Source organism: Furipterus horrens, unplaced genomic scaffold (assembly GCF_987537825.1).
Source record: "Furipterus horrens unplaced genomic scaffold, mFurHor1.1.pri manual_scaffold_6, whole genome shotgun sequence".
Taxonomy (NCBI): Eukaryota; Metazoa; Chordata; class Mammalia; order Chiroptera; family Furipteridae; genus Furipterus; species Furipterus horrens.
The window spans coordinates 177,702,704-177,774,792 of NW_028327176.1; positions in this window are offsets into that span (position 1 = coordinate 177,702,704).

Sequence of the window (72,089 nt, forward strand, 5' to 3'; positions counted from 1 at the left end):
CGTGCACATATACAAAAACTTTCTCCCCATTGTCCCATATCAGTTAACTAGGACATTGCCATCATTACCAAAAGGAAAATCTATTTTTGGCTTTCACTTATGCTTAACTTGTCTTATCCACAATAAAACATTTCCTGTCATGCTTCTCAAAAATTGGGGGACTAGTTAAATTATTCATCACCAGGTAGAGGACACATTAAGCTCAACTTCTGGTAAAATGTTGATTTTTCCTTGCTGTCAGTTATGCCCCTAGGATACACTTGATTTATACAGAGGCAACACCTGGGGGCATTTGGGTAATAAATCTTGCCCAAGTTCTCTGAGGAAGCAGTATTTCACAGGTCAACACTTATTTGACCAGCAACAGAATGGAAGGAAATATTTTCAGCATCAGCATTTCCATTGGCCTATGTTTTAAGGTTCCGTACACTTAAATGATAGTTAATGGCCTTATGTTCAGGAAACAAACACATAAACAATATTCAGAGAACAATTTCTTTTGGTGGTTTTCTTTTTAACTCCTTTTTGGGGATAAAAAGAAATATAATTTCTATATTTTGAAGAAAATATTCAATTCTCTCAAAATATACCTCAAACACATCAAGGGATATGTGCCATTTAATAGCTAACATTTATTTACCACTCACTACATGACAAGATTTTCAAAAAGTATTTGGAATGTATAAAAATGTTTTGAATGCTCCAAACAAAGCCTCTGTAATCTAGATGCTTTTGTTATTATTTCTCCCATTTTATAGATGAAGAAAAGGAGGCTCAGAAGGGTTAAATAATTTGCTCAAGGTTAGGATTTGAACTTGGACTTCCTCTAGAACCTGTCCTCTTACCCTCCAGGCTACATTGCACTCTATCATCTATAGAGCACCATGTGCCAGATGCCTTACATGCAGTATTGCTGAGACCTCCCATGGCAGTGAAGCTGGTGTTATTTCCCTCAGTTCTCTAAATGAGAAACAAGAGGCTCACCATGACCAAAGAAACTGCCAGAGCTCACATGGTTCACTAATAGTAGATCTTGGATGTGAATTCTGATCTTCTGATGTTAACAAGCTTTGTTCCTTCCAAGACCAAATGCTTTTATTCAGCTCAGTGCTTCTAAAATATTTAAAGCTTTCCCGTGCACTCTTAATATCTATTTTAGAGGGAGGAATAATTTGAGACTTAATTCTAGAGTTTCCAAAGAAACTTCCCAAGGGCCACTGTATATTCACAGAGGAAATTACAAACTATATCGAGGACTAGGTTTCCAGGGTGCTTGTACATGGGGACCATAACTCAGAGGCAAGCCTGCATTGGAGGTCAGGGCTGGTTTTCTAAGGAAGTCTCTAGGAATTTAAAAGTGAGTGGTGAAGTGTTAGGAATTAAATAAGATACTTCTGTATAGTACCTAGAATCAAGATTTAGGGTCACTGGACATCCTGTGTAACTTTTAGGAAATTAGCTGAAAATAGATTAAAAGCCATAAGTACAGCTGGATAAACTTTTTCCAACTCGATTCAGTTGTATTTGATTTTTGGGATTAGGCTTCAGCAACGTGAGTTATAAAATCTACTAGTGTGTCCCAATATTTTCATTTGCAGTTACCATTCAAATAAAATGTGCAGCATTATTGTTGAAACACCCTAGAATACTCTTTTCTAGAACAGTTAGGGAAAAATAACCAAATTTTAAAGTACCTTGGGGGACACAGTAATTGTACAAGTGAAAACCAGGGGCTGTTTTATAAAATTAGGGAGTTATCTACTCAGGGGGTCCATCATTCATTTAGCTATTTTTAAAATGTGCATCTCTAAACTATTTTAAGGCACAAATATGAGAGAGAAAAAAGACAATTAGTTAAAATATTTAAAAGATCTAAGAGTAATGCTAGGGGCAGCAAGATAAAACCACAGTTAGATAACTGAAGTTAAAAAAAATAGCAGGGACTTCCTCTCCCAATAGAGTACCTCAGTTTATTAAGACACTGTCCTGTAAATAGCAGAAAGGGAGCTGGGCTGAATTAGACTTGGCAGAATGCTAATAAACCTCAGAAGATGCAAGCTTTCCATTTGTGACCATGACTCACCTCTGGTCCTGTAGAGAGGGGTAGAAATTATCCAACGGCAGGGTGGGGCTCGCCTTAGGCAAAATTGTGTAGCAGGTGAAGCTAATAAGGGGGACTCTTTACAGTGTTCTTTTTCCAAATGTCCCCTTACTCTCTAGGTGGGTCCTCCCAGGTGGCCTTCCCTTTCATAGAGTGAGCCAATAAGGGCCTTTACTTCAAGCCAACACAGAATTAAGTGTAATTCACCCCCAGGAGCTGTTTAAAAGCAGGATTGAAGGTGGAGGTGGGTGTGAATGGCAGTAAACTTCATAACAGGGTCCACTGCAATAGGTTTTGTATTGCTGGCCACAAGCCCTCAGAGAGCAAGTGTTGTTTTCGTGAAGCTTTTACTTTCGTTATGCATTGTGTGTGTACTAAGTGACAATGAGAACTACATTTCAAATTGTAGGTAATGGGAAAGAACACTCGGAGACCAGCGGCAATGTGGGTAATAATCTGGATTTGTAAACCAGCACGAAATGGTTCACCACCCCAGCTACACAACCAAGTAGTTCTGTGACTACCAGGAAGTTATTCAGCCTCCTTGTGACTTAATTCCCTAATGTCAAATAACAGAGCCTTTCTCCCAGGGTTGCTGTCATTATTAAGATAAGTTAACAAAAGCAAAGCACTTCAAACTGTGCCTGGTGTAAGGTTAGTGCTCAGTTAGTGATATTGGCTTTTATGATTGCTGTTGTTACTGTCACTTGGGGAGGCTGGTTGACTTCCTGCCCACTGTCCACACGGGAGAGACTGCGAAAGTGTCCTGAAACCAGCATCTCTCATCCTGCCCACAAAGTGGCTGAGCTGCGCAGGGCTCCTCCCATAGACTGATGAGCAACACTGGGGAAGGCCTGGTTGCACCTGCTTGCTTTCGTGACCACCTACGTTTGGTCTGATTTTCCTTTGGAGTGAGGACAGGTATTTGTTCCCTTCCCCGTATGTGCATTGTGTACACCAAGAGTCACAAAGATAGGCAGCATGAGGCACCACCACTGGGGAGGACCTGGCGCACAATGAGTAAGGCCTGGCAACTTAAAGAGACCTCGCTGATATTGTTAAAGCCCTTTCTCATTTTCAAGGTCTTTCAACAGTTTGTTTGATCTCCATAACAATCCCTGAAATTGAGTAAGGCAGGAAACTAGCTGCTAGCTTCTCTTCCCTCTCCTTCTCTCCCCTCCCCCTCTTCAATGGTCTAGAATGAAGGAAAGGTTAAGTCATCACTCTAGGCCAAAGCCATCAGATGGCAGCTTCAGGGATGGTTTCCTCAGTTGTCTAAATGCTACTCCTCACTGTATAGAAAACTAGATTCAATCACTGCTGCGTTCTCTAAAGTAGAATGCTGATGCCTCTGTGGCATTATTAAGAGGCTTTCCAGATTGTATAGTTGCTTTCTTTGACAATAAAGCAGAAGAAAGCCAAAAGAGCAAGCAAAGAAAAAGATATCAGACAACTCTCAGACTGAGAAATGCAAATTGCTGCACAGAAGTATCATGGGAGACTATTATACAAGACTTTGGACAAGAACATCAGCATCGAATCTGATGGGAAACCAGACTACCCGAAGAGCAAAAGGCTTTGTAAAACAAACAAACAAAAACCCTCCTCTCACAAAAAATTTGAAATGAATGGGGATGGATGGGAAAGGTAGCTGATTATTTTCTGATTGAGGCAGCGCCCCTTACAGAGCTTGGTGTCATGGCTTCTCCCTCAGATGTATGTCAAGAGCAATGATCTGACCTGGTGAGGCACGTTAGTCATGCAAGCCAAATTTTTCATAAGAGCGTGTGGAAATTCTCATTCAATTTTGCTCCAGGCACTTTCTGCACTGACAGAATGATAGACACAGCTTTCTAAGCTGTTTTCCTAGTCTAGATACAGTGTATGCTTTTTCTGTATACCACATGCAGTGAATGCCCCTGTTACAAATGGCTGTAGTCCGCAGGTTCTCAAAGTAAAGCTCTGGTTAATATAAATGATTTTTCTCTAGCCATTAATTTCATATTAGTTCAGCATTTACTTCTTTATTCACTCACACATTCACGCCCTCCTTCTCGGCTTCCTTGATTTCACTAAACATTTCAGGAGTGCCTAATCTGTACCAGGCTTCAGGCTAAATAACAAGGGTCTTGGTGAAGTTCACGGTCTAACAGGTGTGAATATTATGGACGGGGTGAATTCTGTGGTCAATGCTGGTGACCTGGTAAATCATTGAATCAGAACCTATTGACATGAGCTCAACTTTTAAACAAAAAATTGACTATTTTGTTTATTAAGCCAGTTTGTCAGCCCACCCTGGGAGTCTTGCATTCTCCTTTGGGCAGTCTTCTTTATTCAAGTAGTTCTCTCTCATTTCCTCTACAATTATGAGAACAGTTAGCTTGGGGTAAAGGTTTATCCATTGCAGACAACTCTAAATACACTTTGGTTTGTATATATTTTTTTCACTGGCTGCTGATCAAGTCTGCCATTCAGGTGTAGATGGCTTCTGATGCAGATTTTACAATGTCACATTTATTTCTTTGAAGCAGGTGGTAATTGTTCCCAAGGATTCATTTTATAACAACAACTAATGACTTCACTGATACCTTGCTTCTTTTTCTTTGCTGAAGCTTTCAGACTGCTTTCCTAATCTCATCGCTGGTCCCTATAAGTCAAAACAGTATCTACTCTCTGGAAACTATTTTTTTTTTAAAGAAGGGGCACGGGGCAATAGGGAGTCTTTTGGTATTAGATATTTTGGCTAAGGAAGTAGGGAAGAAGACTTAAATGATGATATTTTATGGTTCTCTCCTAATTAATGTCTATGACCTGACTTGTTGAATCCTTTCTTTTTTGTTTTAAAGGAGCTGTATACTCCTACTCTGACATCTACATTGACTTTAAGAAACCACTTCGTTTTTGGTTTATTTGAATTATCTGTGTGCCCTCCCTAAAAACAACATTGTGTTTTATTCCTCCCATAGTGTAGCTGGCAAATGTGGAGGAGTTGATATGGCATCTTTCATCATCATCCTGACTAGCTAGATCCATACAATAAGCTCTTAGATCTATCTAGATAATTTCAAGGGTTACAGAAATCTACAAACTTAATATTTAAAATAAAGAATTATTTCATTTGTCTTAAAAAAGAAGTAAAGTGCCTTGAAATACTCTCATTATTTAACCAGAAAAAATACACATTGCTGAACACTTCATCAAAGTGGTATTTTATCATCATGACTATTGCTCGTTTCACATTTGGAAAATGAACAGGAAACTGCGGAGTAATGCAACATATTTGACATTATTTATCGCTGGGATAGTTTAGTGTTATGACTCTTTGGCCCCATTTCCCCATCTTGCAATCAAACCACAAGACAGGTCAGAATTTGTCTTTCTGATATACTAGCTCATTTGACACATTTAAGCGACCTATCAATTTTAGCCTTATTAGATAGGCACAGAGTTTTTATTGCACACTCAATTACACTTAAAACCCCTCTGCCATTGTCCCTTTACTTTTCCCAGTAACAGTTTTATCTTGACCTCCGATATAGTGCTTTGTAGCCTTGATTCAGCTGTGAACTAAAAGGAAAAGTGGTATCTACTGAAAAGCCCTGGAATTTTTTTTAAGACAAAGTTAGAACTAGAGTATAGGAAGATCCATTCTCCAAGTCTCTCAAGTAAAATGCCTTCTGCACAGGAGAACTGAATTCAAATGAAGAACCTAGACAGAGCTGCCACACTTTTTATATCTGATGTAGCTTAGGAAACCAGAGACCTGTATTGTTTTATCTTTAACAATTTGAGCGAGGTCTGAGTCATGTGGGCAGGGGCCTCCTCCTCTAATAGGATGACTGGCATCCAAGAGGTTGTTGAATACATTTTTCTTCTGCAGGTGGACACACTAACATTTAGAGATCGCTTCGAAGGACACTGGGAAAAACACTTTTTCTTCTTAGAGCTGTATGCTCTCACATACACTTCAAGTTTCATATCGAAGTTACAGTATCTAAACCCCTGTAGAATATCTGCCAGCAGTTGGCAACGAAATATATTATGATGCCAGACATAGCTGTAGTCCCCTTGGTAATTCTCTTCTGTCATTTGTGAATATGTCAATCAAGGTTACAGGGCATCCTATTTCTGAGAAGCAATGAGGGACATGCATTGGAGTTCCCTTTGGATCTGGTTTATCTTCTATTTTCTGTCATATGATATGACAAATTCTTTCAACCCTTTTAAAAGAGAGGTTTGATTAAAACTCTAGGAAATGTTCATTTGAGGGATATGGTTCTAATGTCTGTTTTAGGTATACTTGTATGTAATATGTATGATGTATTCCTGGGGAAAATATTTAACGCAATTTTTTCTTGTGTGCAGGAAATCAAATGAATTTGAGGCTGCAATGAAGCCTGAGATAAAACTTGGTAAAAAGAAAGGGAAATATAATCATGTACAATTATCCAAATGTATTCTCTAAGGACAAATTTAGCTTGCTATTTTTTAAAAAATAGGGTTTTCTTTGTCTTTTCCCTTCTATTCTTTGCCCAGGTATCAGAGAAAAAGATCTATCAATATATATATCTAAAAGGTTTTATCTGACAGCCTATATAGAAAAGTATCAAGCCTACAGAAAATTTTCAAAAATAGTACAATCAACACCCATATGTCATTTGCTTAGATTCACCCATTGTTAACATTTTGGCACATTTCCTTTCCTTCTCTCTCATTATTTGATGTGAGTTTTAATGTCAGCTGTAGATAGTATGAACCGTTAGGCTTCTATACTTCAACTAGTGTCCTTGAATAACAAAGGCTTTTTCCTACAGAACTATAATACAATTATCAACTTGGTAAATTTAGCATTGACTTAATATTATTATCTCGTTTATAGCGCATATTAACATTTCCATATTCATCTCAACAGTGTCCTTTGTTTTTTAATTCCAAGATCCAATTAAGGATCATTCATGTTCAATATACCATTGGAGATACCACAGCCTTCAGAAACCTTTCTATCTACTGGCAGGTTTTACAGCTGCACAGGAAACACCATCCTTCCAAAGCAGAAGAGGCTGCTGGGTTTGCTTGCTGCTGCATGAGCAGTGTCCTTCACTGTGCTGTTCGCTTTGCTCTGTCTAGGTGTTTCTGAGAGCGCTCCGTCTCAACTTAATTGATTTTGGCATTTTAAAAAAGGCTCTATTTTAAGTTTTATTCTCATAGGTCTCTTCTTTCTCCTGAGATAAGGAAAACAATTCATAACTCTAAGCCAGTGTCTGGCGAATCTGTTCTGTATAGGACCCGATAGCAGATGTTCTGGGTTTTGTGGGCTTAATGTGTTCTAGTTGCAACTACTCTGCTCTGCCACTGAGCCTTGAAAGTAAATGAATGGGCGTGGTTGTTTTCCAATACAGCTTTGTTTACAAACACAGGCATTGGCTAAGATTCAGCCTATGAACAATCATTTGCTGACCCTTCATCTAGGCTAATATGATAACAGGAAGCAATAGTTAAGAAATGAGCCTTCATGAGCAGCTTAATTTTACATTAGCTGCAGCATTCTGGAGACAGTCCTTTTATAGGTTAAAAAAAAAAAAAATCTTCTAGACCTTGGAGAATACATATCCTGAACTGAAGAGATCAACAGATACCAGTTTAAGAAAGTATTAAATCTTAATCTTTATGATGACAGCCTTCAAAATTTTTCATGTAAATAAAAGAAGACACAATTAGAAAATTCTGTTGGAAACCCCTGACATATATTTTATAACTACTCTCTTAGTCTACTGGTATGAACTTTAGGGACTGTAGCTGGTTATTGGGAAGTAAGTTGTACTGGGATGTTGGGGTAGGGGCGGTTAGTAAACTCTACTGACCCCCAAATAATGCCTCACACTTTTGTTACACAAGAGAATGGTCTGGCTGGCCTCGTGGGCTGCTCCCTCCCCACCTGCTCAAATACACACTGGCGTAAACCTTGCAAAGACTGGCCTGCCACGTAATGAGGTGCAGGGACTTTGGCGCTTTCAGAAGCTGAATGACAATTTGCTGCCTTCATCCTCCTGGCCCAAACTTCTGAGTCTGGTTGGGTCTACTACTAAATAGAAAAACAATACAAAACCAGCTTAAAGTACAATCTAAAAAAATTGAAATTTAACATCTATATAGGGAAAAATGCACAAATTATAAATGTACTATCTCTGTAAATTTTTATGAATTAAATACAGGTAACCACAAGTTGCATCAATAAAGAAAGCATCCCCATCATCCCTCTTCGTAATCACCTCCTTGCCAAAGAAAGCCACTTTTACTCATTGATGAGTTTTAACTGTTTTGATGTTATGTAATTGGTATATAGCATAGACTTTTTGGTGTCTGACTTCCTTTGCTTGATGCTATGTTGGTGAGATTCAAATGTCATTTGCAGAGCAGTAATCTATTTATTATTATTGCCATAGAATAGTCCATTATATGAATGTTTCCCATTTTGTTTATTTGTTCTGCTGTTGATGGAAATGGAGTTATTTCTAGATGTTGGCTGATACAACTAATTCTGCTCTGAACATGCTCCTTTCTGTGACTTTGGTCTTCTAGAGAACATAGTCCAGGGAAGTGGTATTGCTGAGTTATAGGTTTTATTTATATATATTCAGCTTTAATAGATCCCGGCAGTTATCCAAAGCAATCACTCTGATTTAAACCCTCACCAGCTAGATGAGAGTTTTAGTAGCCCTTCTGAAATTAAGTTGTCTATTTTTTTTATCGACTTACAGGAGCTCTTATATATTTCAGACACAAAGCCTTTTCAGAGCAGATGTATTGCAATACTGTTTTCCATCCATGACTTGCCATTTCACCCTATTAACCGTATCTTTTGATGAGCAGAAGACCTTGATTTCAATAACATTCAATTTATCAGTTTTTTCTTTGTAGTTAGTGCTTTTGTGTTCTGCTTAAGAAATTTTGTTTATTTCAAATACAGTATTCTTCTATGTCTTTTCTAGACATTTTGATGCTTTACCTTTCACATTTATTCTTCAAGCCACCTGGAGATGATATTTTTGTGTGATTCAAGGTAGAGTCAAAATTCCAATTTTACAATGTAGATATCCAAATGACCCTGTACTGTTCCTCAGAAAAACTATAGCACTTTATTGTCAACTTTATCATAAATAAGTCACCATATATGGTACTCTGTTCTGTTAAATTTGTTGGTCTGTGTGATAATTTACCACTGATACCACTTGAGCCTGGAATTTTCTGTTGAAAGTTTTTAAATCAAGAATTTTTATGTGTATAGGATATATAAATAAATAAATATACACATAGGTGTGTGTGTGTATGGTGTGTGTGTGTGTCAGTTTTGATACCTATGTTTTTTAAGGAATTTAATCTAAATTTTCAAACATATTGCCATAATATTAATAATACAAACTCATATTTTTAATGCACATAAGGTTTGTAATTATGTACTACTTTTATTACTAGTATTTATAAATTGTTCTTACTTTATCATTTTTTCTTTAACTTGTCTTACTAGGGTTTACTCATTCCATTATTCTTTTCAATGAGCAACTCTAGGTTTGGCTAATTTTTTTTTATTATATACTTATTTCTATTTCAGTTAATTCTTTTGTTATCTTTATTATTTTCTTCTACTTTCTCTAGATTTAATTTGCCATTCTTTTTCTAAATACTTGAAATGGATATTTATATGATTTTAAGATGTTCTTCTTTTCTAATATATGTATTTAAGGATATAAATTTTCCTCTAAATATAGCTGTAGCTGCATCATATGAACTGTGTTATGTCATCACATTTTCAGTCAAAATATTGTCTAATATCCATTCATTTCCCCTACAGCTTAAATAATAAGCAAGTGCCTTGAGGAAAAAGGCAGTACAGAGGTTATCCTTTCTCAAGTATCTTGACAACTTAAGTCCTGAATCCTCTTTACCCCTGAACTTCGGGCTGCCGAAAGCCTGACCCGCCAGCTTCTGCTCAGCCTGATTGTTGTGCTGCTTCTGGATCAGCAAATACCTGGAAGGGAAGTGTTGGAGAATTCCTGGCAACTCAAAGTGCCTTCCTTCTTCCCAGGATCTTTTACCCTCAGGTCTTGGCTGCTTTAGTTACTTTCCTATTTTTTTTTCAAACAGCTATTTTTAAATTATTTTATTCGGTTTTTATAGATCTTCTCAGTGGGAGAGCTGGTCTGAAGCACACAGTGCCTCAGTAAATAACTGTGAAGCTGGGGAAAACCGGAGAAATTGAGTTTTCATGATGGTCAGATGCTACAAACTCCTTAGCGGCAGAGCCAGCACCAGAATCTAATTCTGGATGCCTCGTGAAGTACAAAGAGCATGGAGATGTGGCTCTGAGGTCACAGATGTGCACAGATGGTAGCTGGGACTATGCATTCCCCTCCACAGTCTGAGATTTAGGGGCAACCATTTCCTAATCCTTCAGGGTCATTCAAATGTCCCAACTATGTGCTCCATGATTTTGAACAGGTCATTCAAATGTCCCAACTATGTGCTCCATGATTTTGAACAGGTCATTCAAATGTCCCAACTATGTGCTCCATGATTTTGAACAGGTCATTCAAATGTCCCAACTATATGCTCCATGATTTTGAACAGGTCATTCAAATGTCCCAACTATGTGCTCCATGATTTTGAACACACACACACAAATATAGACCCTCCAACGATATTCCCAGATTGTCCGTGTCTGTTGATATTTTATGAAGCATTATACCTGCATCTACCATTCACTAGGACTTGTGTTAGGACTGTGGATACAAAAGTAAAAAGTACAAGCTTTTTCTCAAGCAGCTCACAGTCAACTATGGGGAAAAGAGAATGAACAATGAAACGATTATTTTCATGTGCTATAGACAACGTTCAATGAGGAAATTGCTGAGGAATCCAAGAAATGCCTGGGGAGTCAAGAACAGTTTCAGTAAGGAGTGTTGAAATAAATTTTTAGGCCTAAGATGGAGCTGCTCCCGCTCATGGTGCTATGTCAGCAAACCAGAATTTAGATTGATTTCATGTCGCTGTAAATGTTCCACCTGACTGGAAACAGAATAGTTAGTCAGCCAGTCCCCAAACACCAAGCCAGTTCTTGGTTTTATACTTAGTTCCTTGCTCCTCATTCCTTTTCTGGTTTTCTCTTTCTCATTTCTTATTCTTTATCCTATAAAAATGTCCTGCCTTCCATCCCGTTTTGCATTTCTCTGAACAGAGCGTGGGAATGGAGATTGCCTGTTTTAGGAATGGTTAAATAGAGTTTGTTTGTATCACTAAAATTATCTTCTTTAATCATTCTTAACATGTCCTAATGTATATACTCATATCAATATACACATGTATATACTTACATGTACACATATATACATATCTTAACCCTGCTGAACTGCACCTGACCCACGCACAGATAAACAGATCAACATACGTCTTTAATAACTATCCATCCAACTTTGTACACTTTCATGTTCCTTTGCTCCAAATTACTCTCTTTTATGTAATGTCAGCTGGCACCCCTTGGTATTCCCCTGCCTCAGCTCTGCATTCACCCTCCAGATCTGCTGCTAGGTATTAACTACCTATTCCAGCTCCTTCATCAGACATGAGTCACAACTTATCTCCATATAACGGCTCCCTCAGATCTGCAGAAGCACCAATAACCAACCACCCAGTGGTGCTGATATGGCTCTGGATTTGCCCTGTAATGCCAGAAGTTAAACACACTCTGCCCCTATTGGTGAGACTCGATTCTGAATTTTTAGTACCCATCAAAAGTTCTTCCTACTCCTGCCTTTTTTTGTCCTTTCCTCTGAACCCTACAACATTTTTTATTTTCCAAGGAAAAACGATGGTTAGCAAATGGGCTTTGGATTCTATCCTACCCCATTTGTTATAAAGGGTGAATTAAGGCACAGAGCTTCTCTCTTCCTCTCTTCTGTCCCTTCACCACTCCTGTCTCTCATACCACAGGCAGAGCCAAGAGATTTTTTTGCCTCTCACGCAATTATAAGAGTAAAATGCCATGGGAAGTAAGTGTGATGTCTATTGTGGGTTGCATCATTGGGTTTTTATTTCTTTCTGCTATAATACATGCTTCTTGGAAATATAATGCATGGGCAACAGCAGACCCTCCATATCACCCTGCCCAGGCTCTGTAGCTTCAGCTTCACTGGAGAGGACACTCCAGCGTCATCGCAAGATGTCGATTCAACACGGGAGGAGATAGATACCGTATCACTCCCGAGTCGGACTGCACAGCCATTCTCGACGGTGCAGATAGACTCTTAAGAAGCTACACCATCGTCTCTCGAGACGGACAGCTGCCGCCGCCGCCGACGAATGGAAACTAGACTCAAAATATTCAAAGTGTATGTAAACATTTTTCTCTTAGCATTTGTTAAATTTATTCCAAAAACTGCTAAGGATTAAGGATTTAAATATGAATTAAGAAAATCACCTGCATTCAAAGAAAGTAGCTAAAACAGAAAAATAATTGAAATAAATATGATTAAAATTATTGAATAACGGAGGATAGAATAATTAATTTGGGAATCTTGAAGAAAGAATAATAAGAATTCTTTAGTATTTGAATTGTGCATTGGAGGTGCGATAAAAGTTGCATGAAATTTCACACATGTAACTAATTTATAAAATGAGGTCTATCTGTTACTTCCTTAAACTCCAAAAATGTATACTGTTTAAAAACGCAAACACTCTAAGACTGAATTAATCCTGAAAGTGGATTGAAAAGGAGACTGCAAGGATGGAAGTAAATTCAAGTAACCAGCCCAGGTACCAGGACTCGCATTTGTTATATTAAAGAGGTTCATCTACCATCCTTTATAGCAAGATAGGAAATATTGACCAGGGAGATATACTATAGAGGACACTGGCCAAGGATCTAGGTGGCAGTCTGTTCTCAGCTCTACAACAAATGTGCTTCCTGACCTTGGTTAAATGTCTTCACTTCCATTTGTTTTCAGACTATCTCTGTTCCATTGACATTTGGATTGTTTTCTTCTTTATGGGTAGCCCTCGCCACAGCCTATCTTCAATGAACTCTCATTTCCAAATGTAAATGAAAAATACACCAATATTTTTGCCCAGATTTACATAACAAATTTAATAGGTTCTGAGTCCAAGGCTGTAAGATGAAAATAGTTCCACTAATCAGGATGAGTAGTGCAATCAGGATTGATTCCAGAACTCCATGATGAAATCTTTGGAAAGATCCGCATTTTTAAATGATGACTTTGAATGTTTCTTATTTTAATAGAGACAGTCTTCAAAAGAGCTAAACATTAGAGCAAAAGGAAAAGGGATGGATAGGTATATAATGCAGCAACAAAGGTAGGTATATGTGAAAACCAAATGGAATAGAGAGTGGGGCAAAAGTAGATTTACAGTTGTTCATGTGGAAGATAATATGATTTCAATATTAATATAAGGCTTAACTCTGTGTTTCACGTATTCACAATTGAAAACCTACTTTTGTCCCACTCTGTGTATAGGGGTCTAGTTAACATAGAGCCAAACAGAATAGTGGAAAATGTGCAGTCCTGATGCAGTCTCAATGACAGGCTGATCTGATCACACAGGGTGTGCTAGAGCTAAAATGGTGCATATGAGTTGTCCCATGTTGGGACAAAACATCCTTGACATATAAATATATTCAGAGTACAAAGGTAATTTATACCAGGCTATACTGGCTTGATGCAAATATTTTTTGGCAAATATTCTTTTGGCAGAGTTTTCACCATGCATTTTCATATATAGTACATGATCACTTATATTATATAGTACATGATCACTTGGGCCCTGGCTGGTTTAGCTCAGTGGATTGAGCGTCGGCCTGCGAGCTAAGTGTCGCTGGTTCGATCTTCCAGTCAGGGCACATCAGAGAAGGAAAACTCTGACTCCAAAAAACCTCCGCTGCCTTGCGGCATACCTCTTCAGGGGAAAGGCTAAGGGAGTAAACCCCGACAGAAAATCCAGAGCCGGAGTCCCTAAGGCGGTTTGACATTGTAGTCAACACCGGCAACTCCTGCGGCGCACCTGAAGCCAAGCTGTATTGACTCCGTCTTTCCCTTGGACCCTTCAGCTGCGAAGAGAGGGGGGGTCTGCTGCATGGGCAACAGCAGACCCTCCATATCACCCTGCCCAGGCTCTGTAGCTTCAGCTTCACTGGAGAGGACACTCCAGCGTCATCGTAAGAGGTCGACTCAACACGGGAGGAGACAGATACCGTGTCACTCCCGAGTCGGACTGCACAACCATTCTCGGCGGTGCAGATAGACTCTTAAGAAGCTACACCATCGTCTCGCGAGACGGACGGCTGCCGACGACGACAACATGATCACTTATTTACCATCTGCATGTGGTCGAACCATCCTCATTCCTGGTTTTTATCTACAGTTAAAGTAGTATGTTAACAATCTGAACAGTAAATCCAATTTCTTGTGGGTCTATAGAAATGCTTGGGCTTCAAAAATTGAGTCTCTGTGCCTACATTTAGAGGACTGCCCCAGTACCATGGTGAAGAAGCCCATATGGCCCTTGATTGATCCACACAGCAGCCTTCTTCACCTTGACCTAGCCTCTTACTAGTGAGACAGGAGATAACCTAATCTCTTTCTTGAGCCACATCTGTACAGCTCTAGATTGAGGTCTAGAGTATGTATTCTCTTTGTCTGCCTAGCTATGTACCTATCATCTTTCCAGAAGCACATGCATTAAAATTGATGGCAAAACTTAGCAGCAGATCCAACACTGCATGCTATCTTGGAGCGTCCTTCTCTCTCTAGAAAAGAACCCAGAATTCACCCATGGTCATATGATTATGGAGAGAATACTCAGTAGTGTTGGGGAACCTGGATATGAGTGAAGTAATCCAAAGCAAATGCTTCAGTCTTACGCCATATGAAGAACTCTTGGAGTGAGGAGCGGGACCCGGGAGGCCAGTGTAGAGATAGAGACGGCCTTTTTTTTTTCCCACCGGAAGCCTTCAAGAGCGAGGCAGGGACCATGAGCGCATCAAGAGTGCCCCAAGAATAACCACAGTTGTGGGAGGTGTGGTATTAAAACGGCAGTTACCCTGTGTGAGGTCAGAACACAGACTGCGTGATGACAATACGAGAGGTCAAGGCCCTGAGCACTGGGGAACAGCAAAGACAGCTGGTAGAGGGGATGCGTGGCCACAGTGACTGATATAGGGAATTTGCAGAACACAGATCTTTTTGTCTTGAGTGAGCGCTTTCAAGGGACAAGACCTCTGGATTGGCTCCCTTTACGTCCTACTCCTTTTACTCACTCTGCTGTGATTTGCTCTGACAAGTTGGAGAGCTGGACCTGAAAGCAGGACAAGAACGTTGTCTTTGAATACGGTTGTATCCGCTTGATTTGCTCTGTTTTTAGAAAACTGTGTAATGCTTATTGTGTGGATAAAGAGATTCTTTGTGCCGCCAAGGGGCTAAGAGTGTTTTGTAGTGCCACTTAAGCACTGAAGAGTCAGCAGTGGGGTAAGAGAACCAGCACCGCGCCCTGCAGGGGATAGAACTTCTCATGCTCCACATTTAACACCTGAGAAGATAAGGTTTAGAGGGTTACATAGCTTGTCCCAGGTCTTACTCCTGATAAGAGACAAATTCTATTCTGCTTGCTTCTGAATCTCAGGCTTTGAACCACTAGGCTCAAAAATTGTTCAATGAACGTAACACAAAGGAAATAAGTCCACAAAGTTGCTGTTGTGAAAATTCAGGGGTCCTCCAAGGCAGGGAGAGCCTCACAATCTTACCTTCAGCCACCTTCCTCTTCCCTGTTTTCATGGGGTAAGGACAGAGCAAAGCGATAAAATCTATTAGAAAATTCCCAATACAAGTTCCATCTTTCTTCGCATTTACAGTTCAGACTGTTAACGAGGGTCACTAACTAAAAACAATACCTTGCCAGAGGCAGATTTAATGGCGGGTGCACCGGGCACACCCGGCGTGTGCCTGGGGCCCCGAATTCTGAAGGGCCCGGCAAAACCCCAACTTTACACTTTTTTCTAATGACACAAGTTTGGTTTCTTATGTGAAATTTTAATTACGTACAAGTTGTAAACTTTCAGGGCCCTGCAGAAGTCAGGGTGCGCGCCCAGTGTGCCTGCCATTAAATTCGCCTCTGCTTATTGTATCTCTGTGGTTGTTTGCAACTTGCAAGATGCTTTCAAACATTATCTCTTCTTTCGTCTGATTCTGTTTCAAGCCTATGGAATTTATAAGTTCAACTCTATCTACATGATTCTAACTATTAAGAAAATGTTTTGGAAGGCAACAAATGTAAAAACTCATCATTCCACTATGATTGTATGCTCTGCCTCAGGAAGACACACAGCCAAATGGTAGATTGATTTCTCTCATTTATCAGCATGTTTGTTAGATGCTTCAATCTAACCTTCTTAAAAAAGAAGAAAAAACTTGAAAATATATTCAATACTTTTCATCTGGCAGATTTCCCAGATATTTCAGATATATTTTATTAACTAACATCAGAAGTTAAAGTAGGCTGTTTTGCAGTGCTATTTCATTCCATCACTTCTTTTTTTAATCTATTCCTACCTGCCTTTTGAAAAATTCATTTACCCATCTTTCCAGGTTCATGACAATATAAGTATGCACATACACACACAGAGCATCCAATATATAAATAACGTTTGGATTAGTGACATTTCCATATAATTTATTGACAAATACTCATATAGAAATCATAAGATCTGAATTATTAAAACTAAAATCTCTAATTTATATACTCTTTGATTACTCAGAATAAATTTCATTTTATCATTATGCCATTAACCATGTATTGATTATATTTGATTATCAGAATTACAAAGTTAAGTTGCTGGAAATTACATAAAGGACATATTATCTGTCCCCCACTTACCAATTTTCAACTAGATTACTTCTAATCCCTCTGTTTCAGCTAAGTGAAGCCTTCCAAACATTAATTGGTTCTTTTATGTCTTAGAAGGACATTTATAAAAGTCAATGCTCCTTATTTAAATTTCCATGTATTAACACTTAGAAATAAGTGTTATAAGAACATGCATGTTTAATAAACTGTTATGTTTCCTTTGTTATTGTACTTTGTGGTTAACATAAAGGTCATGATATTTACTGTGTATCTTTTTTCTACTAATTCCCAGGAGAATAAAAGCCAAGGGTTAACTTTATTAACAACTACTGTCCTTGATACTGACCTTAGTGTTTTGGATTAAGTAATTTTCGCTCTTCTTTTCCTAGTATATATCCTTTATGTTATTAAAGTATGTGGTTAGACATTTTTAAAAAGATTCTGGTATTATTAATACTAACCCAATTAATTCCTGATACATACAAAGGCCCTGCTTTTCCACAGCAATTGCAAAGTCCTTGATGATCATCATATTTCTTTATCTAAATAGAGGATCTATCCATCCTGGGTGTTGTTCTCACAGGTGTCTTCATGGCCACCATGATGGCCACCACTAGAGTCATCAGGACTTGATCACATTATGCAGTCCTCTGTAGCTATTCCCACAAAGCTATTCTTGGAGACAAAGCATCTCCCTGAATGAAAGAGTAGCATTTGATGTTCTTGCAAGAAGATGCTGGATCAAGAAATGCTCACCTCAGAAATATGGCTTAAATACTCACTATTCAACTACTCCATACCCTTAAGATTACCTCAGGGTGTACCAACTTTTGCTGATATCACTTCATATCACATCATGTCAAATTTGGAGCTGCAGGGCTCTTCTGGGTTGTAGGTGGGTTCTATAATTCACTGCACCTGAACTGCAGTCCAGAGCTAGTGTTTTTTCTCTCAGGTGCAGTGAAGTCGGGTGTTTCATCCCCAGAGGTCTTTGCTCTCATTGGAGGTTGATGTGAGGTTGTGCTTTTCCCCCAGTCTCTCCATATCAGGCACTAAAAGGTCATTGATAAAGCAGTAACCATACAAAGTCTATTCCAATTTAAACTGAAGGATAAGAAATCTCTTAAGGGACACACCAAGTAAATCCTGAACTCAGTATTCCCAAGAGTGAACATTGGCGAGGGTAGACCTCTTGAAATCAGTTCAGCCAAGAGGGATAAGGAGATTTGATCTGGGCTGAAAACCCCATCCTAGAAGTCTATTTAGTAATTTATATCTCTGAAGGAATGAATATTTGGTAAAAGAAGTCTGGTCATCTATTCTAACAAGAAAGTAAAGGGATTTTCTTGAGGTATGGAAATCCCTGGTCTGGGAAAGAAGAGGCCAAATTTCTATTCCCATTTTTTCCCTTTTCAGATACTGCATTGCTAGAGTTAGTCAACCTATAGCTTTAAGTTATTGCAATATTGAAGATCAAAGCTTTTGATTATCTATAAAGAAATTACATTTTTCATGGAAAAACATGAGAATATACAACAAAAAAATGAAAATTGTATACCATGAAGGGATTTTAGAAATAACCCACAGAGCTAATAATTGGTCTCTGGAGATGCTTTGAAGGATGTCAAAGTTTTTTTGTTTTTGTTTTTAATTGGAAGTTAAGAACGGTATTGACAAAGAAAACAAAGTAAGCATTATTACTATGCCAACAATTCTGAAAAATTCAGAAGTCTGACTTGACATAGTTTCATTGCCAAAAGAAGAGAGTTCTTAATTTTGAAGAATTTTACTGCATGCCTGAATTTACTAATTATCTTACTAGCCAATTACAAAAAATGAGCAATTAGAAAGAGGTTATGCAATCAATGTAAGAGATTATAAAATAGGAAAAGAAAAAAATATTTTGAAATTTATATGATTACTCATAAAGGATATATTTGCTACTATCAGTAGAATGTGAAACATATTTTTGGTTATTGCAGAAACTTAGTTTTAATAAACCTGTCACTTTTTAATATTCATTTTTCATATGCTAGTGTGCCTACCAATAATCAATGTTGTGGTCAGACCAGCCGTTATGGTTCTTACTATGATTACAAGATGCTCTTCAGCAATAACCACCAGGAAACTTTGAAAAAATAAACATTTATTACTCACAAGACCTGAAAATTACACAGCACACTGGAGGCCATCCTGTGAGGCAGGGGGCAATCTATCAACTTAGCTATTGGATTGTGAAACTTCTTATTTGGAGTTTCAAAGGTGGGACTGATAGGAAACAGCTGCCATGCCAAAACACAACTTTGATATTGATTAAGTTGGTTATTTTTGAGAAAACAAGACTTTTGGTGAGAAGCTTTGACCTTCCCCCTTACTGCCTAAGAGAATTTAGAAAGAGAGTGTATGTAATCCTGGGAATGAGATATCTTCATAGATTAACTAACTTACTATGAACTAAGTGTGACAGAAATGAACTCAGCAAGGTCCATTGGGTCAAAGTCCTTTCTGTGTTCTATTGTTAAAGCTGGCCCAACAGACACTTATTTACAAACATTTGCTTTTCTATCTCCATGTGGTCCCAAACCACTCTCCCCTTCTTCTTAGCTCAGGACAGCATATAAGCCTCAACTAGCAAGTCTGTCTGTCCTCTTCTATCATATTTTTATGGAACCCCCGCATATATGTAGTAATGTGGCCAGTTTTTCCTGTTAACCTGTTTTGTGTTAATTTGGTTATTAGTCTAGCTAGAAGAATTTAGAAGGGTAGAGGTAAATTTATTTTTCCTGCTCCACAGCAGTGAGATCACATACATAAAATACCCACATACATAAAAAGTCAAATTAAAATAAGTTAAGTTCCCTTCTCAATGTTCCCACTTTTAACTTAGTAGTTATTACTCTTTAATATATCTGTTTGGCTTATGCCTTCTTCAATAGATTGTGAGTTCTTCTAGTGTTTGCATTTCGAATACCCAGCACACAGTCTAGCTCATAAAGCTTTCAATACAAATTTGTTGAATGAACAGAATGGTTTGTCAATACTATTTAAATTGATATTTGTACACTAATTTTACTAATAAAACTTTTACAAGAAACAGAATTTAATTCAGGTTTTTAAAAATCTAAGAGTTGGAACAGTTGGCTGTTTAAATGAAACTGATAAATCCTGTTCTTATAAAAAAGGTGAAATGAGACATTCATTCTAGGTCCAAGATGATTCCTTCCAAATAAAGGAATGGTCCTCTGGCAATGCCCAGCCCGAAAGAAAGCTCATTTATTGTTGTTTCAGTCAAGTTCAAAGCCCTGGGCCCAAGGACTGAAGAAGAGCAGGTCCAATGAGCTACTCTTGCTGATGACAGGAAGTGAAGATGGAGAAGTCAGAAGTTCCCAGTTGAACTAGTCAAGAGAACTTAGAGAGAAAATTAAGTTAGAGAATCCTTATTGACCTGAAGTAAACTGGACAGAGTTAGGAGACCTATTCCCTTGGCAGGGAAGCAGAGCCTTGGTCTTCTTACCCAGGTTCATGGTTCTCAACAAGAGAATCCCTGTCTAGGAAATAAAAATTTTGTAACATAGGAGCCAATTTTTAACTGACAACAGTGCCCACTGCCAAATAAATTAACAAACTGGTTTTCTGGATGTCTTTACCTACTTATTATGCCATGTAAGATATTAAAGTGTAATTTAAATTATTTTAGGATGAATTTAAATACTATGTAAAGAGCCTCCTCTGATATCCCAATTAACCACCTGGCACCATACATAATTATTACAATATTCTTGACTATATTTCCTATGCTGTTCTCATGTTTCATGACTATCTTGTAAGTACCCGGGGGATCACTTTGTAAAGGATATGATTGTCTAACCACTATGTTGTACACCTGAAACCAATACAAAATAATATTGACTGTAGACTGTAATTAAAAAATAAAAATTTTTAAATAAAAATATTTTAAAAACACTATATAAAGAGGCTATTTCTGTGATAACTGGTAGATGGCTAATTGTAACAATGCTTTTACAGATTTGTTTCCCTGCTTACAGTAAATTTTGTTTAATAACTACTCCTGATGAACCAATTTAACAACCACTTTCTGGCTGTGTGAGAAGCATTCTCTGTAGGAAGACAATGTTTTCTTTTCTTCTCCTGATTTTATTTATTGCAAACACAATTGTCACAACAGAAAAAATGCTATACAATTTACTCTTGCAGTAAGTCTTTATTTGGGTTTTCAAAAGGTCATAATGTACATTTGGTGGGTGATGTAAAGAATCAACATAGAGAAATAATTAATCATTTCAATGGAAAAAAGAGTAGGATTGAGAAATGTCTCAGAGGAGGGCTATGAAGAAATATTTTCCTTTCTCACTTTGTATAGTAAGTCACATTAAAATCTGTATTTCCCGATAGGCAAGACCAGTTATCAAACATAAAACTTTTTAAATGTTCACACTTAAACTTTAAATGTTCACACTTAAACTTTTTTAATGTTCACATAGGAAGGGAGCAATGTGACATTTGTGAATGTTCATGCCAAAAAGGACAGTGTATTCTTCCAACAAACATTTATTAAGCATCTGCTGTGTGCTAAGCACTTTAGTCTTCATGAATACATAACCTTGCAAGAAGTATGTGAACAAATATTGGCAATGAACTACAGCATTGGCAATAAAAGAAGTACACAAGATTCATTGGAATCAGAGAGAAATGAACACTTATGCTTGCCCAAGTTATTGGAAAAGATGACACTGGATTTTTTTACTCAGTGCTTTTTAAAAAATGACATATTAACAAACAGCTTAGACTGACCTGGCACATATCTGTTCAGTTACTGTCAAAACTGCCTTCCCACGCTAACCCCACTCCACCCTCTCTGCACCCAACACCCAGACCCATTCTGTGCAAGGCATTGGGTAAATTCCTTCCCCAGCCTTTTTTTTTTTTTTAACTTTTGGGCTTTCCAGTCTTCACCCTCACAGTGACTAGATACCTGACTCTCTGATTAGTTTTGACTCTAAAATGAAGGGCCCCAGGAAGTCACCAAGGCTACTTTTAGTGAAGGCTGTAGGCCAGAGATAGTCAATCAGTTTTTCCATTTCATCTGTGGCTTGGCCCAGACCCTAGCCATTTGAAACCAAATGATTTTATTCATTTTTAAAGAGATATTTATTATGTTTTACCAGTGCTAGGCTCTATTCTAGGAACTGAGGATAAAGTAGTAAAAGTAACAGAGAGTCTTCACCTTCACAGGAAACTGAGGTGGAGAGAGATGAACTCATTTGCTGAAGATCAGATTGAAAGTCACTGACAGAATCAGACTTAGTCCCACCCAGGTCTCCTCACTCTCAGAAATCACGGAGATAGTTTTCTATTGTTAAGAGTTTTGTTACATGTTGACCTTGAATGCTCAAGATTCTGAAAGTGTGTGTGTTTGTGAACAAGAGAGAGAGACAGAGAGAGGGAGAGAGAGAGAAGTACATGCCTAGCTTACCAGATCCTGCTAGTATCTTCAGTTCAATTAGCCCATTGCTTACCATGACCTTATACAGTAGTCCCACTGTATATCAGGGTTCACTTATCACGGCCTCGCTGTATCGCAGGATTTTAAAAAATATTATATTTAATTATGTATTGCAGATTTTTCCCTATATCGCAGGATTTTGAGGTATTGTATACATATATTGTTAAAGTTATGTAGGTTTAAGAGTGTAGAATATGTTTAAGAACATAAGTAGTGTTTATAAAAGTATGGGAAAGGTTAATAAGGGACTGGGAATGGTTTATAAGTGTGTGGGAAGGGTTTATAAAGCCTTAATATATATATATATAAATACTAAAATAAATGTAAGGTTCTTACTTCGCGGATTTTCACCTATCAAGGTGGGGTCTAGAACGTAATACCCATGATAAGTGAGGGAGTGCTGTATATGACATAGACCAGGTCCTCAATTTTACTTTCTATTTAGGTACAGACAGTGCACTAAGTCTGTCTATACCTCGTTAACTCCTTACTAAGTCCTCAATAAATATTTATAGACCAGGAATGAACCCATAAAGGTAGAATATTTGGTGAACAACTTACTAAGTCTGTATTCATTGTGCAGAAACATACATTAAAATAAACAAATTGTAAAGAATCCCAGAATGAGGATGATACGAGGAAGTCGACCCACTGATTCGAAAATGTTCTATTTTCAAATCAGGCTCCCTTCTAGTTTCTTCACATGGGGGTCAGTCATGAAATTGGTTTGGCATAACTGATATTGTCCCCAAACCCATTTTCAGATATAGCTAGGACGTCCGAATGGCTGCCCGTGGTCATTTTACACAGCAAATGCCCTCTCACCTCAGCTGCTGGAACTGGTCTGCGGTAGGTGACGCAACCACTCCAGCTGCTCAGCAATCAGGGCGAACTACTCTCTGCCATCAGTGCTGATTGGGGAAGTGGCTGAGATGTTCCGGACATACACGTATATTCAACGCAAGTTTGCATACATTTTCCTTCTTAACCAGTGTCTCAAAACTGCTTTGTTATTAATAATTAGCCTTTATTATAACCTGAGATAGTTCATGAGAGTGAAACAATTAATTCTACTTGCTAAAATGAGTATGATTTTTTGAATTTCTAATATACTCTCGGTGGTATTTTTCCTCCCATTGCCACAGTTCTGGGGCTAAATTATTCCTATGGTGTTTTTTTGTTTGTTTGTTTTTGTTTTTCTCCAGCGCCTGCTTTACTGGGAAGGAGGTGAGCTTTAGCTCTGACATCCACAGTGTATATTGAAGCCACGGTGAAAATTATATCTAATTTATTCTCTGAAATGTAGAAAACAACATTGGAGAAAAAACTAGAAATCAAAAGGTAACAAGGTTTGAGGAACAATTCTGCCACAGCTGTCTGAATGCTGATAAAAGACAGTCTCTTTCATTTTAATCAGCCATTTTCAATTTCAAAGAAGGAAAAAGGGGACTCAGTCCTGTGCTTTAATTCCTCAGTTCCTGAAAGGAAGCCCCAAGAGACAGCTGGAGGCTCCAGAGTTAAGGGTGAGATACCTATGCCGTTTGTTATAAATCTCATGCTCGCGTCTGCAGGTGTGGTATCCTTTTGAACATCTGAACTTTTGCACCTACCATCCACATCTTCCCAGAGAGCAGCAGATTGACCTACTACCCAATGGCCTCCTTATAAGAGGAGAAAAGATGCTCTTGAAATAATTTTCTATGATGAACAGAGTGTTTTGAACATTGGCTATTTTGATAAATCAACATTGCCCTAAAGAATATGAATCCAAAGAATGTCTATTTGTGCAGAAGTCAATAGTACCTTTTAATTTCATATACTTTTTTCTTTCTTTTATATCTTCTTATTATATGTTTACTTTATTAAATGTTTTATTTATTATTTATTTATAGTTATTACTTAATATATATTTCCTAATATATTTCTATTAAAACATAAGAAATACTTTCTGGAGGGAGAGTTATTTTACATTGGGGTTCTTCAGAGGCCAAGCTAGAGATAAGGATTTGATTTCAAACAGTTTATTTTCAGGGGGATCCTAGGGAGATCAGACAAAGGAGTGGGGAAAGGCAGCTGGGATGGAAAGGAAGCCCATACAGATGTGTAAGGAATGGGCTGCTCTGCATATCTAGGGCGCAGTATCTCAGGAGGCCTCTAATCCACTTTGTAAAACAAGGCTCAGAGTTCTCCCATCAAAAACAAATGTTTCCATCCTTGGTTAAGTGCTGCTTCCAGGGACACGAGAGAAGTTTGGGCTTGAATTTCATACAGACTGAACACACTCCTAGAGCCAAAGAAAGCTCCCAAGCAGAAAGTTGGACGTGCTGGCAGTAAGAAGCTGTGGCTGGACATAGAAGCAGTGAGCTCTGGGGAGAGATGAACAAGGTGTCCATAGTGTCGAAGAATTATTTTTAAGACACTGACTGTACAATCCAGGAAATAAAAAATGAGAATTTGGTCAAAGGATTCTGGGATCTGGGAAATTGATCCTCTTGTCCTCTGTCTTCCTTGGTGACTTTTCGGAATTTTCTAAAAAGAAAGAAAAAAATCTTGAGAATTGTACCGTAATAAAAGAAAAGCAAAAGCATTTTCCCTAAATATTCTACAGATGATTTCTGGCCCTAGCTCATAACAACCATTATTTATTGTTTTCTATTCTTTTAGTTTTCCAAGTGTTCTGACTCTTATTAACTCATTTGACCTTGAGGGGACGAACAGGACATTCTCATCTACATTTTTATAAGAAGAAGCTAAAAGCACATAACTATTAAATAAATTATTCATCAGTAGATCTAGGGATGGAATCTAGGTCTCAATAAATATTGATTGAGCATCTATATTCCAGAAATTGCTCAGTTTTGTGGATATGAATATTAGTAAGACATAGCCCTCGTCCTTGATGATGTCACAGGCTCCAGAGAGAAAGAGATGTATAAAGGGTGCAATCATAATACATTGTGATATTTAATAAAAACAGATGTTAAGAAAATACTGTAGGAATGCAGAAGAGCTAGTAGGTAAATCCTCCTGGAGGAGCTGGTTGGACATTGTTGGTCAAGATGGGTAGGTTGTAGTGTGCATACAAACAGCTTCAAACTCTTAGGACCTTAACACCAGAGAGATTTATTTCTCACTTATAAAATCTCTCCTGTGGTCTGGTCAATCACTGGGGCCACTGTTCTCTATGTGGTGATACAGAGATTGAGGACTACAGAAAGATTCACCAGCCTGTGACTCTGTACCTTGAACATTTGACCTCCTCAACTGGTTCAACAAGCAAAGAGAAATTATAGAGACTTCTACAGGCACTCTTAAATGTTTCCATGCGGAAGTGACAAATGAACTTCTCACAATGCATTGGCCAAAGCAAGTCACATGGTCACGCCACAGTTCAAGGGGGTGGGAAATGCAGTTTTGTATGTATCTGGAAAGAGAAAGAAATCAGAAATATTGTTGAGTGGCATAATACCCTTCCAAAAGGATGTTATATTTGAAGGAGGTCTAGACTTATGGGGAGATGGCATTCTTGACAGTCATAAGAATCTGTATCTTGATGCACAGAGGTATGACATGGCCCAACATGCTCACAGACTCAAAGTTCAGGAACTTCGAGGAACTCAGATGTGTATAGGGAAGTGGTAGGAGACAATGAGGTTAACAAGAGCCAAATGATTAAGGGCTAAATGGTTTTGGAATTTATCATCATAGAACCAACAGAAGTTTAAAAACAAGAGATATACAGGGTCAGCTGCATTTTTATATAGAAAGGCATCATGTTAATGTAGAGTCACTGCACTGTGACACCTCTCAGGAAACACAGACTTCTAAAAGTAACTGCATAAGCAGTGTGAGCATTTGAGGATGGGAGCAGCCACAAATGTCAGATGGATTGAATTAGGTTGTGTCATATCAAACCCTCACCTGGCCAAATCCCCCTTGACGATTTGGGTGCATGGGCACTAACGCACATAAGTACCAAAGCATATACACAGGACTCATTCTTCATGTGTGTCATTGGAAGAGCAGAGATGGAGTGCTCTTTTAACCCTGTGTTCTTGTTTATGGCAAGTCTGTAGACATTCTTTTCCATTTTATGAGCCAAAGAATGAGGTAGTAGATATTGTTACTATAGTTAGATTTAAATAGGGTAGAGCAAACTTCTCATACAAGAGACAAGTAACAAAGATGGAAGGCAGGTCTAAAAATCAAGGGCTACATTTAGGTGTGAGCCAAAATAGCATTATCTGGCACTTTGTCATCATAGGGCTGATTAGAAAGTGGCAGGGTATCATCTCAATTCTCTCATCTATACCTTTTCCAAACACCCTAGAGAAAGATATGTATTGTCATGTGCTTAAGCTCACGATTCAGTGATTTGGGTACCAATGTGGTAATGAGAGCAATGGACACATAGTAGGTCTTCTGTGTAAGGAATTTACTTGAACTAAATTAATTATTTATGCTTCTTTTGTCACTACACTGTAAATTCCTTAAGAACAACATCTATGTCTTATGGGTCCTCCTATTCTCAGTGTATATCTCAGTGTCTTCAGAGAAGGAAAACTCTGACTCCAAAAAACCTCCGCTGCCTTGTGGCATACCTCTTCAGGGGAAAGGCTAAGGGAGTAAACCCCGACAGAAAATCCGGAGCCGGAGTCCCTAAGGCGGTTTGACGTTGTAGTCAACACCGGCAACTCCTGAGGCGCACCTGAACCCAAGCTGTATCGACTCCGTCTTTCCCTTGGACCCTTCAGCTGCGAAGAGAGGGGGGGTCTGCTGCATGGGCAACAGCAGACCCTCCATATTACCCTGCCCAGGCTCTGTAGCTTCAGCGTCATCACAAGATGTCGATTCAACACGGGAGGAGACAGATACCATGTCACTCCCGAGTCGGACTGCACAGCCATTCTTGGCGGTGCAGATAGACTCTGAAGAAGCTACACCATCGTCTCTCGAGACGGACGGCTGCCGATGACGACGACGATCTCAGTGTCTGATATATTAATGCCTGGTGTTCAATAAATGTTGATTGACTAGAACTGAGTTGACCAAATAACCACTCATGAGTGCTAACTGGTGCTATACCAGCCCAAAAGAATTAACACAACGTGCCAACAAGTGAACAGATTCCTCTACAGTATCTAATCAAGCCAAGTTAAAGCAGACCATTTGTCTGGAATATATACCTCAGGAAAGAGAGACAAGTTCACAACTTCACCCATAGACACAGTCTTAAAGAATAAGTATGCATAATCAGGGATTAGGTATATTACTCTAATTCAGCTGCAGGCAACAGCCCCCAGCACAATTTACATGTAGCACATGAAAAGGTTCTCTTGCTGATCTGGCTAATAATTTTACCTAGGAGAAAGAGCCTAGAGAGTAGCTATTAAGGGGTGACATGACACTTCAGGATCTCTAATTAATCCCAGCTAAGGTCCTGAAGATGTAGCCTTTTGGGATTGCTTTCCAGCCAGGTAGTCAAGCCACTGCACGAGGTTGGATATCATCATCTTATGACATGAATGGAAAGAAACAGAAGTCTGCAAATTTAGTAAATACAGTCTGTTTTTAGTGGCTCATTTTTCTGTTTTCTGTTTTTCAGAGTTTCAAAGGACCAATAGAACCAGCATTTCTAATATTCTTGACTTCTTTATTTTTATTTTTTAAAAGATTTATTTATTTATTTTTAGAGAAAGGGGAAGGGAAGGAGAAAGAGTGTGAGAGAAATATCAATGTGCAAGAGACACACATTGATTGGTTGCCTCTCACACGCCCCAAACTTGTGACCTGGTCCACAACCCAGGAATGTACGCTGATCAGGAATTGAACCAGCGACCTTTGATTGGCAGGCTGGCCCTCAATCCACTGAGCCACACCAGCCACGGTTATATACCCAATTTTTATCACTCTTTTTTTCTTTATTTTACTGATCCATATTGATTTCACTAAAAATTTATTTTAACTGGTCTTTTTTTCTCCCTCTACCATTGTAGGGGACTGCTTCTTGTGGTTTGGGAATTGCAGCCCAAGCCATGAGCCAGCCCCGCCCCCTCCACCCCCACTTGGGAAGGCCTCTAGGTCTCAGCGGAAATCTGATAGACTATGTGGCAGACAGGACAGAGACCACTCAGAGGGTTCCCATGGGAATTAGATTTAAAGAATGCATATTATGCTTTAGAGCTTGTTCCACTTTTCTTATCTCTTAGTTAAATTAACTATAAACAGTCTGTAGCTAAAAATGTTTGAAGCCTTGCACCTGATGTCAGCATGGTGTCGGGATGTTTAGCAGACCCTGACACAGACTGGCCACTGTGTTCTTTATATTGATGTCTGTAATCAGTAACTGTCAACTGTAACCCAAGTGTCGGAAAGCTTACTGATGACTCATAAATCTTGACCTTGTATCTCCTGAATCCCCTTCTCAATAAAAGGTGCGGGGAATGGGAATCTTGCACTTTTCTACACTAGAGAGATTAGCCACCTCCCATTCCCCCGAGACAAAAACAGCGTCCTGGATAAATTTGTTCCACCATGGTCGTGAAACCTCTGCTGGACAGGGAGTTTCCAACTGAGCTGGGGTGTTGGAGGCACCTCTGCCTCATACTATCGCCACCATATCCCTTAAGTCTTTTTTCTTCTTTTAGCAAGAATATTTTAAACTTAAGATTTAATTCTGTCATTCTTTTGTTTAAAATCTTTCCATGGTTTTCCAAAGCCATGAACTCTTCCACAGGACCCTTCATGCTCTCAGCACAGCCTAACTCTCCAGGCTCATCCTTTGCCACTTACCCCTTCAACCTCCCACGCAGTTCATCTTTTATTCACTTTCTTCTTCCCCCAGTCCTCAAAAGGTTTCCCCTCCTCCAACACATGAACTCTTATTTTGGTCTAATTAACTCCTATTCATCCTGAACTGTCACCGTAAACTTTACCCACTTGGAAATGTCTTTCACACCCAACATCATTCCTCAGACCAATCCATGTCCTTCTGTTAAGTAATCTCATAGCCTTCTTCACATTTTTTGTTACAACTCTTAATATTAAAGATTTGTGGTTCTGTGCAAGTAATAGGGGAGTGTGAATTGGGTCCGTTTTGCTTGCCATTATATCCCCTGCACCAGATATGGGGCCTGGCCCAGAGCGGGCCTTCAATATATACTTGTTGGTGTTAAATGAAAGAAGAGTGAAAGAAGAGTGTCTCCTTGTTCATGAGTGTATGTATGCAGTACATAAGATGGTGAGGGATTTGGGCTCATTCAGAAGCCTATCTTATATGTAAACCATTTCTAGCAAGCTACATTTGATATTTTAAGGATCTAAAATAGGCCTACATTAATTTTCACTCAATATTGAAATCTGAGCTTCCAGGGTAGAATGTGAATTTGTTATCTTTGATATTTAAATTAATTTTACATTTGCATTCATAGTCACATTTTTATTTCAGTTCCTTCCCTTCACACTCAAGTGAAAACGAGCTATATTGTATATCGACATATTGGGCTGGCCAAAAATCTGTATAATCTTTTTCTGTAAAATAAAAGACACATTTTTCATTTTCACAAATATCTTTATTGATTTGGATATTTTGAGTATGTCAACTAACTCCTGCTATTGGCTTCTAGAGGGTAGAGGCCAGGGGTGGGGCTAAACATCTTCCAATGCATAAGACAGCCTCACAGCAAAGAATGATTTGACCAAAATGTCAATAGTACCAAGAAACTTCGTAAAACACTTTTGACATATTTGATCAGTCACAGAACCTTTTCAATATTCTGCACAAATCACTTTTTGTGTTTCAGTTTTGTTTTTTTACACTTCTTGAAATAATAAAGCATAATACACTGAAAATGTGTATGTTCTTCCATCTTCAATATTAAAATATTTACACAAAAATTCACCAATTTTAATAAGTTTTTTAAAATGCACACTGATATGACAGCTCTCACAATACAATCTAATAAAATTGTACAGAAAAAACTGAACAAATTTTTGGCCAACCCAATATCTTGTCTTCTACTTATGCTTCAACTCATTGCTATCTGGCTTTAAACTTTATTTTTGCATTGAAACAGTTTTGTGTGTCTCAGCCCACCCAATCAGCTAGGAATGTCTTAGGGGCTACTCATGTGGGCCCATATCACTTGTGGCATACCCATAGACATTCCCCCCAAATGGAGCCAATATTGTGGCTGAACCAGCTCTTGTGGTTTCTATTATGACTGCAAGATGCACCTTATCAACAACCACCCAGGAACTTTGGAAGAAACAGGTTTATTAGTCACAAGTCCTGGAGGGCCACACAGCAAGGTCAGGAGGGGAGAGAGAGATAAGGAATAGAACTTGGGGTTCTGCATTTATTAGGGGTCAGGAAAGGGTGCTAAGACTTTTGCAGGTTCATTCTTTATTGCTGAATTTAAAACAAAAGAGTGGGAATGAAAATATGGAAAAGAAAAGAACAGGATCATTCAAGTGTTCGGTTAACTAAGTCACCCTGGTATTTCTAAGATGGGAACTTTGAGGAGGAGGGCTAGTTCCTGAACTAGCTATGTAGCTGGTACGTGTTTATTCCAGTTGGGTGTCTTTGAAATGGAAGCTTTGGCAATCAAAAGGTACTTACATTACAATGTCAGGTACTTACATTACATTAAAAAAGCTACTGGTCAAGCATATAGATTACACTGACCCTTCTCCATTTACCTTGTTGTAGATACTGACAACTTCCAAATTATAAATCTACCACATTCATTTTAGTCATGATCTCACTTGACTCCCAAGGAGAATTTGACATAATCAGCCAAACTCTTCCCCTGTGATTCTATTAGACCCTTTTTCTCACTTACCTCTTCATGTCTGAGCCACCTTCTTCTGATCATCTTGCACTTTAACCTCCGCAAAGGGGGGAGTTAAAAAAAAAAAAAAAGACCATATAAATTTCCCAACCATATCACACTCTTTCATGCTTTTGTCTTTTGCACATGCTGCTTCCTATTTCTGGAAATCCCTTCCCCTGTTTATGTCAACCTTGCTGCCTGCTGAAACAAAATTCTAGGACCAAGAAGGAGCTGCTCCTGCCTGGGGGATTGCATCAGCAAAGCCAGTCTTAGGTAACTTTGCTGTCCCTGTAAATGGTCCACTTGACCGGAAACACAGCATACCCAGTCAGCCAACCCCCAAATGACAAGCCAACCCTGGGCTCTCTATTTACTTCCTTGTTCTTCATTTATTTTCTGTTTTTTCCTTTCCTTGTTTTCTGTTCTTTAGCCTATAAAAACTTCTTGCCTTCCAATCTTTGGGAACAAAGACAGCCCTTTTTATAAAGTGATTAACAAAGTTAGTTTGTATCACCTAAATGTCTTATTTAATCATTTTTAACAGATGTTAGCTACTGTAGGACTAGAGATTTACACTCTGGAAAACATGGTGTTCTATGCTTTGTATCCTTTTTCTGTACATGAGTTTATTTAGGGGCCCTTTAATTTTCAAAATAAAATTCCTATGGAAAAAAATATTGTCTTCATTAGGCTAAGAGAAACAAAGATATAGAGTTTTGATTTGTTGACTTTGAAACCAGTGTCATTGATTCATTGATTATTTGGTATGTTTCTGGACCCCACAACTTTAAAAATGGGCACAAAAGTCTAGTTAAAAATAAAAATATGTCACTTCTGAGCTATGGGAGTGTAGGATTACAGAGGACTGACTATCCTCCCAAATGAAATTTCCTTCCACTGAAAACACAGGCCAGTCCCCTGGTTGGTATGTCAGCTTCATCAGTGTCCTCCTGGTCTGAATTCATAAAAGGTCTCTAAAAAACTTTCAAGGTCGCGGATCACAGCACATCCCCAGAGTGCTTGTACCCATCAGCCCCTCCTCTCTAACCTATTTGTCCTGACAACTGGCTGACTGAGTATATTTCCATTCTGATGAAATGCTGGTGCAACCCAGAGAGCCCAGATCCCAGGCCTCCTGTTTCTTCCCACTGTCACTCACAGGACCCTTCCTTAGAATGTCCCTCAGGGTTTTATCCTTCATGAGTCACCCTTTCCTCTCTGGATACCCTTTTAAACTTTTTCAATCTTCCACTTTGAAAAGAGAAAAGGAGAGTTAGAAACAGTGGTTTCAAGGGTGGGTCAGGTGCTCTCCTGGGGCCTGGTTTGATGCTGGGCAGGGAAATACTGGTGAGAGACTGCAGAGGGATTCAGTGGGACTTCCCTTCCCTTCAGAGATTGACCTCTTGGAGCTCTTCTGTACTCTAATTTCCAAAAGTTTTTTGCTTGTTCAACGACTTTCGGGAAGCTTTTTCGTCACAGAAGTCCGCTTTACTGTAATTAAGGAGTGTTTTAGATAAAAATAATTTCCTTGATCTTTATGCTTTCATTAAAATTCACCCAAATCAGCCATGTCTGTTCTAAAAATGAGCGTGGGAGTTGTCATTTTCCATCCTTTTCTTGGAAATTACACAAACATCACAAGGAGACCACGAAACAGGAATGCAGTCCAGATGAAACCGGAAAGCGCATAGTAAGTTAAGGCACTGCCAACACAATCAGAAACCAAATGGGGGATGTTCAGGGAAGGACACAATGAGAGGACTCCAGCCTCAGAAAGCTCTGCTCCTTAAACCTCTCTGAGGGGAGAACACAGAATGCAGAGTGAACCCTGGGCCTGTGAGAGTAGGTAGTTGCCCAGCTGTAGACAAAAAGTGTTTGCTAGAAGCTGAGGCCCTAACAAGAGGCTGGACTTCACACTAACAGTCCCAAAGTCTTGGAGAGTTCTCCAAGGCTGCCTGCCACTTGGTCCAAGCCCCTCTGCTACATGAATCTTCTGCTGGTTGCCCACCCCCCCAAACTGTGTCACATAGTTCATTTTTATTTCTTCCTTTTGACTTCCTCTGCAGCCTCTCTTCTTCCAAGACTCTTCCGTTCTTTCCAGGCAAACAGCCATTGGTTTTACTGTTTCCATTTAGTGCTTATCTTCATCTAAGTTGACTTTTAAGTTTTGCATAACTATAGAAGTTTCTGACATTAAAAATCAGTCTTGAATCTCACCCAAAAGCCATTCATTCTATAAAAAATGATTCACAGAAAACCAATTTGCTGAAGAACCAGTGTGTTTAATGACATTTCTTTGAATACACAAAAATACAAAAAAAATACTAAAAGTTTATATAAAAACTTTTAAAGGAAAATTTCTTGAATATGCAAATATTCAAGAATATATATTTTGTATGACTATGTTAATAAATATATTCTTCTTGAATATATTCAATGAAACTCTTACATAAATACATTCCATTTAGCCAATTTTAAGAAATGTTAATTTATTAAAAGTTAAGACTAGTTTAGCCTTCTTATGAATATAGTCTTTTAAATATATTCATAAATATATATTTTAAATATATTCATAAATTTATTTTTAAATTTATTTCAGCTTTATAGAAGTATAATTGACAAATAAATTTGTAAGATAGTTAAAGTGTGCATTGTGGTTATTCAGTTTACATATACATTGTGAAAGGATTTCCTCCATTTGTTAACAGATCACGTATTTACCCCATGTTTTAGTAGTGAGAGTATTTTTATTCTACTTATTAAAAAATGTCAATTACGCAATACAGTGTTATCATCTATAGTCACCATGTTTTAATTTACACCCTCGGAATTTATTCATCTTTTAGCTGAAAGTCTGTACCCTTTTACCAATCTTTTCCAATTTTTCCCCTCTTTCCACCTGACCCAGCCAACCAAGCCTCTGGCAACCACTTTTGTACTCCCTGTTTCTATGAGTTTGACTTTTTCTTTTTCCTTCTTCCTCTTTTTAGATTAAGTATATAAATGATACCATCAGTATTTGTCTTTTTTGTCTGGCTTATTTCACTTTACACAATGTCATCAATATCCATTCATGTTGTCACAAATAGCAGGATTTTCTTCCTTCTCATGGCTGAGTAATAGTCCATTGTATATACATACCACATCTTCATCCATTCATTTACTGATGGACACTTATGCTGCTTCCTTCCATATCTTGGCTATTGTGAATAATGTTGCAATGAACATGGAAGTGCAAATATTTCTTCGATATTCTGTTTTTATTTTTATTTTTGCATATATATACCCAGAAGTGAGATTTTTGGGTCATATGGTAGTTTTATTTTTAATTTTATTGAGGAGCTTCCATTCTGTTTAATAATATACACTTGAATATATTTCATACATTATGCTTATGAATACATCCCATATTTCAGAATTTCAGTTTGAATTTTCCAGTTTCAAACTATTTTTTTTTTTTTTTTTTGCAAATTCTTTTGAAGTTACTTTCTGTCTTATAAGCATTTTAGCATTTTTAGGGTTTAGGTTTTGCTGTGTGAATAATGATCAAAGTTATGAAAGTAACACAAAATAATTCCTTTGTGTAGAAGGTTTATTACAATTAATATGGCATGGAGTATTTGTAACATTTTTCATGGATCTTGGTATTTTTACTCATATTGAGTATATCACGAACACAGAAATAAGCAAAAATACTACAATTATGTAGCTCAATGAATTTTAACATATGTTTAATGCCTGTGTAACAGATCCAGATATCCGGCGGCGGCAGCCGTCCGTCTTGAGAGACGATGGTGTAGCTTCTTAAGAGTCTATCTGCACCGCCGAGAATGGCTGTGCAGTCCGACTCGGGAGTGACACGGTATCTGTCTCCTCCCGTGTTGAATCGACATCTTGCGATGACGCTGGAGTGTCCTCTCCAGTGAAGCTGAAGCTACAGAGCCTGGGCAGGGTGATATGGAGGGTCTGCTGTTGCCCATGCAGCAGACCCCCCCTCTCTTCGCAGCTGAAGGGTCCAAGGGAAAGACGAGTCAATACAGCTTGGCTTCAGGTGCGCCGCAGGAGTTGCCGGTGTTGACTACAACGTCAAACCGCCTTAGGGACTCCGGCTCCGGATTTTCTGTCGGGGTTTACTCCCTTAGCCTTTCCCCTGAAGAGGTATGCCGCACGGAGGTTTTTTTTTTTTTGGAGTCAGAGTTTTCCTTCTTTGATGTGCCCTGACTGGAAGATCGAACCAGCGACACTTAGCTCGCAGGCCGACGCTCAATCCACTGAGCCAAACCAGCCAGGGAAGATCCAGATATAGAACACTTAGAACTATGAGAAAGCCCTCTCTCTGTAACCCCTTTCTAGTCCATAACTCTTGAGACCTCTATCTGACCTCTTTTGTGACCTCTATCACTGTAGATTAGTTTTATCCTGGAACACAGTGTTGAGAGGACTCTGAGGAGTGTTTAGCAGCACATTGCTACCCTTGACTTAGATCAAGATGTTGAAAGACAGGTAAATAAAAAATTAAAGAAGGTTGACAGTATTTAGTGGTTATATTTTGCTCAGTTGCCTTAAGAAAACCCAGATCAACAAAAATATGTTGAATAACTATATGTCTGGGAATGCATGATGTAATATATCCACAGAAACAAAATAGCAGACGACATTGTACTATTCAGGAATGTATAATAAAGACAAGGAGGCAAGGCATATACACAAAACTAAATAATAGTATGTAATTTCATACCTAAATGGTAGAGGAAGCAAATGTTACAAAATAGGATGATTAAAATATGCTGTTGCTGTTGAGGAAAAGTTCATTGAGCAGTGCTCTTAGAACTGTGAATCTCAATACATTAAGTCATTAATTTGGTTTGATAGGGCTACCATGACAAAGAACTGTGGGTTGGGTGGCTTAAACAACAGCAGTTTATTTTCTCACAATCATGGACTAGAAGTCCAAGATCAAAGTGTTAGCAGGGTTGCATTTTTCTGAAACCACTCTCCTTGGCTTATATCTATCATCATCCTTTGGTGTCTTTACATGGCCTCCCCTTTATGAGCGTGTATGTCCTAAGTTCCTAATAAGGAAACCAGTCACATTGGATTAGGCCCACCCCCAATGACCTCATTTAACTTTAATTACCACATGTAAAATCCTATCTTCAAATACAATTACATTCTGAGGTACTTGGGGTTTGGACTTCAAAATATAAGTTCTAGGGGGACACAATTCAGCCCATAACAGACATCATCATGAAAGCAATTTATAGTCTATTGTACAAACAATCACAGAGGACCCAGGAATAAACTAATATTTGAATAGGTGGAAATACGGAGGGAGGGTTATATAGGAACAGAGTGAAGAGGAGATAAAAGGATACCAAACAACATTTCCTTGGGAGACTAATAGAACTCGCCTGGTTGGAAGTAAACTCTTAAGCCAAGATATAGTTAGACCTTAGGGTTGGATCATCGCATAGTCTTGAGGGTCAAACTAAGGACATGGACTTTCATGTTAGAAAAGGAGAATTTTAAGCAGTAGTGCCTTTGCTAATTTATAAAGATACTCTGGTGGTATAATTGGAGAAGGGAATGTCTAGAAGCAAGAAGATGGTTTGGAGGTTGTTAAATTTCTCTGGCATAGATTGAGCAGGGTCTAAAACAACCTGGTGACAGTGGAAGTAGAAAAAGAAAGATGACTGCCAGATATATGCAGAAAAAAATGATCAGTAAGACTGTTGACTGAATAAATATAGAAGACGGAGGAAGATACCTAGTGGACATGAAAGGAGTTCTGCATTCAAGGAAGTATGTACAAGTGTGTGTCTAATAGAGTAGCCACTAGCCAAATGTGGATATTTAAATTAAAATTAATTAAAAGTAATAAAAATTCAATCTCTCAAAAACACCAGCCACATTCCAAGCACTTAATAGTCATGATGTGGCTATTGGCTATAACCCTGAGTAACACAGATATGGAACATCCTCCATTACAGACATTTCTATTGGGCAGAGTTAAAGGGTATTGTCGAGAATTTCCTTTTGAGTTGCTAGCTGAGCATCCATGTTTTTCATACTCAGAGGCATTTTCAGCTATAACCTTGATAAAAATTTTTATAATCATTAGAAAATCCTGTCTGTTCTCAAATCATTCACTCATTAGACTATTCAAATTTTACCATTAGTTTCCATTGTTTGGTTTAATTAAGCCCCACAGAGATCCGCTTAAATTCCAAATACTACAAAAGAGACATGAGAAAACTAGCATCAAGGAGCTTTAAAATTACCTTTTTAATGTGTGAAAGGTAAAGAAAAATATGGTGCTTTGTAGAGTTAGTACCAACTTCTAAGCGCCCATCAGAAGCAGGAAGAGTTAATTAGCTACTTTATGGAAAGAAAACGGAAGCCCCAAACAGTCAGCTTCTTGGAGGAAAAACAGGCTCTAAAGGCCTGAGTTTCTGCTCAAGAGCTGGTTTGAAGAAGAGGGAAATGTTTGCATATATTCACTAATTTCATTCTGTGAGGTAGTTATTATTTTTTTCATTTTATAGCAGGAACAAAGGTGTGTGGAGAAATCCACTAACTTGGTCAAGGTCATTTACCTTATAAGTGACCGAGCCAGGATGTGCACTCGGATCTTTTGACTAATTTCATTGTTTTCTCATGCTTTAGCTGCCTCTTCATGGGCACACAAGTGTCTTAGGTTACTTGCTGGTTGAGTGATGGGCTAGATCAATTAATTGAGTTTTTATTGGGGAACTAGTATGTCCTGAGAATGTCTTCTTTTTATCTATCTTGAAAGTGGTTGGTACCAAAAAGTTTAGTGTATGAGCAACACTTGGCAAACCGGTAACGTTAAAAAAATTCACTCTATTTTACCAGCTTGGTCTTGTTTAGTGTCTGCTGTGGACCAGCTTTTATGACTGAGTTTATCATCATCACCTACTGAGATATACTTTATTCGCTGGAATTTCTCCACTTTTACTGGCTGAGCTAATACCCTCAAACTTAATCCAATTAAGAAACCCCAAAATATAGAAAAATCACTTGGGCACCTAGTGATTTGAGCATGAAGCATTATCACAGTACACAATATCACATGGGGTGCGAGTAAAGCTGGGGACTAATGAAATTGACATGTATGCCAATGTTCTGTAATTTTTTTTCAGGTTTTCAGGCAACATGATTTAGGATTCTTAATGAGTTATATTACTGCCAGAAAAATATTTGGATTTATTTTATAGGGGTTTATAGTTTAGCTCATATGTAGGTGACATCATCCCAGATGAGAGTTCTCTAATTATTATTACATGTGTTCTCCCCATTTGCAGCATTAATGATGTGGTAGTAAAAATCCTGCCAAAATTTCATTGAGGCCATGAGTAACTTGCTTTCCAGATGTATTATCCATGACAAAATGTTGGGAATTAATTTTTCTTGTAGGTTTCAGCAATAAGAAGCCTGGGTGTTATTCTTGGAAAGTTGCATAAAGGACATCATATAACTAGAATGTGTTGGGGGCAGTGCTGCCTGCCTCTGGACAAAACTAGATGAAGCAAGGAAGAGAAAATATTTTTTAAAAAATTCTGTTCACAATCCCACATCTCTAGTACCAATACCCAGCGGATATCCAAAGCCAGAATCCTGTAAGAATTGGAAAAAAGGCATTGAATTCAATATGTGGTAAGACTCAGAATTAGGGAGCATAGTGGGTGCTAACCATAGACCACATAATAGAGAATAATGTGAAAGAGTATTTTCTCAGTGCGGGGTATTATATTCTCATCTAGCTGTGGTTAAATTATCAACTTTCCACTTCCGGCAGATTTTGTAGTTTCCGGATCTGCTTATCAGAGATAAGAATTCCATTAAAGGGATTTCTATGCCAATGATATGGCTTTTCTTGTCTTGTCAAATGCAGCTAGTTTTGATCTTCTCATTTACTGAAGCCCAGGCATCGGTGTCTGTGAAGCTGCCTGTTTCTTGGTAGATAGAGGAAAAATGGAATGCTCTTTGATGGATTAGAATAATTCCTTCTAGGGACCACCAGTCTTAGGAGATGCTCCTGATTCACATTGATCACAAGTTTGAGCTTCTCTGACTTGAGCTCCTTTGTTTCTCTTCATATCCACTTGAAATTGCCCACTTTTAATATCAACAACCATTCTTTTTTTTCCTTGTCAGGTGAGGTACCGTTTTCTCCTTTTACAGGCTCATCCCCAGCCCTGGGTGCTGGCATGTGAGTATACCTGGCAGCTTCCTCCTGGCTGGGTCTCCTTCTCTTGCAAATGTCTCTCTGCTCTCTTCATTGGCCCCTTTCTCTTTACATATTAATATTGTATTTTCCTGCAGCTTTTTTTCTTTGACTCTCTTTCTTGCCCTTGGTAAGGCATCTCGCTCACTTCATCTCCTGCTTTTTACAGTTGGCTTCCATATTAATTTCCAGCCTTAAGCATTCATTCTATATATTCCTCTATATTTCTTTTTTTAAAAATGGTTTTAACAGAAAATTTTAGATGTACACAAAGTAGAAAGAATAATACAATAAATTCCCATGTGGCCATCACCTAGCTTAAAAATTATCAATATTTTGCCAATCTTGTTTCATACATTCCTAATAACTCCTTAATTTAATATTTAGATTTAGAAGTTTGATTAGATTCAGTTCAATTTTTAAGGGAAGAATAGATCATGCATAAGTGGTGCTGTGTATTTTCTAATGAATCATTTAATTGGGCATGTAATAATTTGTTTTATATTATTCATGCTAATGTTGTTCATTGGGTTCTGTTTATGTCAACCTGACCTATTCATTGTCAAGTTCCCTAGCAACTTAATGATTTTAGCATCTTTTAATTATCTTTGTTTAGATCCACTGTTTCATGAAGGGATTGAAAAATTGTGATTTTTAATAATTTTGTTATTTCTCCTTATTTACTTGTAATTCTTCCATAAGAACATTCCTTGATGAATGCTCTAGTTACCCGGAAATAAAATTCATACAAAAAGATAATATGCATATCTTATTTATTCCATTTTTATAAATTTTCAGAGTAATTATTTGATGTCTTAGCAACCATCACTGGTGATAATAAATTTTTTATTTTTTTTCTGAAGGGGTCTATTTCATTATGATCCCATGGGGAAAAATATGTCTATAGATGTAATGTGCTTCATTTTTGTTGCAGTCATTGTTCTTTTTTGCTGCTCATATTGGTGCAGATTATGTTGTGAGAGCCCCCTTGAAGTGGGATCCTGTGTGCCTTTGATATACCTTTCGTTTTCGCTAGCATTCTTGCTTTCCAGTGTGACAGGTTATTCCAAGTAAATCCTGTACATTTCTGCTCCAGAACTGGAAGCAATATTTTATAAAACATGCCTAGTTTCTTTTAGAGAGAAGTGGTATTTACAGACCATAATATGGGTCTTAGGAATATTCTTTTTAACTGGGTCATCTCTTCTAGGCCTTTTCAATGGAAAGTGCTAGGATATACCTCTCACTCGTTTATTTTAAAGATTAATATAAATCATATTAATAGTTCCAATTTAAATATAAGATTACATGATTTTTACCAAAATTCTTTGTTTATATATTTGTATCTCTTTTCTTTTACCCTAACAATCTTGAATCCTAATGATATTAACATAATTACTTATTGGTTTCATCATATAAAGCGCCTATAATGATTTGAAAACAATTTCAATTTTTTTTAACAAGTCTACAAACTTGTTTCAAATTTTGTTGCAGTTATTTTGGGTCCTGGAATATATTCCACTAGAGAGCTGCAGTTAAAGTGCTATTTTAAAAGATCATGAGGTAATTTATTTTCCTGTTCTTAATTGCAATGTCAGACTGATATACAGTACAATTATTTATTTGCTTCGGTCTGCTTTTGGCATGAGGAAATTTTTCCTCTTTAATTAATGTAATTAATTAATATTTAATTAAGTAGAACATTTTATATGGTTCCAAAGTCAAAATTATATAACAATATACATTCAGAAAAGCTTGCTTTTATCCTTGTCTTATCCAACCTTCATTGGTAGCCTTCTTATTAGTTTTTCATTTATTCTTCCATTAAATAATTATAAGAGTAAAAGACAATTATGCATATAAATTTATATTCTCCTTTTCCTCACACAAAAGTTGGCAAGCTATTAATATTTTTTTGGCAGCTACAATTTCTTATTTCACCATACTATACCCTGGAGATTACCCGTATGTAGACATCTTCCTCATCCCTTTATGTAGTTGCATAGTACTCCCTGAAGTGGATGTAAATCAATATACTTGTTCAATCAGACCTTTATTGCTGGACATTTGTGTCTTCAGTGTATCATATCATTTAACATCATACCTCTTCAGGGGAAAGGCTAAGGGAGTAAACCCCGACAGAAAATCCGGAGCCGGAGTCCCTAAGGCGGTTTGACGTTGTAGTCAACACCGGCAACTCCTGCGGCGCACCTGAAGCCAAGCTGTATTGACTCCGTCTTTCCCTTGGACCCTTCAGCTGCGAAGAGAGGGGGGGTCTGCTGCATGGGCAACAGCAGACCCTCCATATCACCCTGCCCAGGCTCTGTAGCTTCAGCTTCACTGGAGAGGACACTCCAGCGTCATCGCAAGATGTCGATTCAACACGGGAGGAGACAGATACCGTGTCACTCCCGAGTCGGACTGCACAGCCATTCTCGGCGGTGCAGATAGACTCTTAAGAAGCTACACCATCGTCTCTCGAGACGGACGGCTGCCGACGACGATTATCCATGTCATTTTTACCACTGTATTTTTCAGAGAGATTCTTATGAGTGGGATTGCTAGGTCAATGGAAGATGAATATACTTATAATTTGGTTACATTTTGTCGAATTTTCCTTCATGTAGATTATATAATTTTGTATTCCCACCAACAATGCATTAAGTTACTTGTTTCCTCACAGTCTTATCAAAAGCGACTACTGGATTTTACCAATCTCATAGGTGGAAAGTGGTTTTGTAGAGTTAAAATTTGTATCTCACTTACTGTGAGCGAAGTTAATCATTGTTTTCTGTGTTTAAAGGTCAAGTAAATTAATTTTTCTGTAGACTGTTCATTCATACCCCTAGCTTATTTTTTGTGTTTCTATTTTTCTTTTTTTAATTATCTATTTTCAGGACTCCTTCATGTATTAAAAATGTTGACCTTTTGTTACAAGTTTCCAAAATATTATATCAAATTTGCCATTTGTCTTTAGATTTTACTTACAGTGTTTTTTCATTCAAAAGTTTTCACAGTTACATTGTTATATTTATTATTATTTTCAATTACTTCTAGACTTTTAATTACCTATTTTATTTACCAGTACTGGTTTCAATTTTACATTTAGATCTCTGATTCCTTATATTTCTGCATTTTTCAAAGTCAGTATATCAAAAAAAATTTTCTTTTTTTCCCCTTCTCTCTAAGCTTTCTTTCTTTTCTTGACTTCCTTCTTTCTATTAATTACTTCCCATGATATTCTTGTCACTTGAGCCCTAAATCTCAGGTCATTTTTGATTTATTGCTTGCCCTTCTTACCTCTGAATAGACTTCTTAAAATTCTTTTGTGATTTTTCTCACCTAGTACACCAGAATGCCATAGAATATTGTTAAGATCTTAGAAAAAAAGTAATAAAATTTAGACTCATTTATAATTAGATATTGGGTTTATTTTAGCTTAAAAGTATAATAAATCAAATATAGTATATATTGGCCAGTAATACTCAACTGGAGGAAAAATCAATTGGTTTTCTTAAGTATGATAAATCAAACTAATTATTAATAGAACCCAAATTCTCTGAACAGATTTTAGAGAAAATAGATCTGTAAAAAATAAATTTTTTATGACAGTTTAGGTAAGATGGACAACTCATGGACCCTGCCTGCTTCTGATAAACAGTTAACTCAGGAATGGAGCAACTGACTGGCATATCTTGTTTGATTTACGAAAAATCCTTGAGAAAAATTATCCAACAATTATCAACTCATGGTTCAGTAGAAGTTATCAGCATCAAAAGTGTTTAAAGTTACATCCAATTTGTAGAAGAACACCAAACTAGGGGTTTGGCAATTGACTATGGTTTGTTTTGGCCTAGGACACCTAATAAATAGGCTTATTTCCTTTTTAAAATGACGTTTGAAGATCAGTGTGGGAATTCTTTTTAATTCGCATATGTTATTGCCTAATTTTTTAAGAAATCCTGATGACCAATGATATTTGTTAACTGTTTTTTAAGGCAAAATAAAACTTCTAGAGAGCTTTAGAAGTCATTATGTTGTTAGTGGTCTGTGTAGATAATAAAATTTGTGGTAAACAAAATCAGAATTTTATTTTCATGACTATTCATGATAGTTTACACAGTTTTAAGGTCACTGATGCATATATACAAAAGAATATGAGCAGTTTTACAGGTAGTCTATCAAGATAGAGTAAATATTCTGTGTTAAAAGAGTAACTGCTTTCTTGTTTTTAGTTTATCATCTTTGCACTTGAAAGAAGGCTCTTAACTGTTAGCAATTGAGCAAAGTGAGGTTAGTTTTTAAAAATATTATTATAAAAGAATAACACCAAGAACCAGAAAACTTCTTCACTGGTGATTTTTAGAAACAAAGTAAAAAAAAATTTAGAGTTAAAAATTTGTAATTCAAATGGACCATTGATTAAGAAAAACTATAAAAATCAAAAATTATCAATTTTGTGATTTCACTAATGATAATAAAAAATAAATGCCCAAAGGTGTAAGAACATTACATAAACCAAAGGAAATAATGCACTGTTAATAGCTTTCTAGTCATTGCTGCCTCGCTGTCAGCCTCTTGTCTATTATTCTACTCCAGGTCATTTTGTGCCGGTCAGTGCTGTAGCAATTTGTACATGATTTGTTCTTGACAAACAAGTGATGTGCATAGAACCAATTTTAGTCCTGGTCGTACACTGTGATTTGTGAAGAATCAGTGACACTGTTTCTCCCATTGTCTAAGCTCGATACTGAGCTTTCAGGTAAATTTTAGGTAAGTTGGCTTTGTTTGTGTGCTATAATTTCTCAAGCATCCATTCGTACACATTATCCAACACAAATAAAACTGAAGTGTGGACATTCATAAACGTTGTTATTTTAAATTGCATAGCAGAGCTCATATAACTTCCTTATGAAGCAAAAATGGCCTAAAAATAAATCTAAAGCTTTTTTTGTTCCAAGGGATTGCTGTTTCTATCAATATAGTAATTTAAATAATATGAATGATTTTTCTGATTGAAATAAGTAAAATGCTAGATAAAATGTATTTTGGAAATCTTTCTAAACATACTGATAAAAAATGAAGACTAAGCTGAGACAAAACCAAAGTTAAACAGAAATGCTGCAAGTGAAGCAAATGTTGATACTTGATTTTACTCTGAAATTATTTGCACTGAGAATTGTAGCTTCCTTCTGAATGCTATACAAGCAAAGAGGGTGATACAAGGCCCCACAACTATATATATAGTATGAATGCAATGTGGAACCTCAACTGGATCATGGAACAATTATATATATATATACACACACACATTGCTATATGGTTATATATTATATATGTAACATATGTACACATATCTATATTACATGTAATTTCAAAGGCAAGTAATAGAAGTGAAATGTAAGAGAAAAAATATAAGAGATAATGAATAAGACTATTATCACAATTGTTGAAAGGTACCTATTCTAAGATGTACAGAATCCAATGAATTACAAACAGGAAAAAATCCACACATAGATACATCATCATTATAAAGCTGAATATCAATAAAAAATATCTTTAAGAAAGACAAAGAAAACAACAGACCACTTACAGGGGAACAGAAATTGTACTAATTTCTAATTTTTCAAAATCAGCAATAAAAGCCAGAAGACAACAGAATATTATCTTCAATATGCTATATATATTTAAAAATACCTCACTGACAGCTAAGTATTTATCTCAAGAAAAACTATTTTTTATGAATGAGGACAAAATAATGACATTTCAGAGCCAAACAAAGACTGATGAATTTATTACCAAAAGATACAAGGAAATTCGAAGCATGCCTTCAAGAAGGTAAATGTTTCTAGGTAAAGCATTTAACATGAGCATATAGAAGGTGAATAAGGACTTCTGGCCAAGATGGAGACCTAGACAGACATGCTGTGTCTCCCTCCACAACTAAGAAGGAGTACAATTATCTCAAAACTAGAGACAACCAGAAGTTCCAGAAAATCAAGCTACATGGAAGTCCAGCAAACAAAAATATAAAGAATAAATATTCATCCAGACAGATAGGAGGGGTGGAGCTGGGGCGGAAAGGACATGGTGTGGTGGCAGCTGCGGCAGCAGCAGCAGTGGCAGTGGCAGGCTGGCAGAAAGCTCAGTCACATATTTTAAAAATTTGGGAGGGACTCCTGGGGAGCACTCTCAGCACCAGAGCAGCCCACGGAGCTCATGGTCCCTGCGCCGGGGAAAATAAAAGCCTCATTGCTTTTTACTGTGCAAACCAGGGGGGGTTGGGGCAGAGGAAGAAACTGCCAGTCTTTCAGCAGAGTATGCTTGTTTAAAGGGCCCCCATGGTCCTAGAACGTCTGCAGACCCACCTATCCTGGGAACGATGGCCAGGGCAACAGCTAGAGAGGTGCCAGTCCCATGCAAAGTGGGAGAAGTACTGGAAAAGAGGCAAATACTAAACAAGAGGCATTGTTCACTCTCAAACCCCTCCCCCCCCACAGTACCACAATGTGGTGAAACGGGTTGCTCTGTACTGATGAATCCCTAAAGCTCTACACCTTACAATGTAACAGGTGTGACAGCTCTATCTAAGACACAGAGGCAAAGAAACACAGGAACCTGTCAAGATGAGGACACAGAGAACTATGGCCCAAAAGGGGGGATGGATCAAGGTTCCAGAGGGAGAACCTAAGTGACGAGGAAATAGTCAACCTAACAAATGCAGAGTTCAAAACACTGCTGATAAAGATGCTCACAGGCTTGATAGATATACTTAAATATGGCAAAGGCATAAGGGAAGAAGTGAAGGCTATGCTAAATGAAACAAAGGAAAATCCACACAAAACCAATGGTGAAGGGAAGGAAACTAGGATTCACATCAATGATTTGGAACATAAGGAAGAAATAAATAGTCAACCAGTACAGAATGAGGAAACAAGAATTGAAAAAAAATGATGAGCAGCTTAGGAACCTCTGGGACAACTTTAAATGTGCCGACATCTGAACCATAGGGGTGCCAGGAGGAAAAGAGGAATAGCAAGAAATTGAAAACTTATATGCAAAAATAATGAAGGAAAACTCCCCAAATTTAGCAAAGGAAATAGACATAGAAGTCCAGGAAGCACAGAGAGTCCGAAACAAGCTACACTCAAAAAGGACCATACCAAGACACATCATAACTAAAATGCCAAAGGTTCAAGAGAAAGAATCTTAAAAGCAGCAAGAGAGAAACAGAGAGTTGCCTACAAAGGGGTGCCTATAAGACTCTCAGCTGACTTCTCAAAAGAAACTTTGCAGGCAAGAAGGGGCTGGCAAGTATTCAAGGTGATGAAAAGCAAGGACCTACAACTAAGATTACTCTATCCAGCAAAGCTATCATTTAGAATGGAAGGCCAGATAAAGTGTTTCCCAGACAAAGTAAAGCTAAAGAAGCTCATCATCGCCAAGGTATTATTATATGAAATGTCAAAGGGACTTACTTAAGAAAAAGATCAAAATCATGAACATTAAAATGACAACAAATGCACAACTATCAACAATTGAATCTAAAAAATAAAAACAAAACCTAACTAAGCAAACCAGAATAGGAACAGAATCATAGGTATGGGATCATATGGAGGGTTATCAGCAGGGAGGGAGAAAGGGGAAGAAATGGGGAAATGGTGCAGGATTAAGAAGCATAATTAGTTAGTACAAAATAGACAGGGGTAACTTAAGAATAACATAGGAAAGGATGAAGTCAAAGAGTTTATATGCACGACCCATGGACATGAACTAAGGGGAATGGGATTGCTGGAGGGGAAGTGGGTACTTGGCAGAGGGGAGCAAAAGGAAAAAAATTGGGACTACTTTAAGAACATAATCAATAAAATACACTTAAAAAATCATTATCACATAAAAAAGGTGAAAAAATATATTGGCAAATATGTGGGAAAGTCTAAACAACCATGAAATGTATATAATAGTAATGATAATAATAATGATTGATTTATGGGCATAATAAATGCTAGTACTAAAATCCTGGACCATAATTACATATAAGTTGAAATGGAGGCGATGGCAGTTCAAATATTTAAATTTGTTTAGATAATTTGAGAAGTGGATATGGATATTGATAAAATTTAAACTTTGTATTCATGTTAAAAGAATCAGGGTCCAAATGCAATGTGGAACCTCAATTGGATCATGGAACAATAATATAAAAAGTGTATTAGTAAAATCTAATTAAAATATGGAGTTTATTTAATAGTAATGTGCCAATGTAGTTTCTAGTTTGATAAATATACTGTGGTAATGTAAAATTAGTAGGAAAAAATTAGGTGAGGGTTACATACAAACTTATTGTAATATCTCTGTAACTTCTTCATAAATCTAAAAATACTTCAAAATAAAAACTTTATTTAAAAAACATATAGAGTAACTACTAAAAGAACAGCAAACAGCCCAGTATATTCAAACAAATGGAAGGGGAAGTGATTTAAAAGAGAGGAAAACTCAAATTTATTCAGAAGAAAGCATAAAACAAACATATATGTACACACAGATGTATGCATGTACACACACACACACACACCAAAAAAGCTAATTAATACCACAAAGTTAAGTGGGAGAAATAAAGTCAAACATATAATAATCACAATAAATATAAATGGCCTACATTCTACAGTTACAATAACAAAGACTGTCAAGTAGCTATATAAAATACCCAATAACAATGTATTTTAAATATGTATATCTAAAACACTAGATCCCAGCAAGTTTGGCAATAAAACATTAAAAAAACAGCTACTAAGCAAATATGAACCATAGTAAGGTGGTAGAAGTATATTAATATCAGACAAAATAGACTTTAAAGCAAATGTATTATTAGGGGTAGTAATATATAAAATGATTCAGTACAGTACATAAAAATAAAATTTTTATGGGCAGATATGAGAATAACATATTTTATATCTCTAATCTAGAAGCTGCAAAAAAAAGTAAGGACATAAATTCTTCCCTAGAGCCTTCAAAAGAAACACAGGGGAAAAGAAAGAAAGAAACACAGGTCTTATGGACACCTTGACTTCAGCACCAAGAGAATGATTTCAAACTTCTGACCTCAAGAATGCTACGATAATAAATTTGTGCTGTTTTAAGCTATTACATTTGTCTAATTTCTAATAGTAACAATAGAAAACTAAAACAGGTACTTCCTTTAAGAGGATACACCAACAGACTAAAAACATACTAAATGATGCTCAACCTCATTAACAGTAGAATTTAAAATAAAATGATAATGAAATGCATTTCAATACCATCAGATTAGACAGAAATAAAAAATTGGTAACCAGGTTTATGGAGAGACAAGGAGCAGTTAGAATTCCCATCCACTGCAGGGGAAGGGGTGTAAATTTAGGAAAACAATTATGTATTACTTAATAAGTGTGAGTATGTACATATCCTATAATCTAATCACTCTATTTCAAGTAGAGATCTTGAAGAAATTTTTGTATATGAATGCCTAAGACATGTATAAAATATTGGATGTAATAGCAAAAATATGAAAGTAATTTAAATGCTCTTTCACAGGAGAACGGTTAAATAGCATTGGCTTTCTTTCTATATGATAGAATATTGTATAGCAGTAAAAATAAATTAAGTAAAACTATACATATCAATGTTCATCTCAGAAACATACTGTGAGTAAGTGAGGCTTGGCAGAGAGGATTGCATACAGTGTGATTTCATTTACATAGAGTTCAAACATAGAAAAAAGTAAAACAATCTATTGTTTGTGATAGTATAATGATGAACAAAAATAGTGGAATGCGCAGCATGCATTGTTTAGTAGCAATTTTGTTTGTGCTTGTTCATCTCTTTCTGGTAGGGGAAGGCAGAAAGGAATTAAAAGCTACTTAAGGCTCAAGAGAGGAAATAACTGAATAAAAACAATAATGCTAGATCAAAATATTGTGATACTGGATTTTCTACTTCCAGCATTTTGAAAACCAAACTATTACAGAAATCAAGAAGGCAGCACTTGAGGACTGGTTTTGCTGATAAGAAGAAACTGAAATTCCTTTGTTCTAGAGAAGCATATAAACTAAACATCAAAGCCCTTGGCTACTAGAGAAAGCTGTTCTCCTCTGCATGTCTGGATAAAATCCATACATTCATAGAAACTAGTCCATGTAGACAATTGAAGGACATTATTATGGACCCTTTCTCTAAACAAAAAACAACATCTAATGCTTCAGCTGCCTTCACTAAACTGCTGAAATGATATCTCTTACTGGTATTAACTTTAATACGTAACTTTTAATGTATGAAAGAATTTTATTTTATAAGCATTCATCATTTCTCATAGTAAACCTAGCAAGGAAAGAATGTTCCTTAAATACCACAAACAGAAAACAGCAATGCGGAGAGATGACCTATCCATTAATATCAGAAGCTGGCAAGACAAACTGCTCAGTGAGCTGGAAGCTCACTTCTATCTTTGTAGAAGTTCAGGCCAATTCTTGGTTTCTTCTGTCTAGAATCACTGAATTCACCCAAATATTAGAAGATCAAAAGCCATGGAGCAGGGTGGGACAGGAGAAGCCACTGAAGGAGACAGAACTGCCCCCAAGGCAGATATTCCTGAGAAAACGATTGAAATCTATAGTCCATCCTGCCTAGCCAACTATTAGGAATCATTTTTGAATGGGCAGTAGGTAAGGGATTGCTGCCAATGTATTACTTTCACTTGGTAAAGCCTGGTTCTGTTTGTCCTCAGGTTCAATGGTGTGTGTGTAGATTAACTTAAAGTCAGAATTAGCCCTTGGTACAGAGATGTTTAAGGTATGCATCTGCACTTGTTTCTATGGCAACAGGATTTATTCCCCTGAGTTTAGGCCCTAAATGTTAACTTGATGCTTTTACCCTAAATTTTAAAATCTTATCTTAGTTAATGCTAATTCCATTCATTACTTGTCAACATTCTAGCAGGCATAAATAACCCTAGACCTCACTGTAGTGGGGAAAAAAAAAAATTAGCTTTTCAGTCAAATTTTGAAGAGTAGTTAAAGATAAAAATGAAAAGCTGAGAGATATTTTTTTTCTTTTATTTTCCCCCTTTAAATCTGCTTTATTTTATTCTTCAAGAGTATAATAGGGCATTTGAATAAAATGTTACGGTAGCATATAAATGTGTCTGAAACCATATAACAACAGAGATGTTTCTTACGTGTTAGTGCAGAGGGGAGACAGAGATTGCCACCCTAAACATGCTGTTTAAAAAATATTGATTATTTTAAGCTGGTTATTTTTAAGAAATAATGAGACTCAGGAAGAACCTTGAACCTTCCCCCTAACTGCCTAAAACAGTTTAGATAGAGGATCTGCTCCAGGAAGGGAGCTATCATTGTAGATAAGTATAGTTTAATATAAAGTAGTGTGTGATTGCCCTGGCTGGTTTGGCTCAGTGGATTGAGCGTTGGCCTGCAAGCTAAGTGTCGCTGGTTCGATCTTCCAGTCAGGGCACATCAGAGGAGGAAAACTCTGACTCCAAAAAACCTCCGCTGCCTTGCGGCATACCTCTTCAGGGGAAAGGCTAAGGGAGTAAACCCCGACAGAAAATCCGGAGCCGGAGTCCCTAAGGCGGTTTGACGTTGTAGTCAACACCGGCAACTCCTGCGGCGCACCTGAAGCCAAGCTGTATTGACTCCGTCTTTCCCTTGGACCCTTCAGCTGCGAAGAGAGGGGGGGTCTGCTGCATGGGCAACAGCAGACCCTCCATATCACCCTGCCCAGGCTCTGTAGCTTCAGCTTCACTGGAGAGGACACTCCAGCGTCATCGCAAGATGTCGATTCAACACGGGAGGAGACAGATACCGTGTCACTCCCGAGTCGGACTGCACAGCCATTCTCGGCGGTGCAGATAGACTCTTAAGAAGCTACACCATCGTCTCTCGAGACGGACGGCTGCCGACGACGGAGTGTGTGATAGACGGGGAAGAACTTAGCAAGCCCATTTGATCCTCTGTGCTATTGTCACTGATGGCCCAGAAAACATTTATTTACCAACATCTCCATGGGAATTGTCTTCCTTCTCTCTGAAATCCCAAACCACAAATCTCCACCCCTTCTTAGCTCAAGATGGCAATATAAGCCTCAACTGCTCAATGTAAACGTGGCCTCATATTTTAATGGAACCCCTTATGTTCATAGGTAATAATTTTGGCCATTTTCTCCTGCTGGTCTATCTCATGTTGATTTGATTATTAGTCCAGCCAGCAGAAATCAGAAAGATGGAAGAAAAATTATGTTTTCCTCACCCAAAGTATCAGTTCTTGTCGACTTTGGGATCAGTCACATGCTTTCCTGGGTTGGGTAATTTCAACTTAAAGCCCAAATCTAATTCTGTGCTGTGTCAAGGACTCCCTAAAATTGTAAGTGTTCAAACAGTCCCCCTTATGTTAATATCATACTTACATAATTTTAAATGATCAAATTCTGGCCACAAACTGGGCAGATGAATATTTTTCAAAACAATCAGGGAATTTTGCTGTCATTTATATTTGATATTCAAAACTTTTAAAAGATTTTATTCTAAACTCCACAAGATGATAATGGTAAGGAGGGAGAGAGTATCCTTCATGTCTCGTCTTCTGAGTCTCAGAGAAGAATAGGCTTGAGAAGCAATACAGAAAAGTCCTCCTTAATTGTACAAACACCAAAGGACCAAGGATGCAGCTCTCTACAATGTATAACTCTCCATGGGAATTCCTGTAAACAATTGAACACCCTAGAATTTTGAGGCCTGGAGCCCTGAAAACAGCATGTAGCTAATGGCTCCATTCAAAGGAATTGTCACTTCTATCTTGTCCTTTTCATTAGTCATTGATACTCTTCTGTTTTGCCAGGTTCATTTTTCCTCCAGGCAAACATCCTGTAAGGCCTAGGAAAAGAGGGTGGGAGACTAATTAGTGTGTCAAGGGGAACTAGAAGGTATGGTGAGAAATTCAGAATCTCATTTTCCTTTTCTCCCTTAGAATTGATTTTGCTGTCACCATTTAAAAAATAACAAATGGATGTGCTTTTATTATTTGATGGAGATAAAGTAGTTTTTCCCTCCCTCTCTACATATAATTTGCTGCAAATTCTATTAACCAAATATATATTTCAGAACCAAAATTATTAAAAATTCTGCAGAAGTCTCAACTAGTTTAATTATTTATGGATATGAAATGAAATGATTTTTATTTCTTTATACATATAATTAGGACAAATCCAGATAGAATTAATGTAAAAGACATATAATCAGATTAGAGTGCTTGCCAGAAAAGTAATGATTTTTTAAAAGCTACGCATGAGAGAAAAAACTTCGCAATCTTCTATTGAAAGCATTCTATTTATATCATTTATTTAGTTGCAAATTGAATCAGGGATAAGGCTTTGTTGTTCTTTGTTTTTGATCCACCTGTAGACTCCTGTTCTGGTAGAAAGCTTTGTTTACAGTGTGATTACTGACATAAAGAAAGTTTTCAAAGAGGAACTCTTATTAGTGCCTTTTTTTGGTTTCCTACTGAGGAAAGGGCTGGGTCAGGCCTCAGCTTTTTCTGTAAAATACTTTTATTTAAAACTGAGAAGCAAGCGAAATTTGGTTGCTTTCCATTGTTGCCTTATTTTGATTGATACCCACATCTTTCAGTGAGAGGTTAACATTAGACTCTTGCCAGGCCCTCATTAATCTGAGGTGTTAGGCATGGATTAGCTGAATGTTAACCCTACACTTCAGTTTCATTACTCTGTAATTGTTGCTATTTTCTGATCTTTTCTCTTGTCCCATATCCCAAGTGATCAATATCTGTTCTAGTCATATTTGTTTCCAACAAGATTATCTTTACAATTGATTCAGAGGTTGATTTATTTTCTCTCCCAGAATGGTAACTTGATCTTATTTTACTTTATTATTTATAATTATTGATTTGCTTCATTAATTCTATTTCAACGAATTAATAATCTTCTTTTTTTCCGCTTGTTTTCTTGTAGAAAGTTATGTTAATGAACATACAATTGTTGGTTAACAACAATGAAGGCATTCTACCCTTCTTTCCCTTCCCTTCCCTTCCCTTCCCTTCCCTCTCTTTTTCTTTTCCTGGCCTATTATATGCCAGCTTTGTTTGGGGAAAGCGCATTTCCTGTTTCAATAATGGGACCAGAGAAGGAACAACAAGTCATTGAGTTAGCAATCAGGGTCTAGTCCTCCTACCAACAAACCTAAAAAGAATGAGATAGGCCGAAGGAAAGTTAGGGAGCAGTCCTTTAAAAAATGGTTTTAATTTTCTCTAAGTCCCTTTGAAGCCTGGTTTTCATGATCACCTGTGGAAGGCTGGACCAATACCAACTCTTGTTCTTTTTACAGGGCATTCAAAACTGGGTTGAAAACTAATGGACTTTTATAAATTAAAATAGTCACTTTTCTCCAAAGAGAAGACTGAAGGGAAATGGTTAGGATTTATAATAAGATGATTGGCAAAGTACTAACTAAGAATGAGAGCAAAGTGAAGAGGCTGAGTCTTGGTTGGGAAGCTAAGGGGCTGAGCCTTGGTTCAGTCTCATCTGTGCCTCCACCTGACTGTGTTACTTTGGGCACATTCCCTAACCTTTCTGACTTCCGGTTTAATCCTTTGTGAATGAGAAAATGATGCATACCTCCCAGTAGTTTGGGAAGGTTAGGGGGATAACATTTACCTTGAACTGTGTCTCCTTGAGAGCAGGGAACTACTCTTTTGTTCCTTCCTAAGCCTTAGAATCTAATACAATATCTGGAGTATAGTAGGTGCTCAGTAAACATCTAGTCAAAAAGGAGAAAAGGACAGGAGCCTGTAAGAGTAGATATTAAAGAAGTGGGTCAGAAAGATAAGCAGGAAAACAAAGGAGGAAAAATGAAAAGAAGATAAAAGGGTAAGTGAAATCGGGAGAGCTGGTCAGGACCTTCAGGTTAAAACTGTGAGGTATCCTGAAGCCACAGTTTTCCTTCTCATGTCTCTTCTGGAAGGGCTCTTCTGCACTCTTTCTAAAGTCAGTCAAAGTCTAAATTGCAAATATGGGATAAAAGTACATAGTGTTAGTACAGTGGGGGGTAAGGCTTCTTTTTAATGAGTTTGTAGACCAGACCCCACTCCCTCAGCTGTCAGACAATGAGGGTGTTTCGTTCAAAATTCCCATTTCAACCTACAGACTCATGAGCATTACAAGTTCAGTGTCACTACTCACACTGATCCATATGAAGCAATCATGCAAATTGTCCACTGTGCCATTGCTTATTTAGTCTAATAAACACTGAGAATTGGTGGTGAGTTTTGTTTCTTGTTTTCTGAGTGAATTTTGTTCATCTGCATTTGCAACCTTGAGAAATGTTTATGGGTTGTGGAAGGTCAGTTCAGAAAGGTCACCTAATGTCAGCTCAGCCAATGGTGCATTGCAAATGAATCCTGACTGAGGCACAGTGGCATTTGGGGGCTTTATCGTGAGTTTTAAGTAATTATTTCATACTTTATCCTCCCTACAAAATTTATCATGTCTTGACGTATTTGGGGGAAATCACTCACCTCTGTTTACATCAAGATCAAGAACTAAATATTATCATGGCATTTTCAGTGAAGATTTACTTTTGATTCTTATTAGTGTCTGCAAACTCAAAAATATAAAATCCTAATATGACAACATAAAAGAAGGCAGTAGTATAAGTCAGGGTGAACATTTCATTAATCATCAATATAAGAGACTGCACCTAATTAAAATACAACTAAACAAAACACCAAACACCTAAATAAAACTAAGAGGTATGTTTTTAAAACCCAACATTTTAAACTAAATGGAAGACTTGGGTAGCTGTTGTGAAGGGAGCATTAAATGAAAGATTGAACATTCACACGTTGCCAGAAGCCCTTGCCTCCGCTGTTAGGATCTGTTGTCATAGCAGGTCATCAGTCATTACTGAGCACTGGTGTGATACTGAACCCAGGTTCGGCTGCCTGCCGCGCGAAAGCCAATAATCAATCAACGGACAGCAGGAGATGGGCGGAAAATTTGGTTTATCTAAGAGCCGGCAGTTTGAGAAGATGGGGGACTCTCTTCACAGAAATCATCTTAGCATCTCAGTGCAGGCAGGGGGTTTTCTCAGCAGGGAAGAGGAAGACAGAACAAAGGACCCTGGAGGGAGTTGTGCGTTGTTGTTTGAGGGTGCTGGGTGCTACCCGCGAGTCAGCACAGTCTGCTCGGGTAACTGGAAGCCAGTCAATGGTCTGGTTTTCAGTCAAATCTCCTGGAGCAGAAATGCCTGAAGGCTGCAGTCTGCTTCCTTTGAAGTTAGCTCCTAGAAAGCCTTGGAGCAAACAGGCTGATCATCCTACTCGTGAATTGACAAGTCTTCATTTACAGAAGCACAGTTAAAAGAATGGTGGGTAGGTTACAGGCGGTCAGGGACTGTGACCTCTGTGCTCGGAGAAAGGACGGCAGCCGCAAGTTTGCAGTTTCCCCGTCTTGCTTTCAGATCCGTGGGAGGAGTTCTACCCTGAGAGGCTGAAGCACAGGCGTGAGCCAGCGATCCGGTTCGCAGCTTTCCTTTCCGTAACACAAGGTTTATGCTCACGTCTGCTGATATCATGCTCATGGTACATAGTCGTCGTCGTCGGCAGCCCTCCGTCTCGAGAGACGATGGTGTAGCTTCTTAAGAGTCTATCTGCACCGCCGAGAATGGCTGTGCAGTCCAACTCGGGAGTGACACGGTATCTGTCTCCTCCCGTGTTGAATCGACATCTTGCGATGAAGCTACAGAGCCTGGGCAGGGTGATATGGAGGGTCTGCTGTTGCCCATGCAGCAGACCCCCCCTCTCTTCGCAGCTGAAGGGTCCAAGGGAAAGACGGAGTCAATACAGCTTGGCTTCAGGTGCGCCGCAGGAGTTGCCGGTGTTGACTACAACGTCAAACCGCCTTAGGGACTCCGGCTCCGGATTTTCTGTCGGGGTTTACTCCCTTAGCCTTTCCCCTGAAGAGGTATGCCGCAAGGCAGCGGAGGTTTTTTGGAGTCAGAGTTTTCCTCCTCTGATGTACCCTGACTGGAAGATCGAACCAGCGACACTTAGCTCGCAGGCCGACGCTCAATCCACTGAGCCAAACCAGCCAGGGCAAATGGTACATAGTACATCCTCAGAAAATTGCCAGTGTGTGAAAATGTCTTCATCCAAACAACGGAATTCGATCATTTGGAATGGAAGTTCAACATAAGAAGAGTGTAAGTCAGGGAGCTATAAAACATGAGATTCAGTATCAATGAGTTTTATTTTTATTAATTTAATCTTTATTGTGAGTTTTAACTGAACACCCACTGTGTCCCAGAAATGTGTTTGCTGGGTGTTTTCAAATGGAACAGGGAACATGGGAGCAGCAGGAGGCTGGCACATAGCTCTGTATCCTGGTTATTGTCAAGGCGATAGTGAGAGAGGAAGTCCTACAGTATTTTCGGTTGACATAGCGCCTTGACAATGAATCTTTCTTACTGATTTTTTGCCACGTGCATCTCGTAGACTCCTGGAATATCAATGCGAAGCTCCGTTTGGGGGAATAATTCACTTACTCTATTAGAGCGATATGTGGGTGCCTTTGCTCAGGCAGGGAGTGCCACTGAAAATAAAACATCTTTCGATTCTATCATTACTCATACACTGGTGACATCGTGCTTCCCCTGCCTTATTAAATGGCCTTTCCTCATGCTGTTATAAGCGCTGAAAGGCCATATCATCTTTGGTTCGTTATTCAGAGCTCTCAGAGAAAGGGTTACTGTTTTTAACAGCATCCCCCCCACCCCTGCCCCCCTACATTAGAAGCATGTCACTCAGATTAGAAGAACCAGGCTAAAGTGGACAAAGTTGCTTCCTTTACCTGTGATAGTCAGCAAATTTTTTCAATACTAAAAATATTGAAAAACTTAGTTAAAACATATATTTATCGTGTGATCAGATATCAACCTATTTGTCTTCACAAAATCCCAGAGAGGTTTTTGTTTAATTTTTTAAAAAGGAGTAAATGTCATTGTCTCCTTCATATAGATGTGGCAACTGAAGCTAAGAAAAATGAAGTCTTATCCAAAGTCAGCATGGGCTTATTTGTTGGCTCAATAATAATAATATTAGTCAAAGAGTAATTGGCAGAGCTGAAAACATAATCTGATTTTTCCAGCTCTATGTTTTTCAACTAAATTAGGTTTCCACTACCTTTGAAATACCAGACAGAAAATGGTAATTTGTAAAAACATGATGGTATAAGATCTCAAACCTAAAAATGTATAAAACAGAAAATTGTCCCTGGTTCAGAAATTACCTTCTAGACATAGGCAGCCTAGGCTAAATAGGAGATGGCCCTTTCCTTTGGAAACCTATTTCAATAAATATCTGAAATGACATCCGTCACCTTTCATATATATCATAAATTGACAATAAAATGATATTATGTAAATATTCCTGCCTATTTAAAGGCACCTCAGGGAAGATTCACTTTGCTTTTCCTATTATTCTAGTCCATTATTTCCTAAATCTTGGAGATTTCCCACTCCCCAATCCCAGCTTTGTAGATATCAGTTCATTATTGTGACAATTAGGGGTGTGGCTGGCTAATCTCAATTTTGGCTCAACAAGAAAGCAGAGCATTTTCATGGAGGATGGCCATCCTTGGAAAGAAGGATCTAGGTCAGTGTTGCAGGTAAGGTGTATTGTATTTAAGTAATGCAATGGCAGTGTGCCAAACTTGAGATCCTTCTCTCTTGTCTCCAAAGCAAGCACTTGTTCATCAAATCTATTCATTTCTCCTTACTTTTGGAAATTAACACAAGGGATCAGTAATAAAAGAACAATAGTGTATGTTTTTGAAGAACACTCCTGCTAGTGATAGTATTTTAAAATGTCACTTCCTAAAAAGTTTCTATCACCTAGCTCCAGAGGGGACATTATTTTAGTTAACTACACTCCACCGAGCACCTTAATAAATGTGTCTGTTCTGTGTGGGCTGAGGAAGAGCCAGCAATGGAAACTGGATAGAAAGGAAGTAAAAAGGAATTCAATCCGATAAGACTTCAAGCCCTCAGTAAACGTCTGTCATCTCTTCTGACAAGTGGAAACTAATATGTGTATAGTGCTTTTGTCTTACAAAAGAGCATCTCGTTTAAGAATAGTTATTATTACTCTAATATTATTCTTTGTTTACTGATTGTCCTAACTAACCCAGCAGGTAACTAACTAATAGAGGAGAGACTCTACGTAGTTCCTTTCACATCCACACTTTCCTCCACTCTCCTGTGTCCCTTTAATTACCATAGGAGCTCCATCAGGGTAAGGGCTGTGTTTTCAAAGGTGTGAGCTTCCCGCCCAGTGTACTTGAGTCTCTGAACACAGTGGCGAGTGAGTGCCATCATCTGCCTAATGGCTACTAAAATGTTGTGCGTTAGTAAAACGGTGTTTTTCCTTCTCAGCTAGTGTGGCTGAGCGGCCACATCTGCCATCTACACTGCTTGCTGTAATCATGGCACTAGCCTCAGGCTGGAGGGCCAGCTTTTGTTCAGAAAGCCATCTTTCAGTCTTTCAGATACATGAGACTTTGAGCAGAATTGCTGATTTTCAACCATTTTAGAGGAAGATGAAATTTCATATTCATGAAAATAAGACAGCAACTGTTCTGGCAAGCAGACATGGGAATCCAGCTAAGTTTATTCTTTTTTGATGAATCATCTAGAGACTGTTACTTGCTCTTCTGGGTCGTTAACTGTTTATTTTTAGACAATCTGAATTTCAGTTAAATCCATTTGGTGGCATATAATTGGAGTGGATTCAGTTCAAATGAGGTAATTATAGGTCATCTGGAGGTGATTATCTCCATCCACAAGCTTGTTGGGGGTAAGAGGCCCTATGCAAGGCTTTTGAAGCAACATTTTTTTCCTTAGGACCTAGGACCGATGTGGTATAAATGAAGCTCTTTAAGGGCTTCTCTTGTATTATCTTAACTTGGTCTGTTGTCTTTCTGCCTCTCCTGGAAAATAACAAACCTTTTGGTCACAATTCTATTTCAAATACTGGGGGAAAAAAAAACAAAACAGTATGGTTGTGCTGGGTGATACCAATAGACATGGCTGCTGTAACCAGGCCTCTTACATTTGGGGTACGCTCTTTGAAATTACCTTACAAGACATTCCAGGAAAACATCAAACCATCCTCCATGATCAGAGGAGAGATTTCAGAGATAATCTTTCTGTTTTAATCTTCTAGTCCTTAAAATATGTCCTAAAGAAATTTTCTTTATAGCCATTAACAGGAGAAAGCAAATACAACTGTATTAAAGGGGTTAAGTCTGCTGGGCTTGTTTGTGTCTCTAATGGAAGCGAGGATGCTTGGTATTAGAACTTCTTACTTCCTAGGATGCACTTTTTCCTGTGCTCAGTTGTTTTTCTGTTGTTGAGCATCTGCCTCAACTAGTTCACTCTTCATTGAGCCTCTGCTTTCTCTGCATTTGGCCTCACTGTTGTAATGAAGTCCAAGAGGTTCTAATAAGTGTGTTGATCAGCATCACATACCTTAGATCTTCTAGTTTTCACCCCCTGTCTAGGGAGCTTAGCAGGGAAAAAAATGTCTGTCATTTAGACTCTGCTGGAACTAAGTCCAAGTTTCCCCAATAGTGCTTGTATATTATTTCAGAAAATGTGTTTTCTTTAAAACCCCTTCGATAACCAGTGTAAGTAAGCCCATTGCCTTTCTTCAGTCACCACTGGCTAAAGACAAAATTTCTTGTTTCATATAACCTGCAGGCACAGCTTCCATGACTTTTTCACTTTCACTCCCAATCCAAAATTTTAACAAGTACGATATGTTTGTACCACTAAAGACAAGATGATAGAGTGAAGGGAAATTAATTTGTTAAGCTGTCAGAATAGGGATCGACTAATGCAGTAGTCATCCATTGATAGAGTAGTCTTGGCATGTTTATTTAATCTTTTTGAGTCTCAGGTCCTTCGTTTAGGCAACGGGATAATAATATGTACTCTACAAGACTGTGGGAAATTATCAGATATGGTTTATAAGCCAACAAATATTCCCAAGTTAATAATTGTTAGTCTACTACCAATTCATGCATCTATATAGTCTTATTTTTCACATATTTAAATGGCAGAATTTGGTATTTTGCATTGGCATATGTCTAGGGTCGGTGAATAGTATGCATGTGACCATTTCTAACAAAGAGCAATAGGTTCAGTTAGAAATTTTATAAATGCCAGTGAACATGGAGTATATGAACTAATAGCTGATATAAAGAATCCTAAATAACTCACCCACAGAGTTCTAGAATCATAAAGCTGGGAAACACCATAATATAATGTATTCAAATTTATGGGGGCAAAAAACGTTCATAGACATTATGGGACCTGTTCAAGATCCCCCAGTTAATCAGTTACAGATCTGAACCTAACTCCTAGTCTCCTGACCTCTCAGCCACCACCCCCATTCTGCATTCTGCCATTATAATATGGTCTTCTTAAATTTTACATGCAAGGGCATTGGGTGACTATGCAATGTTACCAATTAGAAGAGAAGAATAACCTAGAACCTTATGTATTTTTGTCACAGAAACAAAACAATACAATAAAATTGTACGTGCTTATCATTTCTGTTCTGCCACTACCTCCATCCAACAAGAGGGGCTGAAGTAGCTCATGTTGTTTCTCTGATCTTTAGCCTCCATCTTTCTTTGATCTTGTCAGACACATGTGTGATTCTGTAAGATCTCAGGGAATACTGGAATCTCTTTTCTTTCCCATCCAGTGGGGAATATCCTGTGACATCCAGAATCAGATTTCTGATATTCATTCTAAAGAGCAACGGGAGAAAAATGGGGACAACTGAAACTGAACAACAATAAAATAAATAAAATAGAATAAATATTATGAACCCTGGATTTTATAATATGCCTACATGTGACTTGATAAACTAGGGAGGATAGTAAAGTAAGAACCAAATAAACTTCTAGATTGAGGTCAAACAGTTGACATAGTGGGAATAATTGAGTCTGTCCTTTTGTAACCAAATCAATTCTCCTTTAAAGACACATTTCCCAAGTGAGGTGGAGGTGCCTCACACACCCTAGGCTCAGTTGGAAACTGCTCTGCCCAGCAGAGTCTTTGTGACCACGGTGGAACAAACTCTTACCTAAGACACTTTATTATGTCCAATGAAATAACTTTTACCCAGGACACTTCTTTATGTCTCGGGGAAGGAAGGTGATTGCCTCTCTAGTGGAGAACAGTCACTAGACCTTCGTCCCTTATGTCTTTTATTGGGAAGGATATGTGTGGGAGATACAAGATCAACATTCATAAATCATCGATAGCTTTCAGGTACCTAGGTTACAATTAACAATAACTGATTACAAGTTCCAGTACAGCGGGTACAATGAATAGTCTGTGCCGGGGTCTATTAAACATCCTGACCCCACACTGGCACTAGGTACAAGGCTTCAAATACTCCCTGCTAGAGATTGTTTATACTTAATTATAAGATAAAGGAAAGCAGAGTAAGTTCTAAAGCATGTTAATATTCTTTAAATCCAATCCCCATGGAAACCCTCTGAATGGTTTTTGGGTATGTCTCCCACGCAGCCGTTGTTGAGACTTAAAGACAAGCACAGCCGGAGTGTCGGTGGCAGGTCATGCTCAGGCCGGGGCTACAATTCCCTTAACCACAAGGAGCGGGTCCCCAGACCCAAGGTCCAAAACAGTCCCACAAACTTAGGGGGAAAACAGCTGTTGGCAAATTAGTTGACAAATAATAATCTTATCAGGCCACAATGTCTTCTGTAAAACAGGGATAATAACTTATTAGCAATGTTAAGGGGAGGAGCCAATGAATAATGAATTTGATGTACTTAGCAGAGGGCCTGGCACATTGTCAGTACTGAAAAAGAAATATATATATTCAAAACAAATGGAGTTTGAAGGAAAAAATCTAATTTTGTAATAAAAATAAAAAGGAGCAATATTTTCAAGTCATCTTGAATAGGGTGCTGGAGAGAGTTCGTGCTGTGTTTGCTTATTCGATCAGAGACAAAATGAGCCAGGTCAGCTCACTGGGCCATTTCTAACTCTGCAGGGTGTCAGCTTGAGATATCTGAGCCATTCCAAATAAAAAGCAAAGTACTCATCTAGAGCGTACTTTATAGATGAATGTTTAAAATGTTTTTGATTTTTAAAATTTTCAGTTAGATTAGTGAAAGTACTTCCTAAATTGATATTTAAATACAATTAACAGTACTTGATTCCAAATGTCTCTAACCTCAGTCTCTGGAGTAGCTAAGGTTCTTATTTCTGAATTATCCTTAACTGATTTCTAAAATGGTCTGGTTCAGGGTGGCACTGGCATTAGACAATGGCAAGAAGAAAAAGTCTGTAAAGTCCGTAAAAAGACTCCATTTTACTTATTATCAGTATGGCCTACAGATAAGATACAGTACTATATATAAATGTAACTGATTATATAGAATGGACATTTAGGAAAAAACAAACTATGATACAACTTTCATTATCAAATTTTAATAAAGCGCCTTTTCTAATTTTATTATTTATTTACATTTGTTGTATCTGACATTTTAAATTGAAAGGCATCATTATTTTAGAAAGGACTTTCTTATTAAAGAATTTAAATTTATAGTTTTCTAAAAACAATATGAAAATGGAAATGTATTTTAATTAAGGAAAATTAATGTTATAAGAGTTATAGACTTGTAATACCTCAAAAGATGACTGAGTTCAAGATTATTCTTATTTGAAAAAGAAAGATGAGCAGTGATAATTTTGAACTTACTTTTTAAATAGTCTGAACAAATAGAGAAATTAATTTCCATCTTCTCTAGTTTCCCATTCCTTGAATATTCTTCCTTATAAGAGCTCATCATTCTAAAAAATGTTCATTCAAGGTTTAAAATACTTCCCTCCAGTTTCTTCTCTATTAACAACCCCCTGAATTATTCTGTTGGCTAATCATCTTGTATTTCTTTATTTATGCTTAAGTTTAAAGTTTAATAAGTTATTCATCTATTTATTCAACAAGCATTTATCTAGTGCTTACTGGTTTCCTAGGTTATGAAGATATAAACTTGAGTAAGACCTGCCTCTGTATTCAAGGAGCTCATTTCCCTTTATCATCTGTCCTTGTCCAAGTCATTCCAGGGACACTCACCCAGCACATTCAGGGTGTTCCTGATAGTCACAGATTCAAGCTCTAACTGTTGATTTTCTTTGTCTTCATCACTATGCTTTTGGTGGCAACATTTTGGTGCCTTTTTTCTATTTACTAGGCTTAGAACTAACTGCTGAAGTCACTAGATTTACTTATTTATGTATTTTAACAAAGGTGAGATGCCACTTTTCAAGGATATGATAGACAGATTTTTCCCCAGAAGTAAAGCTCTGGACTCCTAAAAATTTTTATTTAATCCTGCTACTAATTCTTTATATAACTTTCTCAATTTCTTCTACTGCAAAACTCTACTAAAATGTCTTCTGAGAGCTGTTTGATTATTTGCCAAAACTAAGATCAGCCATAAATTTTTCAGCTTTAGCACAAAGTAACACAACTAGGTTTATTAGAGTAGGGTGACTTTCATCCTCTTTCTAATTGCAAGATGCAAAAATCTAATCAATCACTAACCCACTAGCAAATAATGTGCAAGAAAAATCTCAACAGCTGATATCCTCATTTTTACACTGAGGATATGTCTAATTTTTATTGAACATAGTGTATTTCTTATAGCATATTAGCTTTTCTCATTGTCATACACAAGATTACACTCCCAAAAGAGAAGACAAAAAAAAAAAAAAAACAAGGCTGCACCCCCCCACACTTACCTACATATATCCTATTTACAAACATTTTATTTTGCTTGTTTTTATAATAGACAGTTTCAGTATTTTATATTTTTAATACAATTCTTCCAAAAGGCTCTTTCAATAAGTTAGTCAAAAGGCTAAACTACTGAAATTAGCAAACTCATGTTAGCTCAAGGCATATGTTTAAGTGGCGCACACAGTTGCCCATCCTCAGGGGTCCTCGCTGACTCTGGCTCTGAATATTTCAGCAGTCATACTCATTATGCCATTCCTTCAGTTATTTGTAGGTTGCACTAATTACATTAAAGCCACTGGAGACGTGATTTAATCAGTTCGCCCATAGCAAATGTTCTATAAAGAATGTGCAATCTCTTTAGAAAGACTGGACTTCTAGAATTAGATGATCTAGTCCAAACTTCTGCAAGAATCTTTTCACAGACAACTTTGAATGATGGTCATCCAGCTACCACCAGAGTGTGTCAAGGAATGGGTGATTCCAGTATTGGATAGTGCCGAGTCCTTTCACAAACGTACTACTTATGGCCCCTGTGAAAGCTGAGCACAAATATTCCCTTTTCCTTAGCCTTTTTCTTTAAATATATTAAGACAGAATTGCTTCTTAAATATTTGAAGGCAATATAAAGGGGTGGAATCAACTCCTGTCCTATTATTATCTCCATTTAGACTTTTTCATTATTGGACCAGCTGTTCAGGTATGCTAGCTGAGAAAGTTTACATATCTTGGAGGTTTCCAATCCACGTTACAATGAGTTGAGGGCGAAGTGGAAGGTAAAGACATGGCATGTTTTGGTGGACCTGGTTGGTCACTGTGGTCTCAAGGAGCTGGACAAGGGAAGAAAGGTACAAGCCTAGTAGAAGAAAGGATCTGGGAAGCAAAGCATTTACATGCCCGAAAGCCAGAATGTCATGACTGCAGTTGATCCTACATACAATTCCCTGAATGTCTGTACCTGAACTTTGAATAAGTACTGCTGTGAAATTGATAGATTCTACAAGATAAAAAAAGTTAGTGCTACACTATTATGGGGAAGCCCTGGAAAAAATAAAATTAAACAGCTTTCTTCAATGCAGGATTTGTCAGTTTTTAATATATTGTTCTACATTGCCAGTCTCCAGAGTAGTTGTTATCAAAACTGGATGTACATCAGAATCGCCAAGGAAGACAGTCTATGAAATAAGCTCTCGGGGCTCTGTCTCAGATCAGAATCTCCAGTACAGACATCTGGAGCCTACATGTTTCACAAGTGTCCAGATGTCTTTTATTCACCCATTCTGTCACCAATATCAGGTCTACAAGACCCCTACCAGGTCTTTACTCAGTGAGCAGGGGAGTAGGGTTGGGAGCTGGGACTTCTCCAAAGACAAGTCCCATGTTGCATGATACCTGCAACGTGGATAAACTTTTAAACTTTACTAAACTTTAACTTCCTCTTCTACCTAGTAAAACCTTTCCTCAGGGTATTTTTAAGAGGATAAAAATGAAAAAAAGAAAAAAGGTAATATATTTAATTTGTTTCACGGCACAGACTAAGTTCTTACACAATACCTGGGAACTGGTGTGATTATTCTTTTCTTAAGTATGTTAAAATTAATTAAATATAGATGAAGAGAATAACTTGTTTAGTCTAACTTCAAAGTAATTTTTGTTAAAAGAAGGTGGGTCTCCTGAAAGCCAGGTATCTCCTCCCTCCTTAACAAAGGGCAACACCTGTAGCTCAAAATAGGAACAGTCAAATGTTCCAGACAGTTGGCTCAAGGCTTTGTTTCCTTTTTTAAAAGAAGTCAGACTTTGACTCCAGGTTCAGTACTATTTGAAAAACTTCTGTACGTTGTGGGATGTGTCCCTTAACAAAAGCTAACACCTGTATTTATGAATGTGTTTCAGAGGTCCCACCTGAAGAGCTCCTTTGCCAGCTGCTGACTCGCGTTAGAACTCAGCCAAAGCCAGTGTTTACTGGATTATTTCTGTGGTACTAATGGCTAGGAGCTCATTAGCTCCTGAACAGTAAATTCCATTTCTGGAAACATCAGCTGGGAGATAGGTCTCTTACAGTGGGAAGCCTGGGCCCTGGAAGAGTTTCTTTTCACCAGAAGAGAAGCAGACCTCTGAATCAGTGGACAGAGTTTTATTTAGCTCAAAGAAAGCTCTTTTATGTACTGCTGTAATATTGAATAGAACTGAAGTTTCATTCTGTGGATGGGATTCAATCAATTTAAAGAGACTGAAGGTATATGTTACTTGCATAGGACTCAGTGATTTCTGTTCTCTCTTTGAAATGTTTTGGTTTTACTATGAAGAAACAAAAGTATTCACAAGTGAAATCTGTGAAATTAATTCAAAGGTACCATAATTTACCAAGTACAAAAAGGCAAAACTTGACTGAAATGTATTCAAAATCTGACCAAGCTGGCCTTTTCATTTTTATTGACTTAATTTATAGATTTTTCTTTTCTTTTTTTTTTTTTTTTACAAAGGTCAGTGTTTTCCATTTCATATTTTCTATCTTGGTTCTTCTTTCTAATTTTTTTCTTTGTCATTGGCCTGTGACTATATCTTTAGTTTGACATACAAAATGTTCAACCTACTCTTGTTTTTTTTCCTGCAATTTTTCTCCCCCACATGAAAATTTAACTAAAAAAACTTGAAGATTAATTTGATTAATTCAGCAGGTTCTTCTCCAGTTTTCAAAGAATACATGGTGCATTGACTGCCATCTGGTGGAGTGTTTTAGAGGAAAGAGAAATTGCAACTAGATGGTTTAAAATACCTAACAAGGTAAAATCTCTTCATGGAATCAGTACACTCATTTAACTGGAGCTCTGTATAATTGATCCAGGTACACTTAAAACTTTAATTAATCTAAACCAAAGAAATAAGTAGTATTTAACCATATTCTCTTCTTTTAGTTATTAATTAAGTGTTCCAACATACATGGTAATATTTATGAGTATAATTTTTATTTTTATTTTTTGCTTACACATGGAGGTAAAGTCACAAAAACCAAACTAAAAAGTTTTAAGCTTAAATTTATTTATTTTTTTATTTTATGTATTAATGTTTGTACTTAGTAGATTGGATTCAATTCTACATTTTTTTTCTTTTAATAACTCACATGAATTTTATAGTTTGGTCTATTGAACACCACAACAAATAAAAATTAGGTAAATTTGTAGAAAAAAATTTAGATGCAATTAGGAACAATGGGGAATATGGAAGTATTGTTGTCAAGTGAATAAAGGCATGATAAAAGAGAGGCCTAGGAAATCTGGATTTTTTTTCCTTTATTTCTCTACTCTGATTTTCTAAGAAATTTACTCTGATGCTACATAATGTCAAAAACATCCAGGTGCCAAGTGAAAAAGTTTTCGATGTCTTTTAGGCATAACTTTCATCCACCTGTATGTCAGTTTTATCTACACTAAGAAAAAAAATGTCTGTTTCATAGCCACTCTGAAGAGATTTTCCATTAGTTTGAATTCTTTAGCCAAATTGATTCCATTGCATAAGCAATATACAACTTCAGCATGGGAAAAGGATTTTATTGCCATCATTTTAGACCCCTTTTAACCTTCTGTTCAAAAATAAAAACAGCTTTCCAACTGAAGCAAGTGTGGAGTAACTGTAATAATAGAGGCTTAGCTAGGACTAGATGGAAAGAAAAATAAAGGGAAATAAAATTGATACTTATTGAGTTACGCCAGTGACATGCTAGGTACTTGATGTTTTTCATGTGGGGAATGCGAATTTGGGAGTCAGAAAAAGTCTGGTTTCAACACTAAGTTCTGTCATTCACTAGGCTTGGGATGTTAGACAAACACACATCCATGCCTGGGCCTCATGTTTAGATTTATGAAAATGATTCATATTTTTCAGGGATAATCTGACTGAGCCTCTCAAAGCAAGATTATCTATCAGTTGGATTTGTACTCAACCATAGCTGAACTGAACTCTTGGACTGACATATCACAGCAAAATCCTAGAAAAACTCAATGGAATTTTACTAGGCTCAGTTGTGAACCTTGAATAATTTGCCCACTAGAGACAGTAGCTTCGCCAGCAGACTGAATAATAATTATATATACCATTTACTTTATATATATTTTTTGCTAGGGACTGAAGTTTTCATATATGATCTCGAATTTGCAGAACGAAAGTTCAACAGTGGGCATTATAGTTCTCTTAGACGAAACCAATTCTCACAGAGGTTAGGCAGTTGTCCACGGCCAAGTGATTGTTAAATGTCAGAGATGAGATTCAAACCCATGTCTGCTGAACTTCAAAGCCCAAGCTCTTTCTTTCACAGGTTCAAGCCTCAGTCAGTTCTTTAGCTTGGTGGGGTGCTGGGTTGCTAATTGGTCATTTCCCCGGCAACAAGGCCTCTGGCAAATTGGAATTCTGTAGGTTTTCCAAAGTGGTGTAAAACTTTTGGAGAGTTCCCAAAGAGTGTAACGAAAACACAAGTATAAACGTATTTAGAAAAACCAAAATGCTTCCTCAAATGGAATACTGGGCAATGAGATGAGATATGGATGAATTAACATTTGCGCTGGGCCTGGAGGAAAATGTGGCTTGGCAGGCAGGCTGAGAAGCAGAGGCAGATGGGAACCTTGGGTATGTTCCGGAGCACGATGTGGTTGCCCATGGAGGTGTAGAGGGAGCTGTAGCTGAGCTGGGCAATAATACCCAAGGCAAGGCTGGCAAAGCAAGACTAAATGTGTGCCAATTATGTCCCAAGCCCTCTGCTAGATTCTTACAATAAATACTTCAAGGCCCTTGAATAGCGTGGGGGCTGTCAAGACAAAGGTCACATGTTTGAATTATCTATGAAGAGCACTGAAAACTTTTGAGCAGAATGTAACCAGGTTAGTGCCAGGATTTAAAGAGATTACTCTGTTAGTCCTCTGACAAAAAGTTGAAAGACCTGTTAAAGCTAAACAGAGTCCTAAGCCATGGATGCATATAAATACTTTGGACATACAATGCTTTCATTTCCTCTATCTCACCTCCCAAGCAATAATTTGCATTTTTCATTTTTAAAGCTATTTATTTACTTTTAATTTTTGACAATACTGTGAACAAATAATACTAGATAATATTTTCTGAGTGTTTACTTAATATTATGCACTAGGGCCTATTCTAAGTGCCTTATATACAGTTTCTCATTGCATATAAAGATAGACAGTGGTCTTACTTGATAGAAACAGAAACTGGGGTTTAGACAGAACAAGGCAGGTGCCCAAAGCGGCACAGCTGGTAAGTGCTGGTGCCAATATTTCTACTCAGCTGTGAATCCAGAGATTTTGTTCCTAAGCACAGTGGTTCAAAGGAACAGGCCAACTAAAGACATGCCCTGCCACTTTGAGAAAAACTTTACTCCTTTGCAGTGAAGTTGAAAAGGTAGCTTTTGAGACCTGGCTAGTCAATGAACTAACACAATGTTAAGAGCATCCTTGACATCAGTCAAATTGCTGGAGATAATTCTTTAGGTAAAGAGCCAATAAGATGTCCCCATTAAGAAGGAAGAAAACTTCCAAGCTCTCCCAGAGACATCTCTTTGAAAATAGCAGTGGGGCCAAATGTATCCGTGAAGCACATCAAACACTCATTGTGCTTCCAAAAATCAAGATCCAGCTGAAATCGCTGAGAATTATGGACAGACCTCAGTGCCAGCAGCTGGCGGGTCCAGCACTGCGGCCAGATAAGGTGAGAATACGTTGGCGGGACTGACTCATTCTGCGCCCTGGTACAGCTATTCTGAGCTTAAAGATAAGGTTTAATCATTCCACTCAATTTGCTGTTAAGGTGACTTGTTGAGAGCTGAGGATAATTGCAACTGAACCTCAAGTCTTAGTGCTAAATAGTCTCTTAAGTGACATTATCCGCCGTGACTGTGCTTGCGGACAGTCGTAGAGGCCAAAGTGTTCCCGTTGTATTTCCCGTAACTGGGAAAGATCGTAAGGTTGTTTCAGGTGGCCTTATGGAGTGTCAGCCTTTCGCTGAATTCACCATTGGTCCCGTTTCTGGTGGCCAGTTTATATGTCAGAATTCAGTTATTAATTTTTAATCATCAAATCCTTTTTTTCCTCAATGATTTAGAATATAAATAATGGGAAGTTGGGTGGCAATGTGGAGAGAACAGATGGTCTAGATTTGGACAAAACTGTTTCTCAGAACCTGATTTAGGTCGGTGACCTTGAACAATGTCTTAACAGCTCTGAGTCACAGTTTCCTCTGAGACATGGAGATGACGTTACCTCATATGGCTAGTTTGGCTCTGGGGTACGCAGCCCAAAGACAAGGGGTGCTGGGTTGGGAGAAACGTCAGAGCTGCCAAGGCTGGCCCCAGCAGTCACAGCTGGGTGACCTAAGACACAGGGTCCAAAGAGAAGTAGCCGTCCAGGTGTGATTTAAGCTAGGGGCCTTTCCAGGAGTCTCAATCCGGTGGCTGAATCACTGTAGTTTCAAAAGGACCTCTCCATTGGAGAAAACCTTAGACAGACATATTCTTCACCCCAAACTACAGAATTACCAAAATATTAAATAAGGGCTCTGATTAAATGTCACTGAGTGCACGGTGCAGCCCTAGGGGTAGAAGAGTGGCAACATGAGGCAGACCAGCCAGGGCAATTTCAGGTGGATACTGTGCATGGAACCATCTGTTACTGTTATCATCATCATCATCATTATCACTGGAGGAGAGTCCCTGGTGTGTTTGATCCAAGCCCGAACATTTGACTCTAATTCTTGCTGTGTGAAGAAACAAAGTCATTATTCTTCCGGATGTCTAGGGCAACTGTCAAAGGTAAAGTCAGGGAGGCAAGGCCGGGTCTACCAGCATTAGAGTATAAAATAGTAATGAGGCTCTAGGTGAGTTTTGGAAAATACCCCAACCTCACAAAGAGCATCTCTTACTAGTGCCAAGTAAGGTATCAGCTCTATGTTTAGATCTAAACAGTGCTGGCCCTGCACCCTCTCCCAATCCCTCAGCCTATGAAAGTCACATGCCAAGATTTTTCAGAATTTTTTTCTCTGCTTTTAAGAGGATCTTTTTCCTTTCTTATTTCCTTCCTTCCTTCCTTCCTTCCTTCCTTCATTTCTTCATTCTTTTTCCTTTTTTTTTTATCATGATGGCCATGTTTAACACACACTTACACACACAAACAGTCACTCAAACAAAGTGATCATGATATTGGGAGTCTTTATTAGTGATTCTTGGAAATAAGTGAGAGGAGAGGTTCACATCATAGCTTTGGGGAAAACAAAAAATATAATGGATATTCATCTCATTTCTGGAGATTTCATTATTTCTTTCTTCCTTCACCCTTCTCTTTCCTCTTTATTTGGGAACTACACTCTCACAAATCATTCCTTTCTCAGGCAAAATATTCCCTCCCACATCAATTATTAAGCCATTTGCTGATATTCATACCCTCTGCTAACATCTCATCTTAAGGGAACATAAGGTAGTTTTTTGAGCACCATTTTCTTCCTAAAAGAAATTCTTTGTGACAAGTGAAGATAGTATAACAAGTTTAACTTTATGTACTAGTGACCAGGATACTGG